The 71,516-nt window shown below is 44.1% G+C and overlaps 2 protein-coding genes and 1 long non-coding RNA gene across 7 annotated transcripts in view; 1 reads left to right on the top strand and 2 right to left on the bottom strand.

Moving 5' to 3' along the window:
• ELK4 (ETS transcription factor ELK4) overlaps positions 1–6,678 on the bottom strand; it is a 19,525-nt gene extending 12,847 nt beyond the window's left edge. The window contains exons 1-2 of the mRNA XM_072648048.1: positions 6,544–6,678; positions 92–307 (exon numbers count right to left, since the gene is read on the bottom strand). Of these exons, the coding sequence (XP_072504149.1) occupies positions 92–298 (207 nt within the window). The 5' untranslated portion in view covers positions 299–307; positions 6,544–6,678. The remainder of the gene's footprint in view (positions 1–91; positions 308–6,543) is intronic.
• A 35,095-nt stretch (positions 6,679–41,773) lies between these two features.
• Positions 41,774–70,079, bottom strand: SLC45A3 (solute carrier family 45 member 3). Of its 5 annotated transcripts, none has more exons than XM_072648043.1 (5): positions 70,002–70,079; positions 52,537–52,953; positions 49,633–50,418; positions 48,151–48,416; positions 41,774–43,756 (listed from the first exon to the last, which is right to left on the bottom strand). In XM_072648043.1, exons 2-5 carry the CDS (start codon positions 52,706–52,708, stop codon positions 43,322–43,324), a joined length of 1,659 nt encoding a protein of 552 aa, XP_072504144.1. In that variant the 5' UTR covers positions 52,709–52,953; positions 70,002–70,079; the 3' UTR covers positions 41,774–43,321. The 5 variants fall into 5 exon arrangements, with proteins under 5 accessions (XP_072504144.1, XP_072504140.1, XP_072504142.1 ...); XM_072648039.1 differs by lacking the exon at positions 70,002–70,079 and adding an exon at positions 69,578–69,684; XM_072648041.1 differs by lacking the exon at positions 70,002–70,079 and adding an exon at positions 62,641–64,991.
• LOC140529411 (uncharacterized) lies at positions 45,567–50,536 on the top strand. Its single transcript, XR_011975541.1, has 3 exons — positions 45,567–45,715; positions 46,228–46,279; positions 49,441–50,536. It is a non-coding gene; the product is annotated as an uncharacterized lncRNA (long non-coding RNA).
• Positions 70,080–71,516: the final 1,437 nt, after the last annotated feature.

The following is a 71,516-nucleotide window of genomic DNA, read 5'->3' as shown; positions in this document are numbered from 1 at the left end:
ATATCAACTTATTTAAAGGAAATCTAAGATATTAAAAAAACAATCCTTCATTGAAACTGTTTAAGCAATCAGGAATTCGAATTTTGATTACCTTTACATAGTAGTATCTGAGAGCTCGGCTTAACTTGTCATAGTTCATGCTAGGCTTGTTCTTACGGATTCCCCAGAGTCGAGCCACCTCCTCTGCTTGCAAAAGCTTGAACTCCCCATCATTAGAGGTCCAGCAGATCATATGCTTGTTCTGAGGCTCCTGAAGGAGCTGAAGGAGGAACTGCCACAGTGTAATAGCACTGTCCATAGCAGTGAGCTGGAAAAAAAGATAGAGAAGACATACAATGACGTAAGAAAAAGCTCCCTGCCTTTCCAAGAGGCACTGGGGAAGGAAAATATGTTATTTCTACAAATTGTAAGAGTCAGAATAATGGTTGCCAATTGAAAAATACTTTTGCTACAAATTCTAGCTTAAAATCTCACCATCAATCTTTTGAGATCTTAGTCTCAGCATTTACTAAATGCACTGGGTTGTCCTGAGAAAAATAACTGTTGATGACACTCCTCTTTAATCCCCATCCCCCTCAAGTGTCACAGCTGTCATTTATGGATCAACAGGCAGCACTGGTGACTCAAACATCATATTCCTTAGTTTTATTTCATCAAGTCAATCGTTCTATGGTACTCCACAAGGATCATAATTTAAATATGAAAAGGCCTTTATTTGATCATCTGAACCTTTTAAAAGAAGAAAAACTTCAAAACCTCAAGATTTAAGATCTCGCTGTGATGACAACTCCTTTCTTTAGATGGTGAAGCAACTTGGAAATTCTCCCATGATGTTATTCATACCATAAAACTTCAAAACTGTCTGCTAAATAGTTCTTGTTCTTTAATATACGTTCCCAGGAAGCCAATAACTAGAAAAGGTTACAAATAAGTGAGCACAAAATACCCTTACCTTCACCATCTAGAAGTGAAACCTGAACAAATTAACACCATTCATATGTTTAAACATAAATTTTGAAAAAAGTCTATCAATTACCACTTAACACTATCCTGAAGCATGGTAGAGGAAGTTTAATGCTTCAAGTCATTCATTAAGTTTGTTAGGGTCCCTGAGTTATAATTAAAGTAAAATTCAAAAAATATTGAACATCCACTGCGTGCAAGATACCATGCAAGGTGCTGTAAAGAAAGGCAAATATCAAGAAAAGAAGATTAATATTCTTGAGTTGCTCTATTTTGCTCTTTTTTTTAAAAAAATCAAGTTAAATTATATTTTTTGAATTATCAAGCATTTTTTTCCTCCAACTTCTTCCCCCCCAAAAAAACAAAACATCTTATAATAAACAAACAATAGTTCCTTTAATTCTATGTCCAAAAATGTGTCCCATTCTATACATTCAGTACATCACTTGTCAGGATGTAGGTAATATTCTCCATCACTAAAACTCTGAGCTCATGGGTGATCAATGCACTGATCAGCGTTCTTCAAGTCTTTCAAAACTGTTCTTTTATACAGTGGAGTTGCAATAGTATAAAGTATTCTATTTCTACCAACTTCTCTCTGCAAAAGTTCATACAATTCTTCCCAGATTTCTCTGAAACCATCTTATCATTTCTTACAGAACAACAGATGTCCACTACATGTAAATACCATAATGTATTCAGTCATTCCCCAACTGATGGACACCCTGCTTGCTGTACTTTCTGATGAGTTATAAGTGCTAACATTCTTCAATTAATCCACAATGTATCAAAACATTCATTAAGTCTGTTAAAGGTGTTTCTGCAGAAGTTCTATTAGCCCAATCATACAGAGAAGGGATACTAAAGCCTAGAAAAGGGAAAATTATTTCTAAATTATATACTGAGTCAACCAAAAAGCTAAGTACTAAATTGGTTTGGTTTTTTTAACTTTTTTATCAATCAAGTCTTTTATACATTTGCCAAAACTGTTTCCAGGATAACTAATATTGACACTAACAGTAACCTGTGAAGGATTACAACATGCTTCCATAATGCTAAATAACTATGTTTAGAAATCAAGTCCATTCTTGTGTTTACACTTTGGTCAATTAATGGGCCTTACTAGAGCTTTGTGTCTTTGGAACAGTCCAAAGGCAGAGGCATATTCTTTGAGTTAGAATGTCTTATTTACCAGATTCAGATTCTTTCTGGCCATGCTCCTAATAAAGAGCCATGGTTCTTCAGGATATTATATCTTCAGGGACACAAAAGACTTCCATTCAAACAAATATTTGCCAGGCAAGGCCTGTTAAAACTGCGTACATTCTCCCCAGTAAATACTTAACTTAAAGAACCTGATTTCTACATACTCATCAGTTTCTCTAAGAGAATACTACAGGCGATTGAGAGGGAAGAGGATGAAAAGCAGGGTCTTTGTGTTCATCATAGTTCCTACCTACCTTTCCTGACAAAATGGATTATTCACCATTCTCCCAAAGCATCACACTTTCCCACTTTTGCTTACTTCTCCCTGTATCTGCAACTCTCCACATTAAGATTCAGCAGCAGCTGTTCAAATTCTACTTATACTAGAAAGCCCAAATCCAAATGTCCTCCTCCAGAGAAGTCTTCCCTGATTTCCTACCAAGTGAGAAGTGTTCTTTCCCACTTCTAAGAACCCTTACAGCACCCTTTTATAAGATCATACAATTTTAGAGCTAGAGATAAACTAAAGAGGTCATTATACTTCAATCCCTCTTCTTTTGAGAGGGTTGAGGCTCAAATATTCTTACTTCAGATACATATTTGCTGTGAGGCCTTGGATAAGTCACTTAACTTCCTTCAGGCATAATGTTCCTCATCTATAAAATAGGGATAATAGTCCCCACCTCACTTGGTTGCTTCGAGGATCAAATGAAATAATACGTATAAAGTGCTTTGCAAATCTTTAAATACTATATAAATGACAACTTATTATTATCACCTTTTTAATGAAATTATAGTCTGTTCTATATTAGTTTTTATGTACCTCTTACCATTCCTACTAGACTCCTTGAAAGTAGGGATTCCATCTTATTTATTTTTGCATTTCTCCCAATGTTTGCAAATGTTTCATGAAAGAATATTCAAATTTATAACGGCTGACTTACATTTACAAAAATAAAAGCATAATCTTCTGTACATTTTAACACACAAATGTTGGATTGACAAACAGTAGTTTCCAAGATGAAAGATAATCATTCTCAAGATGGAGTGTCAAAGAAAGAATGGGGGGAGGGGGTAGAAGAAGGGTGTAGCTTGCTTGACGGGGCAAGAAAATGGATATACTGAGGAAATGAAGATGTTGTAAAAATAACTAATATCAATAAAATAACATTTTAAAAAGAAAAAAATATCAGATTTTGAGTCAGAAGATCTGGGCTTTGAGTCCCAACTCTAGTATTTATTAGCAATGTGATCATGAACAAATTGCTTAATTTCACTATATTTCAGTTTCCTCACCAGTAAAATGGGGAAAAATAATACCTACACTAACTACTTCATAGGATATATAGTAAACACTTTGCAAACTTTAAATTATCTAAATGTGAGTGCATTATTATTTAAAAGATGATGAGAAATTAAGCTACAGACATAATTTCATATTTGGTCATCAATTAGTGAAGGTCATCACAAACTAAAACATTACTGAATCTATCAGTGAGTATATCAAATGCAGAAACTATATTACAGAATACACTTTCTCTGGGCACTGAATGACATCAAATACATCTAACGCATTTGGAATTGGAGATGTTGAGAATGACAGTCAAGGAAAGAGGAACACTGCCACACTGAAATGAATTCTTTGAAGTGACTGTGCTGTTTCAATTGGTATTATCCTATTCAATTAGGACATCAAGCTTTTCTTTGGTTGACATCTTAGCCAAGATTTAGTTGACTACTTATTCCTTGTGTCCAATTCCTAAATACTATTTTCTGAAATTATGGTATAAACACAGATTTCAGTAATATCTTTTTAAATAGACAACTTGTTTTTAAGACATTCTACTCAATCAGCAAGTGTTTATTAAGTGTCTACTATGTGCCAGGCCCTAATACAAAGACAAAAATGAACCATTCTCTGCTCTTAGGGGATTTACATCCTATTTAGAAAGATATCACATACATATATGTATACATATAAATACAAAATATACATAAGGTATTAAGTGGAAGGGACAGCTGTCAAGAAAACCTCACACAAGGCAGAATGGTATAGAAGAAAAAATAACTATTGGCTCTGGAATCAGGGGACCTCCCTTCAAAGTCCACCCCAATCTTCCTACCTATATAATCTTGGGTAAATCATTTAACCTTTCTTCATCTCAGTTTCCTCATCTGTAAAATAATCAGAGTGAACGAGATGGCCTAAGGTCCCTTTCAGTTCTAAAACTACTACCTTATGACCCTCTAGAGCTTATATTAAGAAAGCTTAAATTTTAAAAAAAGCAAAGATAACCTTATTCTTGTCACTGTGGTTCAAAAAGGTGAATACATTATATTTTTATTTTAACATTTTTTCAAATACAGCTTCAAAGAAGGGACACTTGTGTTTTCTTCAGCACAAAACAAAAGGAGAAATAAAATGATCTTTTCTCAAAATAAATTAGCTGATATTAATACAAGTGGGATGCTGAATATGTTGCAACTGAATATGCAGTGAACATCTTAAAGCTGGGAGAATTTCAGAATATACATGCGATTTCTTAACTCTGGGATAAAGGATAATATCTATATCAAAGTTTGATAATGTTAATACTTTCTTATTATGAAAAAGAAGTCTCTAAGTGAGACCTTTTCCAACCTAAACATGTTTACAATACACACTATTCAGTTGCCATAGTGACACAGAGCATAATTGTCAAAAAACAGATTTAAAAAAACTTCAATTATAGATAGAATAAAATCATCTCAGTTCATTAAATGGACCAAAACTGATACTGAAATATGAACATTAAAAAATTAAAAAATCTAATCCCATATGAGTGTACTCAAATAGTATTGGAAATATATAGTAAAATATTACAAATAGCAGCATTTGGAAAAGATGATACTTTATTAATAATGTAATTGATTTCCACTTAGGCACTTTGGAAACAAAACTGAAATACAAGAGGGATGGAAGATTAAGATAGAATATCAAAACTCATGAAACACTTTAATAAAGATACCATTAGAGAAACAAATCTGAGTTAAAGTACATTAAAGTCTATGATGCACTTTCCTCACTTCATCATTCTGCAGAGTATTTGTACTAGGATTTTTTGAGGAACTTGTAATTTCTTAAGTGTAAGGAGTCTCTAGAGAGGTGCCTTCACTACCAATGCAAATACACATCTTCTCTGGGGCTGAGAGCTGAAGTGATTTGCCCCAGATCTCCAAACTCAGGTCACCACTCAATTTCCACTATGCCAAGCTGCCTGATGATTGCTCCTAAGTGAAACAGGAGGAAACTGAGATTTGGCAAAAAGTCACACAACTAGTAAATATGAGAACTTGAGATTTGAACCAATGTCTTTCAGCACCAGGACATCATGATGCTTTTTCTAGAAGTAAAATTATACTTCCTACCAGATCAAAACATAAAAAAGGGCATGACCTAGCAACCTAAAGGTGTAGTGAATTTCTGTGGCTTTTTTTTTTTTAAAGCAAACAGCATCCTACAGATTTTGCTGAAATGAGTAAAATATTCTCTTTGCCAAGAAAACCCTAAATGGGGTCGGGAAAGGTCACACTGAATTACAAACATCAAAAGCCAAGAGTAGGAAAAACGGCAACAGCATCTCTCAGGGCTGTCCCAGACAACAGCCCTTCTCCGCCGTCTCCTAGTCCAGATCGGGTGGCCCCCGGCCAGGAGTCCTCCCACCTCTCAGGGGAGCTTCCTTCTTAAATGTCTCCTGCCTCTCTGAATCTCTCCTGTGTACTTCTCGTAACACAGAACGCCCTACTGTCTTGTCCCTCCAGCTAAGCTCTAGGTTCCTGGGCGCTTCTCGTTTCACTCTGGCATCCCTGGCACCTGAGGCATAATCGCAGGAGAAAAACGTGCTTCTGACCAGTCCCCTGGTCAGCGCCACGACCAGCCTCGGAACAAAGTGAGATCCCAGGGTATCCCAAAGCAGGAGCGGCCGGATCCGCGGGAGGGGGCAAGGCCGATGACCGCGTGGCCGGAGCAGGGCGACCAAAGTCCTGGGGAGCGCCGCCGGCCCCCAGGCCTCCCTCGGGAGCAGCCCAGGGCTGTGCTTTCATTTTCCGACTTCCTGCCAGCGAACGAAATCCAGCTCCCTCCCTTCCTCCCGGCCCGCACCGCACACAGGGATGCTCTGGTTGGCGGCGCCCCGCAGTCGTGGGCGGGCTGGGGGGCCTGCGGCTCCCGAGGATCGGAGCGGGCTGGGGGGCGCGCCCACCCCTCTCCCTCTCCCGCCCCCGCCGGCCCCACCCCCAAGCTCGGGGGGGAGGGGGCGCTCGCTTCCTGCGCGCGGCGTGGGCGGCGGCCCCGAGAGCAGCGCTGGGCGGGGGCGAGGGGCGAGGCTCACTCACCGAGGGCGCGGGGTCTCCCTCAGGTCCTCCTCTCCCTCGGGCGCCGCCGAGCTGCGGCTCAGCCCCGGCGGCGGCCCCCCGCGGCCGTCTCCTCACGCGGGCAGCCCACGGGCGCTACGGCCGCGGAGGCGGCGGCGGCCCAGCCGAGCCCGCCGGGCGCCCGCGCTCGCCCGCATCTCCCGCCGCCGCCGCTCCTCCCGTCCCGTCCCCGTCCTCCGTCCTCCGTCCGCAGGCACGCACACGCACGCACAGCCTGGGCAACGGAGCCGGGCGGTCGGGCCGCTAGCCGCCCTCACCGACCGGCCAGCGGGCGGATGGGCGGGGGCGGGGGCGCGCGCTCGGAGCGTTCCTCGGCTCGGCCCCGCGGCCGCCGCGTCTGCTCAGCCGCTGCCGCCCTCCGGCCCGAGCCCGACCCCTCCCGGCCTCGGTAGCTGTCTGCGTCACTTCCGGGGGCGGGGCGGGCGGACGGGAGGAGCGCCGCCACCCCCCCAGAGCCCGGGGCCGGAAGCGGGAGGCGCGGCGGCCGCGGTCACCCTCCAGGACGCCTGGCCCCGAGCGTCCGGACCCGGCCGTGCCGGGGGAGGGGGATTTCCAGGGCCGCCGCCCGGAACTCCCCGTGGAACTAGCTAACCCTGGCCGGCCCACCCCAGCGGCCACAGGGGCGCGCTCCTCCCCCATCGCCCTTGACCCCTCTTTCTGGCACGTGACCGACCAGCGCGCATTTATTAAGCGCCTGCTGGTGCCGGGCACCGGCTAAGCGCCGACGATACAAAAAGAGGCCAAAGAGAGGTGCCCGCCCTCCGAGGACTCACGAATATATACAAAGCAAGCTACAGACAGAATACATGGATAACTCGGAAGGGAGGTACCGCAATTAAGAGTCTGTCAGTAAGCATTTATTAAGCGCCTACTGTGTGTCAGGCACTGTAGCTAAATGCTGGGAATACACAGAATTGTATGAAACGAAATGAGGAAGGTAAACGGGAGCCCAAAGGGGAAGGACTCTGTGCCCAGTCCGCCTCCCCTGCTTGCCTCTGGGGATACAGACCCGAGAAGGAGAGACGGTGCCGGCCCAAGGAGCTCTCCTTCTGACAGCCCGGGGAGCCTGCGGCCCTCTTCTCTGCGGTGTTTTATAATAATGGGAGCACATGCTAAATTTCAGTTAGAGGCTGAAGGTAGAATTTTTCTTCCTCCAGTTTCATGGACCTGCTGAAATCTTGTCCCAGAGAGGAGGCTGTTCATCCCAGGTTCAGAATCCTTATACTAGAGAGATACAAACTATCCCTGGATAAGTATATACTAGTTCAGTAAATACGGAATGGTTTATATGTATCCGTCTTGGCTTTTCTGCAGTCTTTGGCCATCCTCTTGGTTTTCACGGTACTAGTTCTCCCATGACTCAATTGTCCTAACTGGATATCCCCCCCCCCCCCCAAGACTTTATCCTGGGTCCTCTTGCATTGCTGACTCACTGCCCTGGAAGCCCACCAGAACCCCCAAGATCTTTGTCAGACAAACTGCTCTTTAACTCTTTCTCCTCCCCTCCCACTGCTTGTACTTGTGAAGTAGGGTTTTTAGCCCAGTTGTAAGACTTTACATTTATCCATATTCAATTTCAACTCATTTGACTTGTCAACTCTAACCCAACGACCAAAGAGCCACAGCAACTCTGCAACTGCTGTTAACTCAAAAACAAAACAAAACCAGAGAGCTCACACAAGTTATCAAAACTGCAGTTAACTCTAAAAAATAAAATAAAAAATAAAACCAAAGGGATAACTGCAGTCATAAGCAAAAGCTTTTTATTCCATCGGAGGAGGAAAACTAGATACATGTGCCAGGCCCCCTGTAGTAGGAGACCTATTTTAGTGTGGGTAAATCTCAGCGTATGCGCTAGAGGCTGCGCAGTGAGCTGTATCCCTGACAGCTACAGTGAGACAAGCTTGATTCATAGCAGGATTTTATGACTGGGACACAGGTACTACAGGTACTTAAACAAGCTCAAGAGACCACCTGGTGCAGGTGTGAAACAATACTGGGATGTTGCCGAGGCTGAGTTCATGTAGAGGGTGAGTGCAAAGGACTGTTGTTATGCCAAGCTCAGGGTACTTGCTGGACCTTAGCTCAGGAAAACAGGGTATCTCCTAATAGTAAAAAGAAAGGGGTGGTCTTGGCTTGGGGATCCTGCCAGACTCAATACAGGCTTCTAGTTTGTTAAGAGCTTTTTGGATCCTGACCATCATCCAGTTTGTTTGCCACGTCTCTCAGCTTTGAGTCAGCTGTAAATTTGATAAGCACGTCATCTGTGCCTTTACCGGAGTCATTAGTAAAAGTAATTGAGGACAGAATAAAAACAATCGGATTTATTCCTTTTTGGTACAGATGTTACTTCATCAGGGTAAGGACTTCCTAGTAAGGAAAGTCCCTCTGCCAACCCAGATTGGCAGTGTTCTGCAATGTAAGCTTGAGAGAAGCCCAATACAGAGAGGTGGTATCTTGCCCAAGGTCACTTAGCCAGTATGTGACAGAAACTGATCCCACATATTCCCCACTCTGAGATTATTTTTCCACAATACCATCCTGACTTTCAGATTTATCTATAAAGAGGTCATTGGTAACCTCGGGAAAAAAGATTTTTTTGGCATAGAAATCATCTCGTGGCTAAGTTATAAAAGACTGAGGAGTCAGTCAACAAGTATTTATTAAATGCTTACTATGCTCAGGCACTATTCTGGGAATACAAAGAAAGGAAAAAAAAAATAGTGTTCCTTCTTTCATGGACCTCACATTTTTATAAGGGAAATAACATGCAAATAATTATGTACATTCAAGACATATGCGATATATAGAGGCAATTTTAGAGGGAAAGGATGGGAGAGGAATGAGTCAGGAAAGGCCTTCTACAGAAGACAGAATTTGAGAAAGCAGACTAGTGTAGCTGGAATACTCATAGAATGAGCAGACAAGAGTAAAATGTAAGATTTAGAAAGGTAGGAAGGGGCCAGATTGTGAAGGCTTTTTAATTCCAGCAAATTTTCTGTTTCATCCTGGAGATAATAGTTATTGGAATTTATTTGGTGGGAAAAGGGAGAGATATGTATAGTAATAGCTGTGCTTTCAGAAAATTGCTTTAGCGTAGGAAAGAACTAAAGACAGGAAGACCAGTTAAAGATTAGTTACTGCAATTGTCCAGGCGAGAGGTGATAAGAGCCTATAGAGATGTTGTGAAGTAAAAAAGAAAAGACTTGACAGATTGGATATATGGAGTCAGTGACAGATTAAATACAGGGGAGTTGAGGAGAGTTAGGTTGTGAGTGCAGACTGCTTTTTCTAAAAGTCTGGCAGGGAAAAAGAAAGAGGCCAACAAGGCCAATTAAACCTTGGGCCATAAGCAGTCTAATATTTCTGTGCCAGGCATTTTTTCCAGTAAATCAATTCAACAAGCACTTATTACATTCCTACTATGTACAGGGCAGTGTGCTAGGGGCTAGGAAAACAAAGGCATAATCCCTGCTTACTGGAACCATGTACTCTTAATAGAACAGTAATATTTTCCTAAACACAGAACATTAAAAATCATTCCCACTATTAATAATTATATGAAAAAATGCTCCAGGAAAAGGACCTACATGTACAAAAAATATTTATAGCAGCTCTTTTTGTGGTGGTAAAGAATTGGAAATTGAGGGGATGTCCATCAGTTAGGGAATGGCTGAACAAATTGTGGTATATAATGTAATGGAATACTGTTGTGCTATAAGAAATGATGAGCAGACAGACTTCAGAAAAACCTGGAAAGACTTATATGAACTGATGCTGAGTGAAATGAGCAGAACCAGGAGAACATTGTACACAGTGACATTAACATTGCAGTGGCTGACTTTGATAGACTTAGCTCTTCTCAGCAATGCAGGGACCTAAGACAACTCCAGAAGACTCACTCTGGAAAATGCTATCCACATTCAGAGAAATTTGGAGTCTGAATGCAGATGGAAGCATACTATTTGCTCTCCTTTTTTGTTGTTGTTTTGTTTTGTTTCTTCTTTCTTATGGTTCCTCTCATTAGTTCTAATTCTTCTTTATATCATGACTAATGGGAAAATATGTTTAATATGAATGTATAAGTAGAGCCTATATGAGATTGGGAAGGAGAGAGGAGAAGGAAGGGGAGAAAATTTAAAACTCATAATCTTATGGAAGTGAATGTTGAAAACTAAAAATAAGTGACTTAATTTTATATATAAATTTTTTAAGTGCTTCAAATCATTAATAACAAGAGAAATCCAAATTAAAGCAACTATGAGATTCTACCTCATAGCCATCAAATTGACTAAGATTACAAGAGAGGAAAATGACCAGTGTTGGGGATAGAAAGGCTGCAATAAAACAGACATACAAGTACATTGTTGATGAATTGGTCTAGCCATTCAGGAAAGCAATTTCAAACTATGCTAACCTAAAAATTTATAAAATTGTCCAAACCCTTTGACCCAAATAGAAAATGAAAAGTAACTATATAACAGTTCTTTTCATAGTAATGAAAAAATCTAGAAATTAAGGGGATGCTCACCTTTTTGGGGTATGTAGCATATGAATGTAATAGAATATCATTGTGCCACACTGTTGGTGGAGTTGTAAACTGCTCCAACCATTTTGGAGAATGATACCCAACAGGCTATAAGTCTGTGCATACCCTTGGACGCAACTATACCCCTACTAGGTCTGTATCCCAAAGAGAGCAAAGAAAAGGAAAAAGGACTTATTTGTACAAAAAATATTTATAGCAGCTCTTTTCATGGTAGCAAAGAATTAGACATTGAATGGATGCCCATCAATTGGAGAATGGCTGAACAATTTGTGGTATATGATTATGATAGAATACTATAGTGCTATAAGAAATGATGGGGGGGATGGTTTCAGAAAAACCTGAAAGACATAGATGAACTGGTTCAAAGTGAAGTGAGAAGAACCAGGAGACCATTGTACACATTAAAAGAAATATTGTACAATGGTCAGCTGTGAAAGATACCTACTGTGATCAAGACAATGATCCAAGACAATTCCAAAGAACTCATGATGAAAAATGCTATTCACCTCCAAAGAGAGAACTGATGAATTCCAAATGCAGACTGGAGCATTTTTTTTTCACTTTCTTCTTCTTCTCCTCCTTTTCTTTCTTCCCTTTCTTCCTCTTCTTCTCCTTCTCCTCCTTATTCTTCTCTTCCTCCTCCTCCTTCTTCTTCTTGTTCTTCTTCTTCTTCTCCTCCTCCTTCTCCTCCTCTTCCTCTTTCTTCTCCTCTTTCTTCTTCTGCAGCCTGGCTAAGATGGAAATGTTTTTGCGGGTCCTCGCAGATATAATTGATATCATCTTACTTGCCTTCTCAATCAGTGGGGGAGGAGCTGAATGGATGGAGAGAATTTGAGACTAACTTTTTTTAAACAAATATTAAAAATAAATAATAAAAATTTAAAAATAATGTGCTATAAGAAATGACAAAATAGCTTCAGAGAAAACTGGGAAGGCTTCTATGATCTGATGCAAACTAATATGAGTAAAACTGGGAGAGCAATTTACAGAAAAACTTTATAGGGAAAAACAGCTTTGAAAGACTTTAGAACTCTGATTAATGCGATCACAAACCATTAGTCCAGAGGAATGAAGGTGAATCACCCCACCCACCTCCTGCCAGAGAGAGCATGGACTTAAAATCCAGACTCAGACATGCACGTTTAGACATGGCTATTGTGGGAATTTGTTTTGTTGTACAAAGCATGTTTGTTATGAGGGGTTTGTTTTTCTTTTTCTTTTTTAATTGTTCAATGGTGGCAGGAAAAGGTTAGCAGTGGGACTGTGTGATAGTAAGTGTTGGGGGAAAAATTCTTCCCGAATCAGATTATACTAAAGAGGAGTCTAATTGATCCTATATTCTGAGTTTCTTGAAAAATATATGGAAACAAAATTTCAATTATAGAATATGTCATGACCATAAGTATACGAACACTCTTAAAAGTTTCATGTTTATTATTCCATTTTTAGTATGCAGAAATAATTGTAAACACCTTGTCACTACTGAAAAGATGTCATCTGTCTCTTACAATCCTATCTTAGACTTGCTGAGGAAAAACCCAGACATTATTTTATTTACAATGACTCCCCTCATACACAAATCCCAAAGGATTCAATTTGGATGTATCCAACCAGGTGGCTACTCTAGCAACAGAGGCATTATTGAAAGGAGAGAATGTTTTAAAAGCAGTTCTCAACACCACACACAAGCATATTTTCACAACAAATATGTAGGCAGGGAAAAAGTTAGTGAAATATTTACAAAACATTTACTAATCTTGAGGGCCTTTAAAGTAAATGTTGTAGGTGCAACAATTGAAAGAAGAATTACCCGTTGGGGAAACACTTGCTAATGAAAAACAAATGCTTTCAAATGGGGAAAAAAAGGATTTTCAGTCAGTTAATAGGATGTGACATTTTTGTTTCTGAAAGATTTGTTTAGAGAACACTTGCTGGAGATAGTTTAAGTATCTTCTGACCTCCCTGGTCTAAATCCAGCTACTATCTTCTTAAACCTATAGTGTTCAAAAGATCGCTATTGAGGTCCCCTTCAGATTAAGCTTGTAGTATTTACTGTCTTTTGAAAAAAATCTCATACAATAAATTCGAAAAGTATTTATTTTTTTATAAATCAGTCCACAAGCATTTATTAAGCACTTTTTATGGATCTGATGCTGTGATAAGAATGGTGGTTACCAAGGAAAGGCAAAAAAAGTCCCTGCCCTCAGGAAGCTTCCATGTTAATCTTTTTCAAATTCTTTTTCTAAACTTAATTTTATTTTTTCAATGAACAGAAATCTACCTACTTACTGTCTTACTTCCCTCCCTGCAATGGGAAAAAAGAAAAACAAAATCCTTATAACCAAGAGACATAGTCAAACAAAACATTTTGGCCTAGTCCAAAAAATGTATATCTCAGTCTGCACCCTATGTCCATCACCTCTGTAAAAGGAGGTCAATAAGTCATTCAATAAACATTTGTTTAGTGCCTACTATGTGCCAGTCACTGGGGTAAGTTCTGAAACACACACAAAAAAAATCAAAGACAGTTCCTGCCTTTGAGGAACGAATAATATAATGGGGGAGAAAATATACACATAACTGTACAAATAAGCTATATACAGGATATTTTAGAAATAATCGACAGAGGAAAAGCACACTAGAATTAAGAGGGATCTGGAAACGCTTCCTGTACAAGGTAAGGTTTTAACTGAAACTTGAAGAAAGCTAGGGGAAAGAGGTGGGTAGGAGGTTTCATCAAGAGTTCTTTGGACTCATAGTTGGTCATAGTCTTGATCATTTCTTTAACCTTTCAAAGTAATTTATCATGACAGTGTTGCTGTTACTGCGTAAAGTGTATCCTAGTGCTGTTCATTTTATTCTGCCTCCATTTATACAAGTCTTCCCAGGCTTCTCTGAATCTTTCCCTTTTATCATTTCTTATGGTACAATAGTATTCCATTACATTGCTATACCATAATTTATGTAGCCATTTTCCAATTGATGACCCCTTCTTAATTTCTAGTTTATTGTCACTACAAAAATTGTTGCTATAAATGTTTTTGTATGTAAAAGGTTTTTTTTCTCTTTTTTTGATCTCTTTGAGGAATAGGTTTAGTAGTAGTACTGCTGAATCAAAGGATACACACTTTAATGACTTTGAAGACATCATTTCAAACTTTGTGGCTGGACCAATTCAAAGCTCCATCAAAAATGCATTAATATAACTATTTTCCCATAGTACCTTTAATATCTGTCATTTTCCTTTGATTGTCTGAAGGTGGAAATTGGTTTGGTTTGAATTTTTCTGATCATTAGTCATTTGGACCATATTTTCATATGTCTATGAATAGCTTGAATTTATTCCTTAGAAAACTGCCCTTTTATATCCTTTGACCATTTTTCAGTTGGGAAATGGTCCTTATTCTTGTAACACTTGAGTCAGTTTTTCATATAACTTAGAAGCAAGGCATTTATCAGAAAAACACTGCAAAGATTTTTTTCCATCATAATTATCTGTTTCCTTTCTAATTTTAGCTGCATTTGGTTTTGTTTCCACAGGCATTTATTAAATACATGAGTTGGGCTGTCCTGTGGTAGGTGCTGGAAATACAAAGACAAAATCAAAAATCTTTGCCTTTAAGGAGTTTACATTCTATTGAGGGAAAAGAATATGTACAGGAAAAATTATACCCAAAACATATATATAGTATGCCCTCTGCGTTACCTCCCCAAGGGTTTACATGTTATAGCCCCAATATCTCAGGTTCAAGGGTACTCCGTGAATGTGCAGCTCAGTCGTATCAAACTGAAACAGTAATGGGTCCTAAACCCTACACAGGGATCATTATCTATGTTCTATTTTATTCATTTTGTCAGATATTTTCTATTTTAATTGCATTTTAATTTGATGGGACAGAAGTATTTCAGGCAGCATGCAGCCTAAAGGCCACACACCCATTTGACACCTATAGTATAATTCTCCTCTTCATCCTCTGCCCTGCAGCCTCTTCCTCTGATTGGTGGTTCCTCCCAGAACCTCCATTTCAAGGAAAAATTTCAAGACAGCCATATTGTCATTCCTCTCTAGGCTCTGTGCTCCTGACTCTCCAGACCTTCTCTACTATGCCCCATGTCCTGTTGCCTTCATTTCTTCCCCCCTCACCCCTTTCCACTGATCTTTTACGTATTGTTGTCCCCCATTAGAAAATAAGGTTCTTGAGGGTAGGGACTGGCTTCTTCTCTGCTTGTGTTTGTATTCTCGGAGCTTAGCACACAGAAAGTGCTTAATAAATGCTTGTTGATTTGACTTGATTCAAAGCTCCCATTGGTAAGGCATAGCCACTGTAGACCAGTAAACATAATTAGTTCGAAACAGCCTTCCCCTAAATCGGAGCCACACTCTCTTATAGTGGGAAGAGAGGGCACAAGTTTTGGGTGTTATGGTAGGAAGGCACAGACATAAGGATCATGTTTCATCAAGGCAACTCATGCTGGTTTCAGTTACTTCCAGCCTTTCTTTTCTTTCTTCATTTAGTCTTTATACTGCTCCTCCTAGGGCACATCATGTACGCTGGACAGGCCATTGGGCTGCGCTCCCAGGGGCCACATCTTGATTCTGGATTTTCTAATGCTATTTTCTTTCTTTAGTTCATAGTCTCTTCTTTGCTGCCAAAGGCCCCATTCCTTGAAGCTGACCAAATACTGCTTTTCTGTGTCTGTCTACAGAGTGTGTGTGTGTGTGTGTCTGCCTCCCCCATCCCCCCACAGAGGCAATATCTCTTACATGATACTGACCATGGTCAGTTAGGGAGGGAGAAAGGGAGAGGGGGGGAGAGAGAGACAGAGAGAGAGAGAAGAGACAGACAGAGAGAGAGAAGAGACAGACAGAGAGAGAGACGAGACAGAGAGAGACAGAGAGAGAGAAGAGAGACAGAGACAGAGAGAGAGAGAAGATCCCCTTCTCCCTCTTCCCTTTCCTAAGGTATATGTGAAACGAGTCACTCCACAAAGTTTCCCTCAGCCTCAAGTGACTATAGAGTTTAACCAACTAGTTCTTTAAAGGTGATATATAAAGTAATTTCTTAGAGGAAGGACAGTGCTGGTGACTAGAAGGGACAAGATAGGCTTTGTTTAGGAGATGCAACTTAAGATGAGCTTTGAAGAAAAGCTAGGGATTTTACGAGATGTAGGTGAAGAGAGGAAGCATTTTAGTCATTGGTGGACATGTTGTTCAAAGGCACAGATACAGGAAATAGAGTTTTATGTAGAGAAACCAACCATCGATCCAGTTTGACTGGATTGAAGAGTGCTTAAAAGAGAATGACATGCAACAAGCCCAAAACATTGTTTGGAACCAGATTTCAAAAGGTTTGAAATGCCAAATAGAGAAGTTTGTATGTGATCCTTAGAGGCAAGGGAGTTGACAAACTTCTTGAATAGGATAATGACTTGGTCAGACCTCTGCTTTAGAAATACCAATATGATAACAGTATGAAGGGTAGATTAGAGAATATAGAGACTAGGTGTAGGAACGCCAGTCAGGAGACTTGCAAGAGGCCAAGCAAGAGTTCATGAAGACCTTTCAAGTGGTGACCATAGAAGAGGAGGAAATGAAATGAATTCAAGATAAATTGTAGAGGTAGAATTCAAAAGACTTCAGGGTATGAAAGAAGAGTCAAAGATGATTCTGAGTCTTGAAACCCGGGTGACTTAGAAGGATGGTGATATGCTCAACAGAAATAGAAAAGTTGTGAAGGAGAGAGGATGTAGGGACAAAGAAAGTATTCTGTTCTACTCACACTATTGCATAGTTGGTGAAGTTATCAACTGACCCAATCATTCCAGAAAATAATTTGTGATTATTCTTTCTGATTAAATTATACATACTATTTGAATGACCTAGTGATACCACGAATAGACATGTACCCCAAAGATGTCAGTAACAAAGGGAAAAGTCCCAAGTGTGTAAAAATATTGGTAACATTATTTTTGTCATAGCTAAGAACTGGAAAGAAAGTAGGTATCTGATGGTGAACAGCTAAATAAATTGTGGTATATGAATGCAATAGACAATTATGCTGTAAGAAATGAAAAATATGAAGAATTCAGAGAAATTTGGGAAACTTATATGAACTGATGCAGAGTAAATAAAGTAAGCACATTCACAAGAGCAATTTTATATGACAACAATAATGTAAAGACAAACATTGAAAGACTTCAGAACTCTGATCAATGTCATGATTAATGGTAACTTTAGAGACTTGACAGTAAAACATGCCCGGCACCTCTTGGCAGGAATGTGCTACATTATATAGGTTCAGGATGCAGCAGACATTTTTTATATATGGCCAGTGTGGTGATTCATTTTACTTGACTGAACTTATTTATTTCAGGGAGAGCTGTATTAGAGGGGGTGAGGAATCACTGAGAAGTGACAACGATATAAAAGGAAAAAAGATATAAAGTTTATAGACAGTCTTAAAAAAGGAAAAAAGCCCCTACTGTTGATGTTAAATTAGTTACAAGTATGTTTGTTTTCAAATCTATTATTCACACACGCACATAACATACACAGCATGTATTAACATTAAAGAAGCCAGATAGAAAAAGAAGAAAGTCTATTTTAGATTGTGTGAGCTATATTAAAAAAAACTTACATTATTTTATCTAGTTCTCTAACAGTCAGGGTTCTAAAAGTGCAGGATTTCATTTTGTAATTCCTCCCTTAACATATGATTATCTTTACAGAGTCAGTGATGTAAATCATATTTTATAGCTTAACAGATAATTATTTTCTCTCTTTTTTGGAACTATGTCAAGTTTGTATCATTCATAGTATCTATCTGACACACAATGGCTATCCATCTTTGTTTATTGAATTAAATAGTTTTCTATTAGACAATAAATTCCTAAATTTACTACTGAGGGATATCCTTACTAACTTTTCCAGATGTTATTTTGATCTTTATAACTAACTTTTCTGTATATTCTGCCCATGGTGGTATTTCTTCAGTTTAAACTAATATTCTTTAATGAGTCTACTACATGTAGCTAGGTACTAGAATTGAGATACAGTTTAGAAAAAAACATTCCTTTCTTCATGGAATTTACCACCTACTAGCAAGATAACACATAGAAATCACTAATCTATGATTAGTCTACAAAGGAAGTGTAAGTAAAAAGGTATTTAAGGAGAGGGGGCCTTGATCTTTATCATCTGGGAAAGAGGGAAGGGACTGCTTCCTAGATGGGTACCTTTTGAATTGACCTTTAAAACTCCAGGTAAGAATTCAGCACTTGGAAAAGGTGGGAATAGCATTCCAAGTACAGGAAATAGCATAAGAATAATGCATAGTATAATTGTGGGATGACAAATAATCCAATCAAATAATAGGTGACATTTATATAAGATTTTAAAGTTTTTAAAGCACTTACATTATCTAATTTGAACCTTATGAAGTAGGTTCTTTAGGTATAATTCTTGTTTTACAGATTAGGGAACTGAGACTCTATAAGTGAAGTGATTCAAATATGGTCACACAATTGATAAATGCCATAGGCAGGATTGAAACCCAGATCTCTCTTGACTTCAAGTGCAATGTATTTCCTTTATATCACATTGCCAAAAGACCATGGAGGGGAATAGTATAAGAAGGTTGAAGAGACTAGGATGGTACCATCTTGTAGGGAAGCTTAGTAATTTGACCTTTACTTTTTGGACAATAGGGATCCATTGAAGAGTTTTTAAGGAAAGGAATGATTTGATCAGCAATAATGTAAGAAACACCTTTCAGGCCTCTCTCAGACCCACTGGCTTGATGCGACTGATAGAGATTGCACGCACTCAGGACTGCCCCCTCCTCCCTTCTTCCTGCCTTAAAAGCTCTTCTTTTAGTCTCTTCCAGAAAGTTTCATATCCAGTGCTTCCTTTCCCTTTTAAATCAATAACTAAGCCCTAGCATTTTCCTTGCCCGAACCATGGGAGTAGGGAAAGAGAGGCAGAAGAAACCAACCAGATGAGTCTTAGCGAACCCACAGTCTACGATTCTCTCCTGCCTCAGTGAACAGCTTGAATGTGGAGACAAGGACTGGCTTGTCTCCTACATTGGCTAGGAAGAAAGGCAGTAAACCAGTGTTCCAAGCTCAAGGAAAGCCTCTCTGAAGGATCCTCACTGATCTCCAACTGTCATTTTTGCCATGGCCTGAAGACTGTCACAACCAATGTCTCATGACCAAGATCTAGTTTTATGTACCCCTCTCCAGCAACTGAAACCCAAATGGATTCTTACCCCTGAACACTCTTCTCCCATATCTCCCTCCTGGGTCTTTAAACAATGCCTTTGCCTCCCCATGAGTGAATTAAAGAATACCTTAATAAAGGCTTGGGGCAGCTAGGTGGTGCAGTGGACAGAGCACCAGTGCAGGGGTCAGGAGGACCTGAGTTCAACTCTCACCTCAAACACTTGACACTCACTAGCTGTGTGACTTTGGGCAAGTCACTTAACGCCAATTGCCTCATCCTGGGTCATCTCCAGTCATCCTGATGAATATCTGGTCACTGGATTCAGATGGCTCTGGAGGAGAAGTGAGGCTGGTGACCTGCACAACCCTCCCTCACTCAAAACAAAGTCAAGTGCAAGTCATGTCATCATTTCTCTGATGGCATGGTCTTCTTTGGCAAGGAAGGATGAACACATACACACACACACACACACACACACAGAGAGCTTAATAAAGGCTTACTGCTGTACATGTTACTGCCCTGTCTGACCCTATCTACTATGAGTCCCTCAAAGTACTGTGAGGACTGTGAAACTCCTCTAAACCTTGAAACTGAGACACCAGATATGCACATAAGAAAAAGAAATATTATCATTTTTCCAAACATTACTTTAACCCTCCACTTTCCTGGCCCTACTCTCTGACCCACTCATATACCCTATTCTAGTAACATCTAGTTTTAGTCTTTTCTTCTCCTTTTACCTCTCTTTCCCTGCCCTACATCTTGATGGTTCATCATTCTTCTCCTGACACCCCTCATTCTTTACATGAAGTGTTCTGTAAGCTATGAAGGACACTCTAACATCCTCTCAACACCCTTTGGGAAATGTTGAACCAACAAAGTAAGCCGGAAACTCTTGCTTGAACGACCAGTTATGCTTCTATCAAGGTCCCAACACATGAGAAAGAGACAGGCTTGTCATAACAACAACTGAGATTTATATAAGACTTCAATGTTTGTGAAGTGCTTTACAAACATTATCTCATTTGAGCCTTACAACAATCCTGGGAGGTAGAGAGTACAGTTGTCAACATGCCCATTTTGCAGATGAAAACACTGGAGTCTCAGAGATGTTGTCATTTGTCTATCATTACCTAACTAGTACTCTTCAACAATAGGATAGGAACCCAGATTTTCCTAATTCTAAGTCCTTTCTTTCCATAGGGAGGGGAAAAAAAGAGAGAGAGAGAAAGGGAGAAATTGGTAGGGAAGGTTAGCATAGAAAAGACCTGAGTTCCTCCAGGAGAACATTGTACAGGGTAACAGCAATGTTGTAAGGATGATCAACTGTGAAAGATGTTTATTCTGATCAAGACAGCGATCTAAGACAATTCTAAAGGACCCATGATGAAACATGCTATCCACCTCCAGAGAGAGAACTGATGAACTCTGAGTGCAGATTCAAATATCATATTTTAATTTTTTAATTTTTCTTGCTTTTTTTGCAACCTGGCTAATACTGAAATACGTTTTGTATGACTTCACATGTTTAATTGATCTATGGCTTGCCTTCTCAATGGGTGGAGGAGGGAGAGGTTTGGAACTCAAAATTTAAAAAAAAAATGAATGTTAAACATAAATAAATTGATATAGATGATAGTTTTTTTAAAAGACTAAGTTTTTTTTTTTATTTAACTTTTAACATTCATTTTCACAAAATTTTGGGTTACAAATTTTCTCCCCTTTTCTCCCCTCCCCCCCCAAACACCAAGCATTCTAATTGCCCCTGTGACCAATCTGCTCTCTCTTCTGTCATCCCTCTCTGCCCTTGTCTCCATCTTCTCTTTTCTCCTGTAGGGCCAGATAGCTTTCTATACCCCTTTACCTGTATTTCTTATTTCCTAGTGGTAAGAACATTACAGTTGATCCTAACACTTTGAGTTCCAACTTCTTTAGCTCCCTCCCTCTCCACCCCTTCCCTTTGGAAGGCAAGCAATTCAATACAGGCCAAATCTGTGTAGTTTTGCAAATGACTTCCATAATAGTTGTGTTGTATAGGACTAACTATATTTCCCTCCATCCTATCCTGTCCCCCATTACTTCTATTCTCTTTTGATCCTATCCCTCCCCATGAGTGTCGACCTCGAATTGCATTCTCCTCCCCATGCCCTCCCTTCTATCATCCCCCCCACCCTGCTTGTCCCCTTGTCCCCCACTTTCCTGTATTGTGAGATAGGTTTTCCTACCAAAATGAGTGTGCATTTTATTCTTTCCTTTAGTGGAATGTGATGAGAGTAGACTTCATGTTTTTCTCTCACCTCCCCTCTTTATCCCTCCACTAATGAGTCTTTTGCTTGCCTCTTTTATGAGAGATAATTTGCCCCATTCAATTTCTCCCTTTCTCCTCCCAATATATTTCTCTCTCACTGCTTGATTTCATTTTTTTTTTTAAGATATGATCCCATCCTCTTCAATTCACTCTGTGCACTCTGCCTCTATGTATGTGTGCGTGTGTGCATGTGTGTGTGTGTACTCCCACCCAGTACCCAGATACTGAAATGTTTCAAGAGTTACAAATATTGTCTTTCCATGTAGGAATGTAAACAGTTCAACTTTAGTAAGTCCCTTATGACTTCTCTTTGCTGTTCACCTTTTCATGGTTCTCTTCATTCTTGTGTTTGAAAGTCAAATTTTCTTTTCAGCTCTGGTCTTTTCATCAAGAATGCTTGAAAATCCTCTATTTCATTGAAAGACCATTTTTTCCCCTGAAGTATTATACTCAGTTTTGCTGGGTAGGTGATTCTTGGTTTTAGTCCTAGTTCCTTTGACTTCTGGAATATCCTCTTCCATGCCCTTCGATCCCTTAATGTAGAGGCTGCTAGATCTTGTGTTATCCTGATTGTATTTCCACAATACTTGAATTGTTTCTTTCTGGCTGCTTGCAATATTTTCTCCTTGACCTGGGAACTCTGGAATTTGGCCACAATGTTCCTAGGAGTTTCTCTTTTTGGATCTCTTTCATGCAGTGTTCTGTGGATTCCCTGAATATTTATTTTGCCCTCTGGTTCTAGAATCTCAGGGCAGTTTTCCTTGATAATTTCATGGAAGATGATGTCTAGGCTCTTCTTTTGATCATGGCTTTCAGGTAGTCCCAAAATTTTTAAATTGTCTCTCCTGAATCTATTTTCCAGGTCAGTTGTTTTTCCAATGAGATATTTCACATTATCTTCCATTTTTCCATTATTTGGTTTTGTATTGTGATATCATGCTTTCTCACAAAGTCCTTAGCCTCCATCTGTGCCATTCTAGTTTTGAAAGAACTATTTTCTTCAGTGAGCTTTTGAATCTCCTTTTCCATTTGGCTAATTCTGCTTTTGAAAGCATTCTTCTCCTCATTGGCTTTTTGAACCTCTTTTGCCAATTGAGTTAGGCTAGTTTTCAAGGTGTTAATTTCTTCAACATTTTTTTGGGTCTCCTTTAGCAGGGAGCTGATCTGCTTTTCATGCTTTTCTTTCATCTCTCTCATTTCTCTTCCCAGTTTTTCCTCCACCTCTCTAACTTGATTTTCAAAATTCTTTTTGAGCTCTTCCATGGCCTGAGCCCATTGGGTGGGCTGGGACACAGAAGCCTTGATTTCTGTGTCTTTGCCTGATGGTAAGCATTGTTCTTCCTCATCAGAAAGGAAGGGAGGAAATGCCTGTTCTCCAAGAAAGTAGCCTTCAATAGTCTTATTTCTTTTCCCTTTTCTGGGCATTTTCCTAGCCAGTGACTTGACCTCTGAATATTCTCCTCACACCCACCTCGCCTCCTGATCCTCCCAGACAGCATTTGGGGACTGAGATTCAAATGCTGCTTCCAGCCTTAGGGCTTTTGGCGGGGGCAGGGCTGCTATTCAGTATGAGATTATGTTCAGGTGGTCAGATCAGGGCAGGGCTGCCTCTCAGGCTCAGTTCCCTCAGGGGGTTTATGCACAGACCTTCCACAATGGATTCAGGCTCCCGCCTGCTTGGGGAGCCCCTGTCTGCAGCCGCCTCTCAGCTTCTACCTCCCAGGGGGCCCGAATCATGGGGGCACCCCACTCCCCTCTCAACCCGCCAAAGAGATTCTCTCACCTACCCCCATCACCTGTGGGCGGAGGGACTTGTGCGGCTGCTGGAGATCCCGTCCCTGAAGCCTGCTCGGGTCTGTTTCTCTTGGTGCTGTGGCTGCAGCAGGTCTGGGCTGGGCTGGGCTCTGCGTCTGCAGCGCGACGGACCTTTTGCAAGAGGTTTGCAGGTCCCTCCGGAACAGAAATCTCCCTTGCTCCAATATTCCGTGGCCGCTGGGTGCAGAATTCGCCGTGAGTTACTCCCCTGTAGCCGTTCTGTGGGTTGTGGGTTCGGAGCTATGTGTATGTGCATCTTTCTACTCCACCATCTTGGCTCCGCCCCCAAGACTAAGTTTTAATTCCTGAATCTGCCTTTATTGATGTTTGAACCCCTTAGCAAATCATCATGATGATCTCAATTAACTTCATTTTCCACATCTGCAAAATGGGAAGGAATATATCTTTTTTTTTTTTTTACTCACATGTTGAAGGATTTTTTTTAAGCAGATAGAACAATGGTTTGAGCTCAACCCTATAGCAACTGATTTCATGGTTTCTCTAAAATGATGATTTACAATCATATATTTGGGAACAGTCAGTAATTTCTAGCCTTAATTTAGGTACAAGGACACTAGTATGTCGATTTGGGCATCACCTATGAACTTTGCCCAATTCAATTCAATAAACATTTATTTGTACAAAACACTGTGCTAGACACTGGGGATGCATAGAGGCAAAGACACAGATACTATTCTTCAGGAACTTAGAATCTAAACAGAGGAGGGGGTAGAGAGAAGGAGGGAGAGCAAAAGAAAAAAAGAGAGAAATGAGAGGCCCCCCCAGCCAAAGTGACCTGGGAAATTTCAAGGAGGAAGAGATCACTTTGAGCTGTAAAGGCTTCATGGAGGAGATGTGATAGGAGGTTGTCCAGTTTGGCTGGAATCTAACCTCCCCCAAATTAAGTAGACTTTATGACTGAGGTGCTGGCTGATTAGAACTGCTATTACATAAGACACCATCTTGCTTCAGCTGCCTTCTGTCCTGTCTACCACAAAATCCGACATCAGACAAAAATACAGAACTCCCAGAGGGATCCATGGGCAGGGAGTGTATTTGAGATCTCTGAAATATAGGAGGTAATCTCATGGTAGAATTCTGGTTCTGGCTGGGATAATCACACAACACCAGAGCATGCCTTAATGGAAAGGGCAAGACAAGGCATGAATTATTGCAGTTATAAGCCTGGAGCACAATAGCTATCTGATAAATTTAATGATCTGTCACAAACACACAGGGAATAACTTAACACCATTTTAATTTTAAGTACCTATAATGCTCCCTTCTCACTTCCTTTCCCTCTCCCTCACCCCCAGCCATCATCACCACAACTAACCTGTTTGGTCTAATAGGAATTTATTTTGCTTTTTTAAATTACATTTTTAAAATAATATTGGAAAGGACCCTGATTTCTAGTTCCTACCTCTTCCCTTCTGTTAAATTAATTATGTATTTGTTAAGTAAAGTGCCTACTATGTGCAAGGCACTGTGCTAGGCTCTGGGGGCCTGTGATTTCATTGCAATGGGAACTTCCAGATAAGGAAACTCCCTCCAGCAGTCCAGATTGGCACCTTCACTGAAACTTAAGAGCTTAAGAGGGTTATCTAGAACATTGAGAGATTAAATGACAACTTACTCAGTGTCCCAAAGCCAGTAGGAGTCACAGGCCAAACTTGAACCTGGTGTTCCTAACTTCTAGGCTGACTCTTTATCCATTATGCCTTGCTTCTCAAGCTTATGAAGACATAAAAACAAAAATGGCGGTCTTTGGCCTTAAGAAGCTGATCATTTCAGGGGGGAGGGGAAGAGAAAAAGATAGACATGGACACAGATGCCTAATATAAGGTGGAATGGAATGAGAGTAAAGGATAATTTCAGACAAAATGCTCTAGCAAAATTGGAGGGAAAAATTATTTCTAGGTCGGGGTGGATATTGTAGAAAGATTCACATAGCCGGTCACGACTGCTCAGGGTCTTCTTCTATAATGGGAAAAGCACTGATTCTGAAGTCAGAGGATCTGAGTTCAAATCCTGCTTCAGATGTTTTGTTTCTGCCTGAGGGAACACTAGCAGAAGATAGTATCATTAACATCAAAAAGTAGAGTAAACAGCTTCATAGAGAGAAAGAACACTGGTCTAGTTGAAAGAGCTAGTTTCAAGTCCTTGTTCAGCTGCTGACTAGGAGAACTGTGTTCTCCTCTCAGAGCCTCAGTTTCATCATCTATAAAATGGGTACTTGCACTGCCTATTTCATGCATTGTGTTGTTCCATTGATTAAATGAAATAACATATGTAAAGCACTCTGTGGCTATAAAGTGTTACATAAATGTGGGTTATAAGGAGAGACAACTTGGGAGGAAGGATTGGGTACCAGTCTTAGAGTCAGCAAGCCCTTGGTTCACCTCCCACCTATGATGTTCTGGCTCTGTCACTCTGGAAAAGTTACTTCCCTTCTCAACATCCCAGGCACTTTCTACAGCTCTTAAGATGAAGAAGACTTTCCAATCTGTGTTGATAGAAGCGACTTCCTCCCTGGGAGTTCATTACAAAAGTGAAATCACAAGTTGAAAATCACTCTCACCCTTCCCTCCCTCCCAAGAAATTTAGGATCATAGATTTACAGCTTGAAAGTGACCTTAGAAATAATCAAATCCAATACCATCACATTATAGAGAACTGGGAGCCAGTGGAGGGGAAATGACAATCATGGTCACATAGATATCAAAAGTAGGACTCACAAATTCTAAATTCAGTGCTGTTTTTACTATAATACCCTGCTATTGTCAGTCAATCAATAAGATAGGCACCTACTATGTGCCAGGCACTGCACTAAGTGCTGAGAGTTCAAATATGAAAAAGACCGTTAGGGAACTTACAATCTAATGGAGGAAGATAACACACAAAAGGAAACCAAAAAGGTTGAGGGAAAGTAGGTATCTAGTTTGGGGAGGGAAGCATGATGGACAAACGCAAAGGAGTGGAGCAGGGTGGGAAATGAAAGAGAAGGCTGATCACCCCCCCTAAAATGGAGCTTCTGGGAAGAATTTTCCTTCCACCTTCCATTCAGAGGTGTAGAGAGGACTGATGGTAGTGTTGTATTATTGTTATTATCTCATCTGCCTCATCTCTTTCTATGGAATTCAGACAAAAGTGGTTCTGCAACAAGAACCTATTATTATCCTATCTTATGATTCTTTTATATTTCATGTTCTTTGCACTAATGCACAGAAAGAGAAAAATGCTTTTTGTGATTGAATAAAAATAGTGGGATGTAAAGGTATCTTGTGTAGGCTTTTAACCTACATTGACCTGCCATCTTCTTCTTCTTCCTCTCCCTCTCCTCCTCCTCCTCTTCTTCTCTTCCTTGTCTTCCTCATTCTTCTTCTTCTCCTTTTCCTCCTCCTCTTCTTCTTCTCTTCCTCCTCTTCCTCATTCTCCTCCTTCTCTTCTCCTCCTCCTTTTCTCCTCCTCCTCCTCTTCTCCTCCTCCTTCTCCTCTCCCTCTCCTCCTCCTCCTCTTCTTCTTCTTCTTCCTCTTCTTCTTCTCCTTCTCCTCCTCCTCCTCCTCTTCTCTTCCTCCTCTTACTCATTCTCCTTCTTCTCCTTCTCTTTTCCTCCTCCTCTTCTCCTCCTCTTTTCCTCCTCCTCTTCTCCTCCTCCTCCTTGTCCTTTTCCTCTTCCTCTTCTTTCTCCTCCTTTTTATCATCGTTGTTGTTGCTATTATCATCGTTAGATCACCAGTCCAAGGAGAAAGTCAAACAGACCGTCCCTGATCTCACAGACACAAGCAAAGACACAGAGAATTCAACTCCCCATAGAAGGATGGCACAACAGCAAGGGTCATGCAGATGAAGAAATACACAAACCCCTATGATCCGGATAGCACCAGGTTAGCTTTGGTTCGTGGCCCTTATATCAAAGGAGTACAAATGGCAGAGTAAGCAAGAGGAGAGTAAAGTCTTCCCCTCTCTGGCCTTCGGTTAGAGACTATTTCCTGAAAGAAGTATATGGGAGAGACATGATGCTAATTCAAGAATGAGTAATGAACCTTTGCCTACCTTGCTCAGTTTTGCCACATTAGAGAACTGAGGTGGTGAGTCTTTACTAGCACAGAAAGAAGACACCGTCACCAGCTTCCTGACTTCCCTTGCCTCAGGGGAAGAAAATTCTAATTCTACTTCAGCTGGTAAAGTAAGAAAATTGTTTACTGAGTGTAGGTGTGTTTTTCTTCTCCTCCCTTCTTTCCCTTGGCATTTCCCTGATCTTCATACATAGATGACAGAGGCAAGAGCTAACACTGTTCTTTGTGCTCAGTTGGACAGTGTCCCTAGCATTGTCCTTAGTAAGAATTATGGAATTACAAAATTTGAAAGTTATGAGAGACCACAGTGTCTATAGAGACCAACCCATACCCGAAATGAATCCCTAGTACAACATCCCTGATGAGAAGTCATGTAACCTAAGGTTATAGAACTCCAAGGAAGGGGGACCACCACCTCTCAAGGCAGCCCGTTCCACTTTTGAACAGTTCTAATCATTAGAAAGGGCAGTTATGTGATGCAGTGGATAGAGCACAGGGATTGGAGTTCAAACCTGGTCTCTGACACTTCCTAGCTGTGTGACTGTGAGCAAGTTATTTCACATTGTTGGACTCAGTTTTCTCATCTGTATAATGAGTTAGAGAAAGAAGTGGCAAACCACTCCAGTATCTTTGCCAAGAAAACCCCTAATACAATCACAGAGAGTTGGACATGACTGAAAAATGACTGAACAATGATTGTTAGAAGAGTATTCTCTGACATCAAGCCTAAATAGGCTTCTTTGCAACTTCTACCCACTTATTGGTTTTGTCCTCTGAAGTCAAACTGAACAGGTCTAATCCTTTTTCTGTGTGATAAACCTTTAAATACTTGAGCCCAGATGACCCTGTGACCCTTCTCTGAATGTTCTCTAGTCTATCCATGCCCAGAACTGAGCACAATACTACAGGGGAGGCCTGATAGGTGCAGAGCAAGGCATCACTATCAATGCATACAATGCAATATTGAAGAATATATTTGTCTAGTAACCATCCCACACCAGTGAACCCCAAGAACACTAAGGAGACAGAAAAGCCCTCCAAACTACAGACTCACAGCAGGAAAAACATCTAAGGATTTGAACAGAGTATTTTGTGCTTGGTACTAGGATAAGTACATAGTTGAGATAAAGCCCAATCCCTGCCTTCATGAAGCTTACAGAGTGGGAGAATAATATAGATAGATAGACAGACAGACAGACAGACAGACAGACAGATAGATAGATAGATAGACAGATAGATAGCAGTAGTACATGAGGAAATGAGAGGTATAGAGTGGCACATAAAGTCAGAGAAGGGAAAGGTTATGAGTGAATTCAAGAGGGCAAATCAAGGGAGGCTTCCTGGAGGAAAGAGCATTTCAGTTGGACTTCAAAGAGCTGCAACTTTCCAAGCTTATTACATATTACTTCCCTTCGCATACTCTATCCTTCTAGTCAAACTTGGCTCCTTGTTATATTCCCCAGGAAGTTCATAGGTGGAGGGGGAAAGAACCTATTCTGAGCATGTGGAACAACTCAAGGAAAGGCAAATAAACAGGGAAGCATAAGGCATACTCTGGGAACAGAATAGGCCTTTGGATGGAGCCCAGAATACAGAGACAGGGGTAATATGAGACAAGACTGGAAAAGTAGGTTAGATCCAGATAATTGAGAGCCTTGAAAACCTCACCAAAGATTATTGCTTTACCCAGCAAGCAAGAGGGAACTTCTGGATATTTTTGAGGCAGGGAATGAAACAAACAGTTTTATTAGAAGAAAATGATTCTGACAATGATAATCAAGAAAGATTGACTAGGGGAGAGAGTAAAAGTGTGTAGATCTGTTAGGAAGCTATCGCAATAGTCCAAATGGGTAGTAACAAGGGTCCAAATGAGGGGGAGGGCAACGATACATAAAAGGGAAGGATTCAAGAGAGAACTGGTTGGGGCAGAATTAGCAGGTAAGATATGAGAGGTAGGACAGAGATTGAAGAACCACAACTAACACCAGTGTTCCAAACATGAGCAATCATGGTGAATGATGGGACTGCAGAGAATTCAAAAGGAGAATCAATTTTAGGGGGAAAGGAACAGGATGGTGTCAATTCTAGATATACTAAATGAGCAAGAGAAGGGGAAAAGGAAATAGGCTTCTACAGAGCACCTACTATGTGCCAGGTGCTATTCTAAGTGCTTTACAAATATTATCTCATTTCATCCTCACAACAACCTTGGGAAAGTAGAGGCTATTATCATCCCTATTTTACACATTAGGAAACTGAAGCAAACAGGTGAAGTGACTTGTCTAGGGTCACACAGCTAAGTAACTGTCCCAGGCTGGATTTGAACCCAGTTTTCCTGATTCCAGCCCTATTGCTCTATGTACTGCACTACTTGCTGCTTCTCAGGATCCAGTAGGGCATCCAGATGGAGATTGCCTATAGGCAGTTAGAGATACAGGTTTGGAATTTACTAGAGAGATTAGGACTAGAGATAAAGATTTGGGAGTTGGCTGCGTAGAGGTCATAGTTGAAACTGTGGAAGATAATGACATCACTAAGGGAAAATATATTCTCTAATGATTCTTCTTAACCAGAGATCTGTGAAAGATATAAATAGATAGAAAGACAGACAGACAGATACATACATACATACACATATAAGCATATGTGTGTATATGTACATATATATGTTTATATGTATATATATGGATAACTATTTCTATATATTATCAGCTTCAGGGATCAAGGAAATCTTCCTCCATTTGAGATGGGCTTTAAAAACTGGGTAGGCTATCTCTTGACAAAAGATGATGAATTCAGGGTGCAGAATGACATATATGTTTTGGGGTATGGCCAATGTGGCCAAGGAAATTGTTTTGCTTGATTTTGCATATTTATTACAAGGATTTTGTTTTTTTTTTTCTTTCAAATTGGCACCAGAGTGGGAAAAAGAAAACAGACATGCTTGTTCATTAAAAATAATACAAAATTAAAGATTAAAAATATAGATAAGAATTTAACAGGCTGAGGTGAAGGCAGACATTCTAAGCATCATGAGAACTTCTCATATTTGAGATAATGTGTTCCAACTTTTTTTGACGTCAAAAAATCTCATAGACATCCCCATATGATTGAATTTGTACTACTCTACTACCATCTGTTAATCAAGAAAATGTATGGCATAACACTACTTCAGTAACATTTAAAAATGAATTTGTATTTGATTAGTCAGAAGATCTACATACATTGAAAAACATATCAGGTGTTCAGGGAGGACTCACACCTCTGGTATGAGGGCTTATCCTGCCCTTTTCAGGGTTCTCATCCACCTTTGGTATCAACCAGTCACTCAACTCTCACCTGTGGCTCCAAGAAGCTCTAATATGCACAGTGGCCACACCCCAGCAAACTATCTCAGCAGATGGGCTAAACCAAGTTAAGGGTAAAGAACAGGTTTCAAACCTGTCAGTAAGTTAGAGGGATGTCTACCCCAGCCTGTAAAGACTTTCCCCCATGGAATGAGTGGATGAGAACAGTTTGTTCCAATAGCCATGACAATAGCTGAAGCAGAGCGCTTAGAGCTTGGTCAGACTTCAGAGATGCCAAGGTCATCCACTGGATCCCTGGCCATCATCAGTCACCCTGACTTTTGTCTTGCTACTGAACTTCAAAGACTCAGGAAGAGAGAGTGAAGCTGACAACTTTGTGTAACTGCCTCACTTAAATCCAAGGCAAGACATCACCCCATGATGTCGTTGGTCCTCTCTGAAAACAAAGAACAAACAACGAACAGTAGCACATACATGTGAAAAACATTTTTGCAATCTACAGAAAGTATATGTGGTTTATTAAATTGCATATGATTCTTGGCTTTGTAAAAACTCTGCTGCTCCCCCAAGGCATCTAAGATTCATAGGCTGGGATCCAGAGTTTTAAAGTTTACAAGGTTCTTTCTTTAAAATGGCTCTGTGAGGTAAGCAGTACAAGCATTAATCTCTCATCTTATAGCTAAAGAAACTGAAGCGGAGAGAGGTTAAGTCATTTACCTAGAAGTCACAGGAGGAAGCTAGGTGGCTCAGTGGATAGAGTACTGGGCCTGGAAGACCTGCATTCAAATCCAGCTTCAGACTAGCTGTGTGACCCTGGGCAAGTCACTTACTCCTGTTTGCTGCAGTTTGCTCATCTGTAAAATGAGTTAGAGAAGGAAATGGCAAACCACTCCAGTATCTATGCCAAGAAAACCCCAAATGGGGTCAGGAAGAGTCAGACACAAACGAATGGCTGAACACCAGCCAAAAAGTAGCAGAAACAGACCAAGGAGTCCAGGGAGGCTCAGGGAATATTCAGGGAAACCAATCCAAGGAGGCAGGGGAGCTCAAGACTAGATACAGGAAATTGTGCATAGGCCAAATTGGCTGGAGTGTAGGAATACAACGAACGAAGTCATCTGAGAAGACGAGGAAGGCAGAGTAGCTGAAGAAATTAATAGCTCACGTACTTGGGTATGTGTAGTACTTTAAGGTTCGAAAAGCACTTTATTGTATATCCTCAAAATAATCCTGAGAAACAGGTACAATTATTATCACCCTTTTATAGGTGAGGAAACTCAGGCAGACAGGTTAAGTGATTTGCCCAATGCTAATAAATGCCGAAGCCAAATTTGAACTCAGGCCTTCCTGGATTCAAGTTCAACACTCCATCAAGCTCTCTTGAATGTGAAGGTTCTGTGATGCTAAGCAAAAGAGAATGACAATACAGAACACTGACAGATATGTTCATGGGACACATACCAGCTCTTAGCCCAGTGCTGGAAATGCAGTAGGTGCTTAATAAATGATTATTGAATTGACATAAGAATAAACATTCATGACTAAGAGCAAGTTTTGAAAACTAGTTGCTGGTTGCCATTCCAATACATATATTGTCCTACTACCTTCTTTACCAGTGACAGATTTGAGTAAGAGTAGAGAGAGATGAGGTACACTTAAAATGCTATTTTTAAAAAGCTGAAAGTATTACTGTCATAGGTCTATATTCAGAAGTGTTTGCTGCAAGCCATATGAGATTAAGCAGTGGACCAGATCCAGCCAACTAGCTGTAGGTTTCTCATCTTGGCTTCCAACAAAGCATCACATCACTTGTGAAAATGATTTTTGGAATCCAAGTGGAAGACTTTATATATCTTCCTATCCATTTTCATCTTATTAGATGTAGCCCAATGCTTTAGCCTCAAAAGCTTTTGAGGTCCTGACTCTTTCATCTAATGTGCTAGCTATCCCTTTCAGCTTTGTGCCATCTTCAAATCTGATGAGCACGCCATGTATCCCTTTATCCAAGTCATTGATAAAATTGGATCAATGCTTGACACAGTACCAAGTCCAAGTACACTGGCATACAGTCCACTGGAGACTTCCTGTTGAGTTAACACTTAACCATTATTAAAGAAGCAATATAAAATCGATTCAGTGGTTCATATGGAATCCTCATTTTGTGTTCTGTTACATGTATGGAAATGCTCGTGTGTGTGTGTGTGTGTGTGTGTTTAGATTAAATTTTTAAAAAAAAATTAACCATTACTCATGACTCTTTGAGTCCAGACATCCAGTAGGTTCAAATATATCTAATTGTATTATTATCTAGTTCATATCTGTATGTGATACTTTATCAAAGGCTTTGCTAAAATCTGTGTGACCCTTATCTACAGCATTAATCTCAGCTACCAGTTTTGTAGTTGGTGGACCAGCATTTATGAAGGGCCTACTATGTGCCAGACTGACTAGAGGTGGTCCCTTCAAGTTCTAACAGTTTATGTTTCTGTGATTCTATTTTTAGGGTCCTTCTCTGCTCTTCCCTTTTTCCCCACCCCCTCCCCCATCATACATAGACCGCTTTAACAAAATCTGACTGTATCTCACCATAGCACAAACCACAAACTGTCACTTGCTCAGTCTAGTGGCAAAGCATAACCTCCCTCTTGACTCAAGAGATAAGGACAAACTGATTCTGAAAGTAAACAACATGGCCCATTCAAGGTCAAAGACTTGGGGCCCAGTTCTCAGAAAACAGGGGCAGCCAGATTTCTGAGCTTGTACCACCCAAAGACATTCAGCTGATGTGGCTTTGAGAGTTGTGGGACACAGCACGCGTGTCCAAACACCTTTTTATTCACCTAGATGGCTGAGAAAATGCATGTTGTTATACTGGAGGGGTAGATGTTGGATATGTTTAGCCAGTTCTCTTCTGATGCCTCTTCAGGGTGTGGCTGTGGCCTTGGGTTATCAAAAGCTATGCCAGGTGAGCACAAGCTCCAGCAGGCCCTACCACGCTGAGAAGGCTTCAAGCATAGGCCTAGGTCTGCCTAACAAGCCAGTCTATCTAAATACAGAGGCTCATCCTCTTGCCAGAGAGTTGCCACCCCAGGCATGATCATGGTATCTTACGTAACCAGAGGCTAACATGGAGAGGGGTTACAATCTACATCAGTGGAGAATATGTACACATCAAGGAAATAAGCTGATGTCATAAAATCAAAGTTACTGTTTCACAGAATAATTTTTTGGCTATTATAATTCTTAGCCCACATCTTTCTGACTGGATCAGAGTGGGCAAATGGTTTTCTTAAATATAATAGTTTATATCTTTATAATTCACTAGCAAAGTCTTCTGTGACCTTGTAAGGCAGGTCAGACATATACTAATATTCTAGTTTTCTAGATGGTAAAACGGAGTCTCAGAGAGTTGGCTACAAAATATTAGGGCTGGGATTTGGCCCCAGGTTCCTTGGTTCCCAGTCTTCTATACTGGGCTGCCTATGTCCATCACCTCAACCTAAAGCTTGATAACAGTGGGCCCTGATTCCTGCACCTGCATCTCTCCAGCTGGGGCATCACTACCGTCCATCTCCAGCCAGTGGAAAGTAAACTCCGTGAAGGCAAAGACTCTGTATCCCCAGAGCCTAGCACAGTATTCTACAAATAGTATGCTCTCAACGAACACGTGTTAAAACCAACTGTCCCAGATCCTAGATTCAATACTATCTCTAGACTCATAGATCCACAGCTCAGGGGGTTGGCAACGAGTCATTCTTGCTAATCTTGCTCTGACTTTATGCCCTGGTTGTAGTAACTGTTCTTGCATTGTCCATCATAGCTATGTTCCCCACCCTGTACCACAGGAACCAGATCCCTGCGTTGCCCTTCCCTTCCCCTGCCATAGATGTCTTGGCATTCTCTCTATTCCCCATTTTTCCAAGACTAGAGGTCCTTCCCATCAACCCAACAGCTAGTTCCTCACTGTTCATCTGCTGCCAACCTGTACCTCTTCCTCCTGCCTTCCTGTTAGTACCCTTGTCTGCTCCCACCATTGACCCTTCTTGCCATAAACCAGTAGCCTGCCTAGACCTGCTGACACCCTGCTCTGACCTTCCATCTACCCATCCATCACATCTTTCTCCTGCTGGTCTCTATTAGGACATCCCTGGAATGTCTGCCCAAGCAGGTCTTTCTAGTTTCCAACTAATTTTCCTAGTCTGGCCCCAAGGTTTGGCTCATCTCACCAACCACCCACTACACCCTAGACTTGTAAGCATTCCCTGACCATCCAGCTAATATAGTGAGCTCTTCCTCCTCTGCACTCCAAAGATACTTTGGGAACTCATCCTACTGTCTTGGACTAATGCTTATCTTTTTTATACACATTTCCCTCATCTCAGCTATAAATTCCTTAAGAAACTATATCTTTTCCCCCCTTTAGAAGGGGAAGCTGTAGCAAGGACCCAACAATAGAATGTATGGTTTGTGGGCAAGGTCCAAGTCCTGGAAATATTAGAGTATGGGATAGAGTAATAATAATGATAGCTAACATGTATACAGTGCCTACATGGTCAGGTACCATGCTAAATGCTTTCTACAAATATCTTACTTGACTCTTACAACAACCCTTTGAAGGAGGTGCTACTGTTATCCTCATTTTACAGATGAGGAAGCTGAAGAAGGCAGGTTAAATGACATGCCCACAGTCACATAGTAAGTGTCAGGCCATATTTGAATTCAGGTCTTCTTGACTATGCATTGTGCCACCTAGCTGCCCCTAGGGTACAGGGACTTAAGAGGGAGAGTCAGGAGCAGAGATGGGGCAATGGGGAAATAAACTGAGGTCTGGTGCAGAGCACTGAATGCAAATCGTTTTCTCTTGTGATGCATATTACCTGTATAAACTTGGACAGTGAACTGGGCCTCAATTTCGTCATCGAGAAATAAAGGGATTAGGATTAGGTGAGCTCAAAGTCTAAAATGTTATATATACCAAAAGTAGGATACAGGGGATTTAGATACAATGAGTCAGGCAAGACCTCCAGTGCTAGAATCAGGCCACAAGGTCAAGGTTAGCTCAGACAAAAGGCCCACTTGGATACAGGAATCCTCCAGACCGCTTTGCCTAAGGTTGGGTCTGTTCCCCGTAAAGCCTCCTTGTAAAGTAATGGAAGGAGTCTAAAGACTGATGCATAATGGCTGTGTGAGCATGAAAAGTCACTTTGTGGAACATTCACCTATAAAAAAAGAATAATTCAATTGAACATATTTATTCAACATGAAACACTACAAAATACAGGGCCAGGCACCGGAGATTCAACGACAGGATTAAAAGTGTCAACCCTCAAAGAGCTTACATCCCAATGGAGGATACAGTAAGTACAAATTAAGCAAATGCAAGATAACTGAAGTGGTGGAGTGAGCTTGAGCAATTGGGGGGCAGCCAGCTGAGGCTTTCTATAGATAGGTGATTGCTAAGCTGAGCATTGAAGAAAGCTAAGAATTCTAATTGTGGTAGTGAGGTGGCACAGTGAAGAGAGTACTGGAGTGGAAGTCATGTCTTCACAAGTTCAAATCCAGTTTCAAACACTAGCTGTGTGACCCTGGGCAAGTCCCTTAACCCTGTTTGTCTCAGTTTCCTCATCTGTAAAATGAGCTGGAGAAGGAAATGGCAAACTAGTTTGCCAAGAAAACTCTAAATGGGGTCATGAAGAGTCAGACCCAAGTGAAACCAATGAACAAAAAAAGGAATTCTAATTTGGTGAGGAAGAAATGCATTCTAGAGATGAAGGACCTTCTATATAAAGGCATGGTGATCAAAGATGGAATGTCAAGTTACTTTGGATGGGTAGGCGTCGTAGGGTATATGATGGGGAATAATGGGAAATAAGTCTGGAAAGGTAGGTATGGGGTCCATTGTGAAGGGCCACCCCATAGTGTTGTTGTACCGCCTCAGAAAAGGTGAGCTGTGATTAGCAGGCATCTGATCAATGCTTCTTAATACAAGAATCTCAGTCCCTTAGATTGTGGCCAACAGCACTGGTTGCAGCCCCCAAAGGTATATGTTATACAGCCCTTTGTTCAAAGGAAGATGTTATCAGCTGAACAACCTTCTGGAAAGAAAACCAGAAATTTAAATAACAGTCTGGCATATAAGTGAGTTTTATAAACTTAGCTTTGAGTCTGACACCACCAGGTTAATTGTTCAAGGAAATAAACATACGTACCTGTAGACTGATAAATATGAGGAAAGTGTATGTAGACCCAGGGATTTCACAAAATAATACTAAAAAGTCATTTGGCTAGAGCTCATTTCTGGTTCTCTTTTTTCAATGTTCTCCTGAACTCATATTGCATCAATTGTGGAAAAAGTTTTAAATTTGCAACCACAGGACCTGAATTCCAATTATGACTCCTCCTTACTACTTGTATGACCTTGACCCATAGTTCTTCATCTGAGTAAAATTATGGAACCTCTTTGAGGTCCCTTCCACCTTTATAGTCTAGGGTCTATATCATCTAGAGGTGATACATCTCCTAGAATATGATGAGTTTATAAAACCCTAAGAAACTGAACTTCAAAGATATGTTGAGTTTCCTGGTTCCTCTCCTTTTCCACTGAATTCTCTCTTTCTCTCTGCCTCTGTGTCTCTCTGTCTTTTGTCTGTCTTTGTCTGTCTGTCCCTCTTTGTCTATTTCTCTGTCTCTTTGATTGTCCTCTCTCTCTCTGACTCGTCTTTGTCTCTGAGTCTGTCCCTATTTGTCTCTGTCTCTTTGTTTCTCTGTCATTGTCTTTTTCTCTCAGCCTCTCTTGAACCACATGGGAGGCTAACAGAGTGGGTGGGAAGGGGAGTGGCACTTGCTTTGGGGTACAGTGTTATAGTCACAGATCCCCAGCTCTGAGCAATCCCCACAACCAGCAAGTCAATGAGATAGAAACTGAACCTGGAAAACAAAGGTGACCAGCCTGGATGGGCCCTGAAATCTAGAAACTTCTTGGGCTCAGCAGTCCTTGCTGCTCTAGGAGAACCCATCTCCCCCCTCCACAAGGGGGCAGCAGGGAGGCCTCTATAGCTTCAGTTCTCCTTTGAGGATTCTTCAAGTCCAAGAGAGAGTCTTCCTTGAGTCTTCAGTGGCCAGTCCTCTGTGGGACTGGTCAAACTTTGAGTCTTCTTTGAGCATTGAGTTGCTGCAGGCATTCCTGGCTTCCAGCTTTGGAAGAGAAGATGGAAGACATCAACCCTACTTCAGGTTGCTGCAGGAAAAGACTGGAAGGACATGAAAGGAGGGGCCAGTCTCCCTCATATCCCTATCCCCAGCTTGTGACTCTAGGGGCTTTGGGGAGTTTCTCTTTGGATGAGATCCAGGACCCTCTCTGAACTGGACAGTTACCTCACTCCCTTGGACTTGGTCTTGTATGGTACTGATAATGTTTAATATAAAATTTTGGAATAATCTCTTTGTTCTCTCTGAAGCAAACTCAGAGAATGCCTCCTCCTATGTCAACAAAGCCAGCCAAGGCTGACTTAACATTCCTTAAGAGACCTTTAACCTAAGACACTATCTTGAATAATGGGACATTTTCCATATCTTAATATTTGTAGACATATACTATGTTATGGCATGTTAATGGTAAAGAAAACACAGACATCTTAGGTCGTAATTTCTATTGAACTTTGTTTACCCTTTCCTATGTCAGTTATCTGTTTAGGGCAGGAAGCCTGCCACTTACTAGTGGTGGGATTTCCTTCTTTATCACCGAGACATGTTTACCCAGCTGGAATCCCAAGGCCTGACCAACATTACTTTGTTAATTGTCTTGTCTTACTAAATTTATGATTTGTTCAACTAGGAGAGTTCCTTTCTCATAGCAAAATGTATATAAGCCAGAAGATTTCTGCACTGGGGAGCCAGAACATTTCTGGCTCCATAATGCATTATGTTACTGTTGTCTTTAATAGCGAATTGATTAATTAATTAATTAAATCATAAAATGTATGCATTTAGCTTGTTGCCTTTTCTTAACAAAGTTTTCAGGTCAACAGTACACACTCTCCTATGTAAGCCTTCTCTGATCTCTGTTTTGCTATGATTTGGATAAGTCTTTGCTATTTTGCTATGTGTACTCCTTGGGGAACTGGTATTAGGTAGGGAAAAGGTCAAGCCTTGGATATAGAGTTTGGGGGTCCCCTCCTTTCTCCCCAAATGACAAAGTGTTCCAAAGTTAGATAGAATCCTATCATATCCTCTAGACTAATATTTAAGGGAGAGGACAGATATCATTCTAGTCAGATAACTCCTCTCTCTCTCTCTCTCTCTCTCTCTCTCTCTCTCTCTCTCTGAAGAGAGAAGGGTAGCTTCCAGTCCCAATTTTATTTCCCTTCTTGAAGGAAGTAAGAAGAGAGCCAGGAACTGGCAGATGACCATCTCAAATCAGTCTCAGAGAACTGAAGATCATCATAGAATTTTCTTGTCCAATCCAGTTTTCTTTCCACTACTGACAAGCTCTTCAGGGCCTTCTCTTTTTTTTGGAAAGTGGGGAGAACAAAAGGATTTGTCTTGTCCCTGCATCTCCTTGGGTGGTTTGTGGAGGACATTGGTTCTGGAGTAGGAAGGTAGGCCAAAGGAACAGCCAAACGCTTTAGCCTCCAATCATTGGAGCAGGCTCCTTGAATCCTTTCATTGTTTGTCGTTTCTGAAGGATCAGTGGCATCATAGGTAATGTCTTGACTTGCACATGAACTGGATTTAAGTGAGGCAGGGTCGTCAGCCTCTCTCTTCCACAGTGGTTATCCACTGCATCCTGGGCCATCTCCAGTTGTCTTGACTTTGTCCTTGAATTTTAGAGTTGGATGGAAAGAACCTCATAGGTGCTCTCTCTCACTCCAGAGCATAAATTCTTTCTACAGGCTCTGACCAGTGATCACTGAGTTTCTGCTTGAATACTGCCAGCCACAATGGAGCTTACTGCTTTCAAGGTAGCCCATTCCCTTAGAAGAAAGAAGAGCCCTGGAGCAGAAAAGGGCTAACATGATCCTCCAAAACTCAATAGAGAGGGGGAAAAACGGGGGAAGCTCAAATGATCATTCACTCTATTTTCCTGACTCTCAAAAAGTCACATCACAGACCTGATCTCTTACTCAGTTTTTATGTTCACAAAGGGCAGGGACCTCTGTTTCCCCTTTTCTCCAGCCTAAGGAGCTAGAACTAAAAAATCAAAAAGTACTTGAGGGCCTTTCACCTATTCAGGGCTGACAGGCCTACAAGAAAAACATGAGGCTACATTCCTCATTCAAGGAGCTTACGGTCTAGATGATGAAATAAATACATGAAATCATTGGAGAACACAGCAAGACTGAGAACTGATTTATATAGCATTTTATAGGTACAAAAGCACTCACATTATCTCACCTCAGCCTCACAAGTCTGGTCAACTACTTATATCCATTTTACAGGAAACTGAGGCTCAGAGAGTTTGTGGTAAAGCATAGCCCAAAGTCACCCAGACTTTGGCAAACTGGCAGAGAGAGAAGCTTTGCCTCAAGGTTAGAGGTAGAAGGGCCTCTCTGCAGGTTCAGTGTTTCCCAAAGTAATCTGGACAGAGTACTTTCAGACTTGGCACATAAATGATGTAATTGAAGGGTGCAGAAGCATTATTGAACACAAAATAGGGTCTGAGAAATTTTGCAGGAAAATTAAATCTATTTTAATCTGTTATTAAATTTATTTTATATTAAATCTATATCTATTATTGTGGTTGTGGTTTGTCCTTCGTTCTGGAAGAGGACCACAACATCAAGGAGATGATGACATAACTTGCAATTGACTTTGATTTGAGGGAGGGCGGGCTGTGCCTCACTTTCTCCTCCAGAGCCGTCTGGGTCCAGTGGCCAGATATACATCAGGATGACTGGAGATGACCCAGGACACAGTGGGAGACCCTGACCCTTTTAAGCTAAGGACTTTTCAAGTTCTCACTTTGAACAAGGCAACACCCATTCACTGAACGGCTTAAGAAGTGAATCAAGGAATTCACTTTAATCAAAAAAAACAATCAAACTGGGAGGGGAAGACCCGATTAATGATATTATATATCTATTAAAAATTAAAACTTTTTATGCTGGAAAAAATCACTTTAAGTAGTTTTGTTATACATCTCATTTATAACTTTAGAGGAAAGAAATTATTAGTATTAAGCTCTCCTCTCCCCCTCATTCATCCTCCCCAAAACAGGCTTTTGCAAAGCAGTCTTTAAAATGCTGATTTAATGGAAGTCACTCATGTTACAGGAAATTTGAGTTCAGAGGAAGGCAGCTGTTTGGACAATGGTCACATAGTCTTCTTAGTGGCCAAGGAAGGAGTAGGACCTAGCTCTCCCAACTCCATCGTATGATATAGTCTCCTCTATCAATAGCACTATTGGCCACAGAGATGGAAAAAGGGTCAGAGGAGATCAGTGATGGCTGGAGGGGTCAGGGAAGACTTTGTGAAGAAGGCTGGGACTTAAAAATGAGGAACAGAGGGGAAAGGAAGAGAGCATAAGCCCAAAGAGCGGCAAAGGTATGGAGGTGGGAATCAAATCTCAGCCCACCTCATCCAGCCCTGTCCTCACTCTTGTTGAATATGTTTTTAAGTGCCCTTAAGGAGTTTCCAGGTGAGTATTCTGTCTCCACCACTACCCTGTGAATTCCCATCTGGAGCCCAATCTTTGTGTTCATCCAGAGTAGGGTTCTGGCCATGGATGGACAATGGAAGGGAAGGGGTGATGGTGTGTGGCACCATCTACTGGGAGGACCTGCAACCTGCAGGCACTGAAAGTGCAAATAAAAAACAGTGGTGAATTCTGTTCTCAGTGTCTCCAAAGTAGATGGGGCCTCCCACACCCACACCCATACCCATACACACAACACAAATATCCACACTTGTTAAATATATATGAAGCTTCTTTATTTCACCTTAATAAACTTTATACTCTGATTGCTTGCACACTGTACAAAATATTCACTTAGCTAAATAAATAAGACACAAAACATTATTGCAAACAGCATTTACACCCCCGAGGTAAGACCTCCTGGCCAAGGCAGGGGTGGCTCCTGAGATCCTGTGTCCCCCACAGCACAGTGCATGCCTTTTGGGGCTGAGATAGGCAAGAGGTCTAGGGACAACAAAATGAAGGGGGTGGGGGAGAGGAGGTCCCAATAGCAAGGAAAACAGACCCCAAGCTCATGGGTTAGACATGGAACCAAGGCAGTGGAACTGGTAAGAAGGGATGTAGACAAAGCTAGGGAGAGAAGCAGTGGTAGGTGCTCAAGTGAGGAAGGCTGCAAGGGGCAGGTAAACAAAGGCACTGTGGGAAACGTTTTATAAGACAAGAGCCTCTGGTAACTGGCTAAGTAATAGACATCCTTATTCTTCAGGGTTTTAGAACCTGGCAATGACAGGTCTGGCTCAACCAACAGGGAACCAGGCCCTGAAAGATCTAATACACTAAGCCCACTGGGTAGCGAGTTAGCAACAGCCTCCTACTCTGGAAAATAAATAAATTAAATGTTTAAAGACCTGTGTACAGTACTGGTGTTAAATACAAAAACCCAACACCTACCCAGTAGAATGGGGAAGAGTTTCCAAGTATTGATCAAATGCAGGGTGGGAGGGGATAGTGAAAACAGCAGGAAGGACAGCAGTAGGGTCTGGGCAAAAGTCTCATAAAAAAAGGATTTTGTTTCACATTTTCCAATCCTGGGGTTGGGGGCAGGAGAGAGTTTCAGGCTAAAACTTGCTGAGTAGCAGCAGCCTCAGGAGGAGAAACTGCCAAGTGCAGAGAGGAGAAACATTAGACAGCTTTGTGGGGAAGGGTTGGGGTGGGATGGGAAGAGCTGAGAGGCTGGCCTCTTTGGTTTGTTCATTCTGCAAATAATCCCCTTTTCTCATCTGTCCTCACTCTGGACCTTAGCTCCTATCCCAAAGGTCCTGTAGACTCAGGTGTTTCCCAGAGAGTTAACATGAAGCCCCCCCCCACCCCAGTAAGTGCCTTCTCCCACCATGTACTCCAAACCCACTGAGAAGCTGGAACTTAAGGCTTATTAGGTTAGCCAGGAGACCAGCCACAGCTACCCCAGGGCTCCTCAGCTCCTCTGAGAGAGGGAGAATGAGAGTCCCAAAGGCACCAGGCCCCTGCTCATCAATCACCTCTTCAGTTAAGCACTTCCAAACGATTGGGGGGCAGCAGAGAGCTGCCCTGCCCCACTTTGGCAGTGACAGGAACAGGATTTTGAGACCCAGAGACTCCAAGTGGAGAGGGGAGAACAGAAACCCTAGGTGGGCTGAGCTGTGATTCTCAGCAGTTCCTAACCCAAGTCTTGGACCTGGGAGTGGGGAAGGACAGATGCAGAAATGGAGGAAGGGAGAAAGATGTCAAAGAGGAGAAGGGGCAGGCTCTTGCTCTGGCCTTTCTCCCAGGGGTCAGGAGACACCTAGATAGAACACTTAGCCAAGTCACTTTTGTCAAATACCACCTGAGTGGCAAAATAGATGGCTATCACCCCAAGGCCTGCTGCCGACACCATGTAGGCTGTGACTGATTGACTCAACTGGACGATGGAGCCCATGAACAAAGATGGTGCCACCTGAGAGAGGAGAAAGGCGCTGTCCAGAATGGCTAAGTCCAGGCAGATGCCCCGGCCTGGGCTCCCAGGCTCAGCTGCCTCCCCAACTACCATCCTCACCGACACATCACACGGGGAGGTCCCACACAGTGGGGGTGAAGAAGGAAAGAGGTTGGTACTAGAAGTCCCTGAATGTCCATTAGTAAAGGGTCCCACAGCTTTGGGACCTGCCAAGAAGCTGGTGGTCAGGCTGTCACCACTGCTATTGCTGCCAGGGTCCCCTCTGTACTTGGGCAGGAATACCTGGGAAGAGGGGAAAAGAGAGATAATTAGTGTAAACCTAACCAGATAGCCCCAGAGACAACCCCACCCCTCGCAAACACCCCCCCAAAGAAGGATTAGCCTAGCATGAAAAGAGAATCAGACAGCAGGGCCCCAAAATACAATAAACAGGCCTTAAAAGAACTTCGAGTTTGATTGTCAAAACAGGGAGGAGTTATAGAGTGACCAGAGGCTTTTTACTGGTCGTAATTTTTTTTGGGGGGGGAAGAAAATGAGAATTTCTCCCTAAAGGGCTGGGGGTAGTGTCTGGCTCTTCCTGTTATGAAGGACCACTACACTCCCAGAACTCTGGACAGCAGCAAAGGAGAAGTGAGGCAGAAGGAATACACACCTATCTTCAGCCCAAGTTTGATTTGGCACAGCTGGCCAGCATTACCCACATGAGCATGGAACAGAACCTTGGATGAAAGGGGAAGCCTTAGGAGACCATAGAACAGGCAAGAAAATTAAAAAGCAAGAGAAAAAAGGCAATAGAACAAGATGAAAGGACAACAGGGGCTTAGAGGCCTCGGACCCTGAAAACCAAGCCCAGAAGCTACCTTCTTCCCCATACTACCCCTTTACAAACCCTTCCTAGTAAGCTAGCATTCAATCACCCTCCCCCCTGCCCTCAAAGTATTTATCAGGCTACCAGGGAGTACCTATTACCCCTCCCCCCAGGCCTCATTTTGGAAATAAGTTCTGCTATGGAGCCCCCAAGCCTAGAGATCACTTTGGGTACAAGCTGTTCTTAGCGGGAGTCTCCTCCAACCTTGGGCAACCTAGGTGGACACTAGCTAGCACTGGAGAACTGCTATCCAGGATCCAAGGAAAGGATGAGGATATACTTTACAACAAGGCTTCTAATGAAGATGTGGGACATGGAAGAAGATACCTGATAGCCTGGTTTTCAGGAGTCAGACCTCCTTCCCCCTCTATGAAAGCAGGAGAGTCAGATAAGCAGCCAGAGCTAGGCCTCACCCTGGCTCCTGGGGCTGAGAAAGCCCTTCAATCAATCCAGCCATGACAGGGATATAAGGAAGTAGCCAGCTGTCAATGGAAGGTGCTCTTTCACCAAGAACATCCTAGCATTTCCCACCCATGTCCTCTTCTCCTTTTCTCCTTTGTTTTAAGCTAGATGCTAGGAAAGCCAGTTTCAGCTACAAGACAAATGGAGGCAGAATGGTGACAGCAGTGACCACAAGTGCATACAGCGACAAGTGCCTAGTTGACCTTGGGATCCCTTCTATCTCATCAGACATCCCTACCCCCGCTCCAAGACTTCTGCAAAACCAACCTTCTATCACCCCTGAGAAAGCCTAAAATCTAGTAAGACCAGGCTGGATGTCAAAAGAAGATGATTACAAGAGGTGGGGGGTGCCCCAGAAATCTTCTAATCCTGATCAGGGATCCCTTCTGCAACTGGAGGCAGGAGAGGGGCAGATGAAGGCGCACTGAGAGCCAAAGGGAACCTCCCTTTACTCCACACAGTCTCTCACCTTCTCTCTATCCACCAACCCCAATCCTCAAGTCCAGGCCATAATCTCAGACACCACAAGAGGGCAGCCTGCCTAGTCAGTGAGGGGAGAAGGGAAGCTGCTGGCTCACTCCTTTTCTACAAAGCAAATACTCACAGGTTGCCTGGTGGGGAGAGGCACATAGCAATTAAACCATCATAATGGTTGTCATGTTCCTTTTCTCCCTCTCCCCCATACCAGGTGGGCATGGTTTTTTTTTTGGGGGGGGGGGCGGTGGTAGGGATGATGGAGTGGGGGGGAGGGGGGAATATGCTGGTGGAAGAAGAGACGAGTGTAAGAGGTGCAAATGGCACTGGACCTGTGAGTTCATCTTTGTAGGGATCTCTTCATCACTGCATCTGATGTACAACTTAGAGTCTTAGAAAGCTGCTTAGACACTGAGAGACTAAGTGACTCTATCCAGGTACACAGTAGGTGCTTTAAAAATGCTTGCTGGGATAGGAGGGAGATATAGTTAGTCTTTTACAACATGACTATTATGGAAATGCTTTGCATAACCATACATGTATAACCTATACTGAATGGCTTGCCTTCTCAATGAGGGTGGGTGTGGAGGAAAGAAGGGAGAGAATTGGGAACTCAAAGTTTTAAAAACAAATGTTAAAAGTTGTTTTTACATGCAACTGGAAAATAAGATATACAGGCAATGGAGTATAGAAACCTATCTTGCCCTACAAGAAAGTAAGGGGGAAGAGGATGGGGGGTGGAGATAAAAGGGAAGACAGATTGAGGCGAGGGGTGCTCAGAATGCACCACCATCTTGGGGTGGGGGGAGGGGAGAGATGGGGAGAAAATTTGGAACTCAGAATCTTGTGCAAATGAATGTTGAAAACTAAAAATAAATTAATTAATAAAATAAAAATGCTTGCTGACCGATTTCTGTATTAAACTACCAACTTCTGATTCTCCACGCAGACTTGGGTCAGGGAGAAGCAGGGGACAATTTCAACTGGAGAACATCTCCACGGTAGGTACTCCATAAGCAAATGGCTGGCCCCGATAAACTTCAATTGTCATTTAGTGCCTCGAGTTCATATTTTGGAGGCAGGGAGGTGATGGAAGCTGGCTAGGAAGCAGGGACCAGAATTATGTTGTTCTACATCTTTTTTTTTTTCCTGACGCAATCATGGGTTAAGTGACTTGCCCAGGGTCACACAGCTAGTGTCTGAAGTGGAATTTGAACTCTGGTCCTGCTGACTCCAAGGGCTGGTACTCTATCTACTATGCCACCTAGCTGTCCCCAGGTCTGAAACTGAGTCTACGTTCTGAGTCCACACTAATTTGTGTCCGCTGGGAGAAGTATTCTAAAGACTGCTAGGTGTGAGGGGGCCACAGACTTCAGTCACAAAAAATCTCACAAGCCGACTACTCCATGTGCTTATCACTGAGACTTGGTCACAAAAATCATTTACAAAGACCAAAGATTTAAAGCTGAAGATCCCCCTGGGGAGGGGATCGACTTTAGCTTCTTTATTTTTACAAATGAGGAAACCGAGGCCCAGGAAGGGAGTGTGCCCTTGTTACCAGCTGGAAAGTATCTGAGGCATAACTTTAACCCAGGGTCTCTGACTCCAGGGGCACCAACCTTTCCTCAGTACCCTGCTCCCCACTTTTAACACACTGCACCCACATAGGGGTTTTCTTGCTAAGGGATGTTTCCCAGTTTCTCTCCAGCTCAGCCTGAAAACTCCCTACCCTCTGAATCTCTCTCCTCTTTCCTTCCAAAAGTACAACACAGGAGCTACTCAGTGTAGGGACGGGGAAAAAGGGGTGTAGGGAATGACTGACTGACAGAGGAGCAACCTGATGAGAAAGAAGGGAACGAGCATTTATTAAGTACCTACTGCGTGTTAAGCATTTTACAAATATGATCTCATTTTTTTCTCACAACAACCCTGGGAGCTAGGTGTCATTATCATCATCCCTATTTTACAGTTGAGGAAACTGAGGCAAACAGAGGTTAAGTGACTTGCCAAAAGTCATACAGTTAATGTATGTAATACCTGAAGTTGGATTTGAACTCTGGTCTTTCTGACTCCAGGCCCGGTATGCACCACCTAGATGCCTCTAGCCCTGGGGAAAAGGACCCCCAGATGGAGGGATTAGTATGAGGAGGAGAGGGTGAGAGATGTCCCAACTTACAGCAGTGCCCAGACCATCGAAGGCATCGGGTGGGTTAGTCTCCTGAGGGAGTGCTTGGGGAGGTCTGCAATGGGGAATGTCAAGGAGTGGGGGAGAAGAGAGGCAAGGAAGTAAGAGAGGGAAAGAAAAGAAAATTAAAGGAAAAGAGGCAGAAAAACTAGGAAGAAAAGGTCAGAAACACTTGGGATTTTTCCCACCCCTCAGAGCTTAGCCTTAGGCCATTAGTAGCTAAGGCATCCACTACTTTTTCTCCCCGGTTAGATGAATCTACTCATCAAGCCTGACTATCCCCAGTAACGGCCAAAGAAAATGAGGTCCTTTCCTCTACCTCCAAGCATGACCACTCCTCCCCTGGTCCAGAGGTGTTCTCTGAGCATCTCCACTCCCTATGCCCCTACTGTGCCCATCCCTCATCCCACCCTACCCTTAGAGGAGGCAGGGTACAGAAGGAGCCCAGCCCAGACAGCTGTCTGCCTACCCGATTCTGGAGGATCTCTAAGAAAGGTGCTTTTCCCCTAACAACCAAGGCCTATCTCTAAATCCAACCTAAATCCTTCTTGCTGCAATACAAATCTCTCTGTACCCTCGAGAGATTTTCCCTGGTGTCCCTGGGTCAGCTTCTCTCACTGGACTCTGGGTCAGGGGTCCCCTTTTCCTTTCCTTCCCCTTCCCTCCCACCAGCCCAAGCCCAGGTACCTGTTTCTCACGGTGGTAGAGTGAGGCCAGGGTATAAGGCAGTATCTGCAGGGCAGAGAATGTGAAGCCTGTGAAGGCGGCTGACGCAGTCACTACCGCCACACTCTGGGACAGGCACGTCACCCCAGCAGCCACTGGGAAGGTGAACACACTGGCCAGGTATACTGCCCGGGTCCCAAAACGATGCACCAGTCGGTCCATACCCAGCGAGAAGAGCAAGGAGATCATGCACTGCAGGAAGAGCCCCAGGCTCCCCATACGCACGCCTTCCAGAAACAGGGCAGGGGAAGAAAAGGAAAGTCACAACAGAGACAAGTTGAGGGGCCCAGGATTCTCCGAATCCACAAGTTATAATTGGGGAACACTGCCTCCCCACACAGGTTACTGTATTTGAACCCTCTAATAGCTTTGTGGATTGTGTTCAGTGATATCGCCAAAGGCTGGGAAAAATGCAGTTTATTCTAAACCCTCAAACAGAAGGGCGTGTGACCTCTGGGGACAAGAGAACTGGGAGAAGAAGAATACGAGCTTCGGGGCATGGGGGGGGAGGGGGACAGTGTCTTAAGAGCTGGAAGTGAACTTCTAAGTAGAGTCAAATTCACTCATTTTCCAGGTAAGAAAACTGAGGGCCAGAGAAGGGAAGTGAGGCATACAGACCAAGTCAGAGGAAGGAATTAAAGGCGGTTCATTGTAAGAACTATGTAAACTACACTGATTCCACCTGGTGACTCAATTCTAGAGTTAGCTCCATTCCTTTTCCATTCAATTATGGGTCTAAGTCCAATCTCTGTCTTGTAAGAAAACTTTATTCAATTGTGGGAATTGGGAGAAAGCATTAGTGCATTATTTGGACCTAGCCCTGTGTGGCTGAGAAGCTGGACCACCTCTCCCTGCTGCTCAGAATCCCTTAACTAAGGACCTTGGTTATGCTGACCAGAAACCCAGTCAGATCCAAAGACCAACGCAAGGCGTTTTCTCACAATTGTATATCTCAAGTAAGCCATAGGTCTTATCTGAAACCTGGCCCTGTACTGGTCAATCAGTTATTGTTTGCATGTTCCTCTGATTGAATACAGACACTTTTGGGAGTGGAACCCCTCCTGTCCTGATTTCAGGGATGCACCTGTTCATTCTCCCCTTCCAATTTGGAAAGTTCCCATCTTTTCTCCAATTAGAAATCAGATAACCGAATTTTGTATCCTGAGTAATTGTTTTCTTTTAGTTAATCGGTCTTATTTGATTAATTGCTTTTAATGACAAAAGTCTGTCTCCCCTGTATTTGTGGTTCAGCCCTAGGTTGAGGAGGTCTGTCCCAATCTGTTCTGCAGTCGGCATGTGTTGCTTAACAAATGGAGTTGCTTGGAAGCTCAAACCTTTGCGTCCTCCACCATTTCATCTTTCACCTGCCTGCCACACGGAGATAGGGTCAAGAAGTTTCCCTGAATTTACAAAGCTGCTCCCCAAGACAACGGGCCTCCTCACCTTCATCATAGTGTCGCCGGGCATCGGTGCCAGGCTCAGCCCTAGGCACACCCTGATACAGTCCTTCACCTACAAAGTCAGTGTAGAAGAGAGTGAAAGTCATGAGGGCCATCCAGCTGCACAGCTCGGCCACAAAGAGCCGACGCAGAGCTCTGGGCACTCGGCAGCAAAGCCTGTGCAGGCGGGGCAGCAGGGAAGCCAGGTTTCGGAATGCAAGACGGGCCCTGCATGGGCAGCAACGAGAAGGTGCGGTGAGTACTGGGAGCCCCTCAGGGGGGTCTGATGAGCCCAGGGCTGCTTCCTCAGCCACTAACAGTGTGGCTGCCATGCAGGTGAGGAAGATGAGAGTAAGTAGGCCAAAGAGACACTCCTCCTGGGTGCCCAGATAAGGGGCCAGGGCACTGGCATCCCAGTCAATAGCTGGCAAAAGATATCCCAGGCAGCCCCCCAGGCTGATCATGAAGGCGTACACAGAGAAGGCCTGGCGGCAATGATCAGGGTCCCGGAAAAGGTCAGAGAGCAGAGCCTCCAGTGGGGTGAAGCACACCTGACCACAAAAGTCCAGCAGCCCCACACCCAGGATCAGCAGTGCCAGCTCCAAGGGCCGAGCATCTGGGTATACCAGCCCAGCCAGGCGACTTGCTCGAGGAATGAGAAAGAGACTCAATAGCACACCCAGGGACAGGGCCCAAATGAAGGGTCGGCGTCGTCCGTAGCGCCCACGCCAGTGGTCGCTGGCTGAGCCCAGGAAGGGGACAGATACCAGGCCCAGGACGGGGCCAATGCCTGAGGAGAGAGAACAGAGGAGGGATCAGTGGGGGCTGTCCTCAGGAGTTTTCCCTCCCTCTCAGAAGTTCATGTAAGATGATAAATAAATGTACACAGATACACGTATGTCTGCATATGTGTGTGGTGTGTGTGTGTATTCAGTTCATTCAATGTAACGGGAAAAAAACTCAAAACATGCTCCTTGCCCATCCCTTCTGCAGAATTTCTCTGCAGAGACAAATCTTTCATTCAGGCTCACAGTTTAGGTAGACTTTTATGAACTGATCCAAGGATAGCCAAGAGAACACATACAATGATCACAATCACCAAAGAAAACCACTCTTGGAGACCTCAGACGCAGGTGAAAGGAAATGACCTCATTTAGAATCCTCTGTTTCCTTCAAAACTCAGTTCCAGCACTACCTTGTACCTGAAGTCTTTCCTGATAGCCAGGTCACCAGTGTGAGGCTCCCCACAAAGGTGACCTCAGATCAGTAATTTTTCATACGCCCCTATGGACCTGCTATCTTCCTGACATAAGAGAGATCCCTGCAGGGCAGAGTCTATCTGGGCACAGAGCAGCTGCTTAAGGCTCCTCAATGACTGATGGGCTGACCTGTTTAGAGGTGAATGATCAAAGACACTTGCCCCCAGTCAGCTGAAGTCTTAGATGAAGGGTAGAGAGCATCACACACACAATCTCACGTGGCTGTGGTGTGTGGAAGTTTTGCTTACCTGTTTCTCTGTTATAAAGGAGAATTTTGGGCAGGATTGGGGAGAGATGGTATGAGGATAAAAAAGAGCTTTCAGGAAAACATTTCATATGATAAGGGAATGATTTCAGAGAAACTTGGGAAAACCTGTATAAATGACGAAGAGGGAAGTGAGCAGAACCAGGGAAACATTTAATACAAAGACTTTAATATTCTAAAATCAAAGCAACTCTGAAAACCTTAGGAACTTTAATCAGCATAATAATAGTGATCAGCCAGGAGTCCAGAGGACTAATGATCGAACAGACTATAACCACGTCCTGACAGAGGACAAAGGCTCAGAGGGCAGAAGCAAAGAGGGGGACCTGGCCAATGTGGTCACATTTGTTTTGCTTAATTCTAAACGTTTGTCACAAAGGTGGAATTTCCCCCCCTAAGACGGGGGAGGGAGTAAGGGGGGGGGGAAGGAAGAAAAATTCTGATTTTTGTTGGTTGAAAACAAGTAAAAGTAATTTTTAAAAAAATATGTCACCAAGCAGATGGCTCTCCTTCAATTGGGAAACAGCTGAAGAAATTATGGGCAGCAATGTAATGGAATATTACGGTGTCTTAAGAGACAATGGATATGATGACTATACAGAAGCATGGAAAGACTTTTATGAACTGGTGCAAAGTAAACAGACTCAGGGAAATAACCTGAGTGCACAAGGACTAAAACATTGAGAAATGTGAGTTCCTGGAGGGCAGGCAGTGCTCTAGTCTTTCTTCATATTCCCAGGACAGTGCCTGGCACATAATAATCAGTTAACAAATGCCTGTTGATTAACAATGTAAATGGAAAGAATAGTAACAATAAAAAACAAAATGCTGTGAAATAATAATGACCAAACCTGGTTCCAAAGAAGAGATATGAAAAGACATTCCCTGCCCCACTCCTTATCAGAGATGAGGATCCATGATACAGAAATTTGTGTATAACATCAGCCCCTTCCAATCTGATGTTATGTTTGGCTGAAAATTTTTTCTCTTTTCCCTCCTCTTTTAAAAAATGCTTTATTATTAGAGATGGCTCTATGAGAGGGGAGGAGAGAGACAGGTGATTGAAAAATAAGATCAATAAAAATTTGTTTTAAAAAGCTACCCAGAAGAAGCTGATATAAAAAAAAATTCTTCACTTTCCCCCAACTAGGATTACCCCTTCACCACTATGGGGATTATGGCCTTCCTTGGCACTGCTCACCCACCAGACCTTAGAACATCATAAAATCTCCTTAGTTACCAGAAAGTCTACTTCCCCCCTCAGCACCAAGACCAGTTAAGAGTATCCCCCTAGACTAGGTTAGGAAACCAAGGGCCTGATGAAATTTGGGGATATGAAGGAGTCCACAGAAAGGAGTAGTAAAAGATGCGGAAGGTGACTTACCCAGAACCATTGTCATAAACTTCTCTTCCACTCCAACTTCCAGCAGCAAAGGTGGTACATAGGTGATTCCTGCAGCCAGACAGACTTCTAGGCCAAAGGTCAGCAGATTGACAAGTAGGAGTTGGGTTTTCCGATGCCGTAGCAGCTGGGTTGCCCACAGCTTCTGGGCCATGGCCCATCAAGAAAAGAGATGAGGAATATGGAACTGTGAATCAGATGGCCCAGCAGGAACAAGGCTCAGCTGTGCTCCAGGTCCCAAGGCCTTTCCTCTGGTGCTCAGCTACCCGCTGCCTCTGGCTAACGCAGAAACCCTTCATCTCTACCATCACCCTCACTCAGGCTCGGTTTCCTTGACCATGCCAAGTGTCCTGTAGCAGAAAGACTCCTCGATGTGGGCACATCTTAGCAGTTTTGATCCTGAGACAGACCAGTATAAACATGGAGCATTAGACTTTGAGAGCAAACTTGGGATCATCTATACCAGGGAGTTCTTAGGTGATTTTTTTTTCCATATGTCACAGACACCTTGAATTGTCTGGTGAAGTCTATGGACCACTTCTTAGAAAAATGTTTTTAAATGCATAAAATAAAATGCATATGATTATAAAGGAAACAAATTACACTAGAATGGGATTATCAAAATATTATTTTTTTTAAGTTTACAGACTCCAGGTTAAAAATTTATAATCTATACCAAGTATTTTATTCCAGACTGGCCTTCTTTGCCTCTTAGGCAGAAAAGTGATGCAGGAGAGTGCTGGGGCTGGAGTCAGGAAGACCTGAGTTCAAGTCTGGCCTCAGACAGTTACTAGCTGTGTGACCCTGGACAAATCACTTTACCTCTGTCTGCCTCAGTTTCGTCAACTACAGCATGCTAGCATCTACCTCATAGGGTTGCTGTGAGGGTTAAATGAAGCAAAGTGTAAAGTGTTTAGCAGAGTGCCTGGCCCATAGTAGGGACTTAATAAATGTTTGCTCCCTTTCCCTCCCCTTAGTGCATTGATTCCCAAGCACCTTCCTCACCATCCATCCGTCCATCCGTCCATCCAAAAATGCAGATACATTGTAATGTTAGTCTAAGACTGACATCATTAGACAGACAAATCAGCTGCCTAAATAAAAATCCTATAATACATTCCACATTCAAAGAGATATGGTTTGTCATTGTTTTCTGACTTGGATTTCCTATAAAACAGTTCTTTCTCATCAATATGGGAAACAAGACTATTGAACTCCCAGTTCTCCATGCCCTACCCATTATCATGTTTCGCCCCTACCCCTACACCCCTGAGATGCTCCTTGGGTTTGGTGTGGACTTCCCCTGAACCTTCCACCTCCCATCCCTTTCTACTTTCCAAAGCTAGCTTGGTTTGAAGCCCCTTCTGGGATTCCTTCTGGCAAGACTTCTTATTTCTCTCACCCTATCAGTGAATGCCTTTCTTGTTCTCCCCAGAAGAAGAGCGGGTCCAGGTTGAGTAAGAGAGAAAAGACTATGGTTTGGGGGTGTCTTTATTTTAAACTTGTCAGTGAAATACTTTAAAATCTCTCTGGGGGAAGCAGTTTTAATGAGGAAGAAACATTCCCACAATGAGCTGCTCCAACTGTTCTGGGGCTGTTCCCAGAGGCTAGGTCTCAATCGCACAACCTGGAAACACCTGTGATGCCCATATCCCCCTGAGTCTGGCATAGTGCCCTCCTCTCCCACCTAGTTCCTATTCAGACCAGGAACCATCAGCAGAACGTTTGTTCTCTGCAGGAGTTCCCACCGAAGAATCCAAATGTACTTTCCCAATACCATCACTGGGCTAAGTCACGGTCACTGGGCACCACTCCCCTACACTGTATCGTATGGCACACAGCTTTCTGGAACAGGTGCCAGCTGTTTTAGGATCAATAAAAAGAGCGAAAGGAAATCAGGACCAGGAGACCTGGAGAACACTACAGTCTGAAGCTGTGCCATCCTCCCCAGCTTGGGGAAGGGGGTAGAAATAAGGGGAAAGGGCACAGCTTCATGTTCTTACTACCTCCCAGGAATACCTATCCTCAAAGGCCCAGCTCAAATCCCATTCCCTCCAAAGAATCATTCCCTCTGGCCCTCACCAATCTAATTAGACTCAGACCAATTGGTGGAATTTTTACAGACTTGCCTAAACTCATACAGATGGTAAATACACGAGCTGAAATTTAATTCCTTTGGATGTTGATGAATTATGAAATCTATACAGAACACTGGTCTCAGTGAATGCATTTATTTCCCCTGCCCAGATATGGTTCTGCCCTTAAGGATCTTCCTTCTTACCTTTTTCTGCATCCCCAAGAGATGAGCACAGAGTTGATGTTCCAAGATTTCCAAAAGGAGACAGCTGCCTACATGCACATGATGTAGCCTTCCGACCCTACATGGGACTTCCGTGACTGCAGCCCACTGACACAGAACTTTCTAACTGGGAAAGCCTTAGTAGATCACCTACTACAGTATACTGCACACAGCAGGCACTTAATGCTAGTTGGACTGTGACTGAAACTCAACACATACAAATAGATTTCCTTATCTTTCCAATAAAACTGCCTTTCCCCTAAACTTCTCTACTTCTGTGGATGATAACAGTTCACAGCTTCAAAGCCATCCTTGACTCTTTAATCTCCCTTTCCCCCCATATCTCTACATTACTAGAATCTATCCTTTCTCTCTGCATAGCTAGGTGTGGCAGAGGATGAGTGCTGGGCCCAGTCTTCCCAAGTTCAAATCTGACTTCAGACACTTAGCTATGTCACCTTGGACAAGTCCCTTAACACAATCTGCCTCGATTCGATTCATTAATCTGTAAAATAAGTTGCAAAAGGACTTTAGCGTCTTTGCTAAGAAAATCCCAAATGGGGTCATGAAAAGTCAGATACAACTGAACAAAAATCCTCTCTCCACCCTAGCTCAAGCCCTCACCTTTCACCTGAAGTAACTGCAACATCTCCATGGGATTATAGATTTAGAGCTGGAAGGGATCTTAAAGGCTGTCTGTGTCTAGTTCAATAATCTTATTTTACAGATGAGAGATATTGAGGGAGAGAGAGACAGAGATGGGGGAGAGGGAAGAGAAAGGAGTGAGAGACACAATGGGAGGGAGAGGGAAGAGAAAGAGAGGGGGGAGGAGAAGAGATTAAATGACTTGCCCACAGCCACCTAGGTGATAAGTGACAAACCCAAGGATTCCTGATTGGTATCCTTGTACCCCTCTCTAATTCATATGGCACATAGTTGCCAAAATGCCATTTTGAAAGCACAGATACAACCATATAACTTCCTGATCAAGGATCTCCAGGGTCTCTCCTATTGCCTCTCAGATAAACTCCTTTTAAAGTCTGGCATCAACCTACCTTTCCTCTTCATTAACAGTTAACCGACCGTTCTCAGAAGTCACCATTCTATCGTCTACATCCACACTTTGCCTAGCATCCTTTGTCTAGATTGCCTTCTCCTCCTTCCCTCTCTACCTCTCAAGAGTCTGGCTTCAATGCCACCTCCTACAGGAAGACTTCTCTAACCATCTGAGATGTCAATGCTACTGTATCCTCACCCTTCCCAATGGAATGGAAACTCCTTGTGAAAGCAAAGACTGTTTTTCTTTTTATCTTGGTATTCCCCCCAAGTGCCTAGCAAGATGACTTAAAGAAAGTAAGTGACCTTTTTTGGAGGCATTCAGGGTTAGGTGACTTGCCCAAGGTCACATAGCTTAGTAAGCATCTGAGGCCACATTTGAACTCAGATCCTCTCAACTCCAGGGCCAGTGCTCTATCCACTGTGCCATCTAGTAGCCCCCAATAGTAAGTGATTAATGAATTCTGAATGAATTAACAAATGCTGGAAGGAAGGGGCTACAGAAACATCTCTTCCTCCTCTGAACCAATGCTTTGGAGGGAAGTCCTACCAACATCCAAGAGACTGGATGGATAAAGGTGGGAAAAGACTTGCCTCAGATTCCCTCACCTGCCCAATGTCACATGGGCAGCAAAGCAGCAGAGAGGATTAGGAAACCACCTTCTCTTAGATTTTTCCAAAGGGAGATGGGCAGAAGCACAGCATCCAAAAGGTTTTCCCTAGTTTCTCCATGTGCCCTGAGCATCCTCACAGTATTCCTCCCCTGTCCCTCACTTACCACCTTCCCTCAGAGAAAGGAGGCAGCGTGCAGAAAGAGCCCAACCCAATTCCCCTGACCCAGGGGGTCCAAGCTCCAGGAAGCTGGTGTTCCGGCTCGGCTCAGCTCCACCACCCCCACCCACCTTCTACTCTGCCACAGGGAGGGACCAAGAGGGACTCACCTGTTTCACATTTCCCAGAGACTGACCCTCCCTGAGCAAACAGAAGCTCTGCCAACCTCAGCACCACCCATGGCTCAGCTCACCCCCTCCAAACTCCCTGCTATTTAAAATCAATTGCAGTTCTCCAGCAAACAAAAATCATGCCACCTTTCTCCTTCTCTCCTGGCTGCCAGCACCTCTGCATCCAGTTAGCTCCTTCCTCAACCCTCCACAGGGGCCCCTGGGGCAAGGGGACCGGACCCTCCGGTGCCCAGCTCCCCAGGGAGCACAGGGGGAAGAGCAGGAGGGGTAAAGGGGAGGAGGAGGGGCTGCCCTCTTCTAAATCGGAGCAGGCTACCTGCCTCCTCACTTGGGCATCCCTCCCCCACCCCCACACTCTTTACCTAACTCCCTGGGGACTGGGCCAGGTGAAGAGCTCATTGAAGTCAAGTAGGAAAGAAGCAGGCACAATCCTGGCCCTATGTCTCTCCCCCTCAATTCTTTGGTTGTCGGGGCCGCCCTCTCAATCTCTCCAATGTCAGGATTTTAGTTCCACGGGGATTTCTTTTACCCTACCCATGAGCCACTGGGCACACAACATTTCTCAGCCTGGGTATCTGTCAGGCTTTTGCTCAGTCACCAGAAAATCAAAGCCCTTTAGAAAGATTAAGCCAACTGTGGCTTTCTAATAACCTCAGACGAACCGTATCACCACCCCGAATCACTTTCTTTTCTCCACTTCTGCACCTTTTCTGGCTGCAAGAGTGCTAGAGTTGTAAATCAGAAAGACCAGAGTTCAAATCCTGCCACTTATTCCCTGGGGGCAAGTCATTTAACCTCTCTCAGCCTCAGTGGCCTCATCTGAAAAAAAATTAAGGTGGGGGTAGATGGGAGAGGATGGCTCTTAATCTGTGGGTTAGAGCACATACTGTGCCACTATCTAGCTGTAGGACCTAGGCCAAATCATTTGACTTTCTCAAGCACCCATATTTTTTTTTAATGTGGAAAAGGAGGAGGAATTTTTTTTAAAAAAGAAATTCAAGGGGAAGATTAGTCCCAAGACAATAACCTGCGATCTATGTACCCCTTTTTCAAGGGGTCAGTGAATTTGGATGGGAAAAAAAATACCTTTACTTTCAGTAACTTCCGAAATATTTAGCATTTTCTTTCATTACGATAAAAAAAAAAACATTCTGAAAAGGTGTCAATCTATACCTTTCACCAAATTGTCTAAGGGATCCATGGTGCCCCCCCAAAAAAAAGAAGAAGAAGAAAGAAAAAGATTAGGTATCCCTGGCAAAATTCAGCAAGCACTAGAGTACATACTTTGAGCTAGGCACCCATTCTAAGCAATGGGGAAACAGGGACCAAACAAAACAAAAATAACTCTGCCCCCTCCCCCAGCTCTAAGGTCTTTTCCAGTTCTCATGCTCTACTGATCTAGAGGATCATTCACTTCAATTATGAGACAATACAACATTTATTAAACATTTGCTATCTTATTTTATGCTATTTTCTCCTTTAATTTCCTAGTTTAAAAAAATTAGCTCTACCTTGCTTTTAGGTTTACAGGAAGCATTAACCCAGGGATAAGGTTGGATCTGACAGCAGTAAAAATTAAGGGGTCAGGCCCGACCCTCTTCTCTAGAAAAGGCCAGGTAAGAATGCCTCACAAAGGCTCAGGGATTTAGCTGTTAAGAACAGTCTTCTTCCTATTCTGAGGGCTTAGGTTTTGTTTCTGGGGTTTTGGTTTTTTGCAAAGAACAAATGGAACAAATAAATTAGAACTGAGGGCTCCAAAGTCTCCCAAGACAGATCTCCTCCAGGCATCACACCCTGGTTCTCCAAGCTATGAACCCTGAGAGGTCACCGTCTAGCTTGGAGACTCCATAAACCAGGCACAGAGGTGTGAAAATGACTTCCAATATCAGTGTCCAGCTACCTCCTGCTTGTGTACTTCTCTGTGGTTTGGAAACTCCAGTTTACTCATCAGTCGGCATTCCTAGACACTGAGTTTGAAAACGAGGGCTAAGGTGCAGTCCCCCTAATTTCGTGCCCTTCCTCTCAGCCTTGGAGGATATTTCTGTCTCAAATGCAGCTGCCTGACTTCCCTTGTCATGTTCTGCCCATCTGGCAAACAAAAGATCAACAGGAAGACCAACCAACTCGAGCTTTCACCTGGAAAGGAAGGAGAGAAATGGGGTAAAGGGAGGGGAGTGGGCTGGGGTGGGGGTGGGAAGAGACAGAACAGGAAGGGAAAGAATTTGGCTGACCCCCGAGGAAAGAAGTCAGAGCACTCAGAGGAGAGAATTTCATAGTCCAGCCTGCTCTTCCAGACCTCGGTCCATGTCCCCATCCCTTCCAGATGTGGCTCCCCCTGATTCACCAAGACTTCAGAGCGCGCGTGCACGCACAGACACACACAGACACACACAGACACACACATACACACACAACCAGAGGAAGACAGAACTCTTCTCACCTCAAAACCTTCCACCTGTGCCGCCACCACCACCAAACACATACAAGCACCTACTGGTCTACGAAAGTCCTTCCTCTACACCAGGAAGAAATAACTAGGTCTGGAGAGACTGAAGGACAACTAAGTAAGGAACAGAGTCCTGGCCCTCCCAGTCTCTTGCTCCAATCATCAGGACTCTGGATCTCCCCCAAGAACCATGTATGTGTCAGAAGGAAGGAAGAGGAATGGGGACCCCCCTCCTCACTTTGCCCAGCACTTTGGACTCCACCATCCACAGCTGGGAGATCAGAGATCCTCATTTACTGGATTTCCCCAACTAAAACCCCCCACAACATCTCCATCCAGAATCCAGGGAAGGGGGAAAAGTCACTGGGCAAAAGAAACAAACTTGACCTGAACTTTCTAACTTTCTCAAACTTCAAAAGGCAGTGTTGGAGCTGGGGCGAAGGAGAGAGGCCAGAGGGGGACAGAAAAGCCATGGACTCCAGGGAAGTGAGGACAGACGCATAAAGAAATCACTGAGGGCTTTCCATGGGATTGCTTTGCTGGACTCAGGTAGGGCAAGGGGATAACGCAAGGCTCCTCCCTACTCAGGCTGATAAAAGTTCGGTATGTGGCCGGAGCCTGGGGGTGGGGAGGAGTAAGAAGGAAAGAAGGGGATCCTGCTACCACCCCACCCCAACATGTTCAATGATTCTACCAGTCCTTCAACACCCTCCCCAAGGCACATCAAATGGGCAATCCCTCACTCCAAGCGGCTGACGCCCAGTGCCATGACCCCTCTCTCTGTGCAGTCACAATGGAAGCAGGCTTTCTCCCAGGCTTTTCAAGAGAAAGCTTCTCCTTTGCCCTCTCCCCCCAATCAAATTCTCTGGCATATCGCTGAAATGCAGGGGGAGGGGTCCTAAAGTAATGAAAAGTGGGGGAAGAGTTCCAACTGAACAGCTACTATCCTCCCCCATTTTTTCAAGGAGAGTCCTTACATTGTCCCAAATTGTGGAAGAGGAATGGGGGTGGGGTGGGGGAAGAGGTGAAAACAAGCTAGGGAGGTGAGAAGCAGAAACTGGGCCCCTAAAAAAAGAAAGGTGAAAAGAACACTGTCCAGTCTGAGCTAAGCCTAGAGACTCCTTGGGCCCTGGATCCTTCGTAAGATCTCTCTCAGGTGGGCATGACAAGGCTCTTCCCAATTTCTCTTTCCTACCCACTCTCACCTAATCCCCTCCAAAAAAAAAATAAAGAAAAGAAAAAGAAAAACTTACTCCACAATAACAGCTCTATACAGTGGAGAAAGATTTAGAAAATTGTTGGTTCAAATATTATAATGTTCATTTTACAGGTGGAGAAGTTGAGTTTCTGAATGGTGAAGTGATTTGTCCAAAGTCACCCAGTTGGTGGGTTCTGGCTCCAAGTTCAATGTTATTTCCACAAAACCACCCACTTCTCAATAGCTAGACTCCGAAGGCCACTCCACCAAAAGACTTCCTAACCTAAACTCTCCAGCCCCAGAGGGGATAAGCTTCCTCTGAAGCCCATATTGTCAAGAGGGTTGGGGGGAGGGGGAAAGAGAGGAAGCCCCAAGCGCCCCTTTTCAAGGCACACCCCACACTCCCTCCTTCCCCACCCCCTCCAGGGTCCGGAGGCTGGGGATTTAGCGTTCACCCTGCTGAGCTGCCTTTTCTTCACCAGGGACAGGGAGGCTTCTGCTCAGCCGCCTGTCAGGGGAGAGCGAGGGGGCTGCAGGCCAGGATACAAAAGGGGATTAGGGAAAAGCCTCCCGGCCTGCAAAGTAATCCATCAAACTCTCCCCCCGCCTGCCAGCACTGGCCCCTTCCCACTCAATGCTCCCCTTTCCAGCTGCTCTCAGCCTCCCACTGACCCCCCTTCCCTGCTCCGGGGCCCTGTCAAGAGCAAAGTGAATCCTTGGTGTTGGGGAGGGGTACGGGAGATGGCGGGAGAGGAAGAGATGAGGACACAAGAGCCACTGGGAAAAGGGCATCGGATTCCCTGCCCCCTCCCCTCCCCCAATGTGTGAAAACCCAACAGGTGGCAGCAGCCTGCAGCAAAGTGGCTTTTGTCGCCCCGTCGGAGAGCCCAAACCAGCCCCTCAAAGGGAACAAATGCTAGGCAAGGTCTGAAGGGGGGGGAGGGAGAAGGGGAGAGGCTGGCAGGGCCTGCCCCTCCCTCCTAGCACCAGCCCCCTCTCCACAAGCCTGAGTCTCAACTTCACCTGAGGTTCCCTCCAGGTCCCCCCTACCTGCTCACAGCTCTAAACAGAAACCAGAAGGTGATACACTCAAAGTAGAAACATACACAGACCCCAGGGCCAGACACCCTCAAAAGTCAGACTTCTGTGGGAATCCAAGCCCTAAGACCCGAATGCCCCTGCCCCAGGCTCTTCCTCTGCCCAGAAACTGACTGGTCAAAGTTGGAAAAGCATAGGCTAAGAGGATACATGCCTTTCTCCTACCCCAAGGACCCTTCATCTCCACCCCATCCCCTAAAAACAAGAGTACTGGTGCCTCCCTCACATTAAGATTACCAAAAATGGATGAAACCCCCTCCCTGCCCCTGCCTCCCTCAATTCCCATGGCTCCCAGCCTAAGGATGAGGGGAGTCTTGGAGCAACACTGGTAGCTCCACGGAGCACATATCCTTTAGCCACCATCTGGCCAAGAAGCCGGAGGTCCTGGACACTACTCCCTCCCCTGTCACTTTCAGGGGGAAGGGGCCAGGGAAGTCTTTATACACAGGCCATGAACTTATACTATGGGAATGAGGCCTCAGGGAGACAATTAAATGAGAGAAGGGTTCCCCGTGTTCTTGGCTTTCCTCCCCATCACCTGTCTACTCTCTGTTCCAGCACCAATATAATGCTGAGGGTCAAAGGGTATTTGGAATTCTTTGTTGAGGGGGGGTAAAGAGGACATCTGGGGGCAAAATAATCCTCCTCCCCACCCTCCCTCTGGCTGGGCTCTTTTCCCAGAAGAGGTCAGTAGCCAAGTGCACTTTCCATTTATGAAAGAGGGAAAACTATCCTGAAGGCTGGAGAGACAGTTCCCAACACCAACACACACAACCCTGCCCCTCAAAGTGAAACCCAAACACCCACAGGCCCAGGTTGACCCTCCCTCCTTTCCCAGGACACCCTGGTGTCCGTGTACTCCTTCTCTCTTGCCTGCCCCAAAGGGGTAAGGTCTACTTGGGGAACCTGCCACTGGACTAGTCAGATGAGTCAATTCACCGGCCTTGTTGTCCAGAGAGACAGAGCACAGGACTGGACCTAAATGAGAGGGATAATCATCTCTCAGAGCAGGGTGGGGGTTACCCACCTCACTTTACAGATGAGTAAACTAACGTTCAGAGAGACAGGACTTGAACCCAGTTCATCTTTAAGGTCTTTCCAGCTCTAAAATCTATGATTCTATGGCGCGTTCCATTTAGAATCACAGTGCATTCAATAGGACTTGGGTTAGAACTTGGCCCCAAGGGTGGGTGGGGAACCCTTAAAGAGAGACATGCTCTATTTCTTCCCTAATATCCACCCCCAGAACCGGGCAGGAGGCCTCCCATGGCTTAGGAGCACTCTGCCAGGAGACTGTAGTCTACACCTACCTAGCAGCCCCCTGAGAAGCCACTGCTGGCCTTCACACCCTTGTTTTCCTACTCAAGCCAAGACACCATCAACTCATCAAAACCCACCCAGGAAGAATGCTGAGAAATATGTGAAAGCCTATATTCACTGGGGACATAGGTGGTGCCACAGTGGATAGAGCACTGGGCCTGGAGCTCAAATCTGGCCAAAGGTACTTACTGTGGGACCCTGGGCAAGTCATGTCACCCTGTTTGCCTCAATTTCCTCATCTGTAAAATGAGCTGGAGAAGGAAACGACCAACCACTCCAGTATCTTTGCCAAGAAAACTCCAAAATGGGGTCACAGAGTCGGACATGACTGAAGAACAACCACATTCAATTGTCCTTTTTCCCCATTTCCAAAGAGGTCATGTGAAAAATTTATGCCTATGATATAGTGGGAAGTGGCATATCATGGGGGGTAAAACGCTGAACTCACAACACTGCCATTCGGGTGAAATGGGATGATTTTAATGCTATTTTTAAAGTATTCAAAGTGGTACACTGATGTCAGTTATTAACAGCAGACTACAACAAGTTACACTGAAGAAATCAGGCAGGAAAATCAGGGACAGCATTAAAGAAATGCCGGCAAGGGAAAGTGGGGAGAAAGAGGGGGGAGGGAGAAGGAGAGAGGGAAGGGGAGAAAGAAAGAGGGAGAGAGGGGGGAGAGAGGGAAAGAGGGAGGGAGAGGGAGAAAGAGAAGAAAAGAAGAGAGGGAGAGAGAAGAGAAAGGGGGAAGGAGAGGAGAGAATATGAATGAGGCGTAAAAGATGAATAACCTTCAAGCTCCATCACCAAAAGAACTAAAAAAAAAAAAAAAAAAAAAGGTGCCCAGCAACAAACTGATGGGAGGACATACACCAGAGTTACATAAGACAGGCAGGTATGAATGGAACGTCATCTGCACCAGTGGAGGGAAGACCAACACTGATGAGATCTCACATCTATCAGAATATTACTGAAAAGAGAATGAGACTAGGAGTCAGGAGACCAGGCTTCTAATGACACATCTACCACTAAACAAGCCCTACGATCTTGGGCAAATTCACATTCTCTGAGCCTCAGTGTAATGGTTCACATTCATATGGCCTCCTCTGTGCCAGACACTTGGCTGAGGGCTTTATAAATAATATCTAAACTGATTCTCACAACAACCCTGGGAAGCAGGAACTGTTATAATTCCCATTCCTTACAGTTGAGGAAACTGAGGCAGAAAGAGGTTGTATCCATGGTCACACAGCTAGTAAGTGTCTAGGGTCAAATTTGAATTCAAGTCTAGGGCTCTATCCACCATACCACCTAACTGCCTAGTGTACTTACCTGTGTAGTGGAAATGATGATCCCTGCCTTGTCTAACTCACAAGATTATTTGGCATAAATCAAGTGAGTACTTGGGGTGGGGGAAGGGGAAAAGCATCTTTCTGTACAAGGATAAAGTAGTTTTATTGTTCTCATCACCATTCTCTCTTAGAAGTTGTGAGTAGATAAACGGTACTCCTGTTCAGAAAGGAGAGGGAGAGACCAGTGGTCCCAGACACCTATCTGCAGCAGTCCTTTCAGGCCATCAGACAAGAGACTTCATGAAGATCAGAGGCACAGAATATTGCAACTGGAAGAGAAACCAGAGATCCTCTTGTCTAATCCCCCCACTTTAGACATGAGGAAACCAAGGACTTTTGTTATTGTTCAGTCATTTCTGACTCTTCACAATCCCATTTTCTTAGCAGAGATACTGGAATGGTTTGTCACTCTTTCCTTCTCCAGGTTTTTTACAGATGAGAAAACCCAGGCAAAAAAGGTGATGTGACTTGCCCAGGGTCACACAGCTAGTAAGTGTTTGAGGCCAGATTTGAACTCAGGAAGAGAAGTCTTCCTGACTTCAGGCCTTGTGCTCGATGGCTCCACCTAGCTTCCCTAAACCAAGGCCTAGAGAGGAGAAAAGATTATTCAAAGGCACAAGGCAAGTGAGAAAAGATGCTTTCTTCATCAGTATTCGTTCTATAACTGGTGCCAGGGTCAAGGTATAAGAACTCATCAGGACAGGGTTGACACGCTAGAAAATACGGACATCTTTTAAAATCCTCATTACGCTCACTGATGCCCCCCCCCCCCCACGTTTTAACCAAATGCCATCGCCCCTCTAAGCTCCAATCCAAATTCCTATTTATTTGGTCCCTGGGCCCTAGAGCCTTTAAAAAGTACCACATCATAATAACACAGTAATTCTTCCCTATGTTCCTTGAGAGCAATTTATCTTACTCTTCTTTATCCAGCCCTCAGCCCTAACTTGGGCTTGGGCACACAGAAACTAGCTTATCTTCCACCTGATATCATATCTGACAATTAATCCCAACAGGAGTACTTGGGATAGAAGGCAGGGACAGGTCTGGACTCCTGCTGTGATTTCTCGGCTGCTTTTTTGCTCCATGCAAGGCCAGCTGTCAAGAGGAGAAGCTAGTTTGGACATCCCTTTGGGAAAGGGAAGTGAGTGACTGCCTAGTTTCCTGGGATGTTTACCAACTCAAAGTACACCTGTGATAAGAGGGTGGGGTGGAGGGGAAGGGAAACAAGGAAAGCTAGTTTAGTTGTGGCAGGAACCAATCCCATCTATTTGGACATTTATTTATTTAGCCAGCCGGGAACTGATTTTTGGAAGACTGGGAAAAGGCTCAACCTTCTGCCTTTTGGCTCAACCCTACTCCCTAGCTAGGGTAGTTTGGGATAAATCCAATTAAGAAGCACCAAGTCAGAGAGGTTAGGGTAAACTTAACGATCCTCCCTCCCAGAAAGTCAGCAAAGGATCTATAGACCAAGACAGATCTGTGATGGCTCTATAACCATCCCCATACAAGAAACATTCCCAGCTCTCCCCACCCTTCACCCCCACCCCAGGCACATTTAATACACTGGACAAAGCTCAACACATATATTTCTATTGCTGGGAGCAGTGGTACCAACATTCAGAGGACTGGAGCTGACACCAACTGGTCCAGTCCGTCCTCTTCCCACCCTCTCACCCCCCATCACTGGGATCAGAGCCACTGGTTGTTAGAAGAAAGTAAAGACTGAGTTTTAATTCTAGACACCAGAAAGTAAAGTAGTATAGTCAAGGGGAAACAAGTTTGGGAGAAGGTAGAGGAAGGGAGTCTCTTCTCTCTCATACACAAAATTTAAAAAAAAATGTAGTTATAAAAACAGTATAGGAAGTAAGGTTAGTTTCTCATTTTATCCTTCCCCCCACCTTACCTGATAGCTAGAGCCTAGTTTAATCAGGACAGAAAAGGAAATTGAGGCACAGAACAGTTTGAGTTACAGAATTTTAGAGCTTTCGAGACTGTCTAGTCTGATATTCACTTTCTGATAAGGAAAATGAGGAATCAAAGAAATAAAATGATTTGCCCAAAGCTACATGATAAAACTTATTTAAACGCAGGTCTTGGCTCTTTCCGCTTCTACCAAAGCTTCTCTCCTGAGCTTTCATTTTACAGGTGAGCAAACAGACCTAGAGAATAAATTGTGTGAGGTCACATAGTTTTTGCAGAGAAGAGAACCCAGCCCTGTTTGCCTTCAAAAAAAGATCACAATGTCAGACAGAAACACAGAGAGAAATTTGTCATTAGATAAAATTAAAAAAAAAAACCAACAGAATTTCTTGATGGAAAGGTAATGATCATTCCCTGAAGAGTCCTCACTTGTATTATCCTCATGGATTCAGATGCATATAGCATTGTTGAAGAGGAGTTGCACAGACCCAGTTTCTGTCCCTTTAGGCCAGAGTCCTAAACTTTTCCATTCTTCATCCATTACTCAGAGTCCTAGATATGATTGGCTAAAGCCCCTCAGTATGGAGAGGGGGCTCAAAGGAGACCCTGAGCCTGGAGTCAGGAAAATGAGTTCAAATTTGGTCTCTGACACCAACTGTTGGGACCATGGGCAAGTCATTTTAACCTCTGTCTGCCTCATCTGTAAAATGGGGATCATAATAGCACCTACCTCCCTGGGTAGTTGTGGGGATCAAATGATTTGTAAAAAGCTCTTGGCACAGCTCCTGGCACATAGTAGGTATTTAGTAAATGTTTATTCCCTTCCCTCTTGAATGAGATCATGTATGCAAAAGAGGTATATAAACTGTAAAACACTAAAAGAAAAGATTATTAAGATTGTTTTTATAAGAGGGACCTTGCACCCAGAAGCGACAAGAGATTTAAACCAGATTTGTGCTAGGCCCAGGATTTGGGTTAATTGTTGTTTAGTTATTTTCAGTCATGTCTGATTCTTCATGACCCCCATTTGGGGTTTTCTTGGCAAAGATACTGGAGTGATTTGCTATTTCCTTCTCCAGTTCATTTTACAGATGAGGAAACTGAGGCAAACAGGATGAAGTGACTTGCTCAGGATCACAGCTAGAAAGTATCTGAGACTGGATTTGAACTTGGGTCTTCCTGACTCCGGGCTGGGCACTCTCTCCACTGTACACCTAGCTATCCCCTGGTTGGACTAATAGCCCTATGGAGATACAGCGTCAGGGTCACTGGTGAAGTTAGTTAGGTGGCACAATCAACAGAGCACTGGACCCAGAGTCATGAAGACCTGAGTTCAAATCAAGCCTCAGACCTTCCCTGTGTGACCTTAACCTCTGTGAGCCTTAGCTTCCTTATTTGTAAAATAAGGGTGATAATAATAGCACCAACATCCCAGGGGTCTTGTGAAGATAGATTATAAAGTGATCAGCAAATCTTTTAAACCACGGTTTGTTAAATTCTTCATTTGAAAAATAAAGAAAACAGGTTTAAAAAACCCTTAAAGGGCTATATAAATAAATGACAGTTAATATTATGAATGTGCCTGCAACAGAACTACCAATCTAGCAAGGTTCATCTGTGGAATCAAGGCTTCTCTAGAAGCCAGTCAGATGACCCAGTCCTGAATGCTGAGTGGTGCTGGCCTTTAAATTCACTATCAGTACCTAGAACACCAAGTAATCATATGCATAGCTCCAGGGTCTGTGCCAAAGTGGAGACAACCAGACGGGTGGGAGGATTTGGAGGAAGATTTGGTCCCTTACATGAAAGAAGTGTACTTCCCATACAGGGATCCCCACACACCCCACAGCTGCTCAAGTGATCTTGGGAGAGACTTCTCTGCCCTATTCTCCTTTCCATGATTCCTCATTTCTTCCTTCTTCCCTCAGTTTTGCTAGTTCCTCAGAGGAGACAAGGAAAGAGCTCACTCCATGTGCATCATGAGTATATAGGAAAGCTACCCCCACACATACACAAACATATATACACACCCAAATTGGGGCCTTGGGCTTCTACAGCTGTACTTTTCATCCACAGCTGTATTTTTATCTCCAGACTCATCCTGGTGACTCAAACTTTATTCTCCCAGCACCCTCTCTCAGGAAAGGAGAAGCAAACTAGGGTAAACTGGGAGATATGTCTATGTTTGGGGGTGAAGGCAGAGGAGAAGGAATAGAGGGAAAGTAGAAATTAGCCAGTCCAACCATCCCACGATCACCACTGCCTCCCTAACCCACCGCACGTGTTTCTAATTCTTTGGAGATGGCCAATCTGTCCCTCTCCTCCTATGGCCTAGAAGCACACCCTGACCTCTCTCTAAAGTTCCTCCCAGAAATCCCACCCCAAAGCCACCTCTCCGTGGGTGAGAAAAGGGGATTCACTCGCTGACCCTGCTCCAGGGCACAGACAGGACGAGCCAGTACCAGGGCTATTCTTAGCCCCTGTTTCACGGGATCAGGTCTGTGTCAACAGCTGAAGGATGATCCCTCCACCCAGGTAGACGCGAAGCCAAGCCCCTCCTCACCTCCGCCCCTCCGGGCACCTTACCGGGGACCCCCACCCTCGTGGGCCCCCAGCCCTGGGGGAAGAGGGGAGGAGACGGGCAGCCACGGAGGGGTCGGTGGAGCAGGTGGAGGGAGGGGAGAAATCAAGGCTGAAGGTTGGCCCCTCTCGAGGAGAGGGGAGGCCTGGCGCACGTCCCCCCCCCCCCCCCCCCGGGGGCTCTCCTAACTCCCTCCGCTGACCGCTGCGGAGGGCGGGGGCCTCAGCATCCCCTCCGCCAGGTGCACCTGCCCCAGGACACCTCCATCCCCGCGGCAGCCGGCGAGGCCAGCCGGGGGGGTCCCTTGTTTTCTCTCTCCGCTCCCCCTCCTTCTGACGCCCCTTCCAGTAAAGGGCTGGGCTCACCCCCAGGAAGCTGGGTCGGAGCCGGGGCGCCTCCCCCGGGACCCCTGCCCTGCCCCCGCGCTCCCGGTGCCCGGCGCGGGGAGCGCCCGCGGTGACTCATCCTCCCCCTTTCCGGCGAGGCAGAAACGAGGGAAGAAAATAAATGCAACTTTCCAAAGAAAACTCTGACGCGGGAGGTCGCGACGGGAGCGCGCGTGCCCCGGCCGGCCAGCCCCGGAGGAGCCCCGGAGGAGCCCCGCCGCCCCCGCGGCCCGGCCCGCAGGTCCGGGACCCAGGGCTCCCCCCTGCCCCGCCGGGGGCGCGGGCGCTGCCCTCCGCGCACGGCGTGGGGCCGGCGGGGCAGCCCCCCATCCGCGGGGGCAGAGCGCGCCCCTCCGCCGGAGCCCCCCTCGGGCCCGCAGGCAGCGCGAGCCGCATTCCTACCTGGCCGAGGCGCGCCGGCTGTCACCCGGGCCCCGCGCGGCGCGTGCAGGGCTGCCCCCTCCCCACCCCCCACGCGCGCCAGCCGGCGGCTTTTAAATCTCCAGGTTACACTGCGGGAGGACGGAGCATGCGCGCTGCGGCCGGGGCGGGGCGGGGCGGGGCGAGGGGCGGGGCAAGGTGTAGGGAGGGGGCTCGGAGCGGGTGGGAGGGAAGGCAAAGGTCCGCGCTGCTGCCTCTGTGAGCGCTGGCGGCGTGACCCTGCGCCCCGGCGCGGTGCCCGGCGCTGCCCTGCCCTTGCCCTGAGCTGTGCCCACCCACAGCCCCGCCAGGGCACCGACCTGGAGGCCTGCCCTGCTCCGCCTCCCCCGGCCCAGGTGATGGGCTCCGGCCCCGTTGGGAGAGATCCCGAGAGAAGGTGACCCACCTTCCGCACGGCTCCCTCCTGCTGCACCTGAGGTCCAGTTCGCCCCTTTCTGGCCTGTCTGGAGACAGTGACAACAGGAAGGGGGAAAAGATGAGCTGCTTGTACCAACTCCCCCATCTGAGAAGCTGAGCGGGGCCCCCGGAGCTCGGTTCCCCCCACCCGGAGGTGCGGCCGGGGACGGGCAGCGGCCGGCTCCCTTGTCCTCCAGGGGGTTCCAGATCCCAGGGAAACTCTCTGCAGAGCCCTCCGGAGGCTGCCTTGATGTTAGGAAATCCAGTTGTCCTTGAGAGTCCGAGAAAGGGAGGGAGAAGGAAGTAGCCAAAGGCAGACAGCCTCGTGGGTGACAAGTCCGCAGCCTGTCCGTGCTCCGTGACCCAGAGAACCCTCTCTGGGCACATCCTCCAGGTGGCAAAAGAGAAGAAGCTCTCAGCGTGGGTTCTTGGATATTAGCAGCAGAATTTTTTATGGTAGCAAAAAAAGAAACTAAACCCAAACTGTGAAAGAAGTGGGTGCCAGCTGGTTAGGGAGAAGCTAAACAAATGATAGGCTATGAACATAATGGGATATGGTTGCACCCCAGGAAACTACAAACATAACGCGAATGGAGAAAATCACTCAGAAGTCAGCATTTATTGAGTGCCTACTATGGGTCAGTCACTAAGGATTAAAAGCGGGCAAAAAGCCCCTGCCTTCAAGGGGTTTACAATCTAGTGGGGGGGGGGGGGAGTTAGAGACACGCAAACAGATGGGAAATAATTGACCGAGAGAAAGCACTACAATTAAGAGGGGCTGGGAAAGGGTCCCTATAAAAAATAGGGCTTAAAGGAAGCCAGGGAAGTCAGTGGGTCAGTAAGTTGAGGAAGGGAGAGCATTTCAGGCAGGCATGAGGGAGAGCCAGAGAAAATGCCCCGAACTAAGAAATGGAGACCAGTGGGTCAAGGAGTAAGGTGTAAGTAGATTGGAGAGGGAAGCGAGGATTAGGTTGTGAAGGACTTTGAATGCTTTGGCATTCAAACAAACAAAGGAGTTTGTACCTGCTCTTGGAGGCCAATAGGGAGCCACTGAAGTTTACTGAGGAGGGAAGCGACATGATTGGAACTGAACATTTTAGGAAAATCACTTTAGCCGCTGAATGGAGGATTGGCTGGAGCAGGGAGAGACTTGAGGCCCGGGGCTTTTCCATAGTCTGGGGTGATAAGGACTTACACAAAGGTGGTGGCATGTCTGAGGAAGGAAGGGGCTGCCTAGGAGAGCTGTGGCAGAGATAAAATAGAGCACTGACAGCAATGGATATGTTAGGTGAGAGATAGTGAGGAGTCCAACATGACACCTACCTTGTAAGCCTAAGAGATGAGAGGATGGTATTGCCTTCTACAGTAATAAAGAAGGTAGGGAAAGGGCAGAGTTTGAAGGGAAAGATAATGGGCTTAGTTTTGGCCACGTTGGATTGAAAATGTCTATTAGACAAATGTCCTAAAGGCAGTTGGAGATGTGAGATTGGAATGAGACAGGATA

This window comes from Notamacropus eugenii, chromosome 2 (genome assembly GCF_028372415.1).
Source record: "Notamacropus eugenii isolate mMacEug1 chromosome 2, mMacEug1.pri_v2, whole genome shotgun sequence".
Lineage (NCBI taxonomy): Eukaryota > Metazoa > Chordata > Mammalia > Diprotodontia > Macropodidae > Notamacropus > Notamacropus eugenii.
The sequence above is the reverse complement of the archived record's forward strand: the minus strand, read 5'-3'. Positions and strand labels throughout refer to the sequence as shown.

What these genes read in the sequence shown, in the direction of transcription:
- SLC45A3 (XM_072648043.1), bottom strand. Translation starts at nt 52,708, where the DNA reads ATGGCCCAGAAGCTGTGGGCAACCCAGCTGCTACGGCATCGGAAAACC. An exon ending in CCGGCGACACTATGATGAAG is followed by an intron (nt 48,417 to 49,632) that starts GTGAGGAGGCCC and finishes TGTTTCTGGAAG; the next exon opens with GCGTGCGTATGGGGAGCCTG. An exon ending in TCTACCACCGTGAGAAACAG is followed by an intron (nt 43,757 to 48,150) that starts GTACCTGGGCTT and finishes CCCTCTTCCCAG; the next exon opens with GTATTCCTGCCCAAGTACAG.